Source organism: Pelophylax lessonae (assembly GCF_965119305.1).
Source record: "Pelophylax lessonae genome assembly, chromosome: 7".
Lineage (NCBI taxonomy): Eukaryota > Metazoa > Chordata > Amphibia > Anura > Ranidae > Pelophylax > Pelophylax lessonae.
The window spans coordinates 144430608-144502696 of NC_138774.1; the positions used below are offsets into that span (position 1 = coordinate 144430608).

General features: G+C 44.4%; 1 protein-coding gene across 1 annotated transcript; it reads left to right on the plus strand.

The window, feature by feature from the left end:
• The first annotated feature begins 1339 nt into the window (after positions 1-1339).
• On the plus strand, positions 1340-25074 carry VMA21 (vacuolar ATPase assembly factor VMA21). Its single transcript, XM_082262550.1, has 3 exons — positions 1340-1484; positions 17124-17233; positions 24856-25074. Exons 1-3 carry the CDS (start codon positions 1375-1377, stop codon positions 24996-24998), a joined length of 363 nt encoding a protein of 120 aa, XP_082118676.1. The 5' UTR covers positions 1340-1374; the 3' UTR covers positions 24999-25074.
• The last annotated feature ends 47015 nt before the right edge of the window (positions 25075-72089 follow it).

Sequence of the window (72089 nt, forward strand, 5' to 3'; positions counted from 1 at the left end):
TTATTTATTTACAAAATTGTATAACATAAACAAAAAAACTTTTTTTTTTTTTCAAACTTTTCGGTCTTTTTTATTTGTTTAGCAAAAAGGAAAAAACCCAGAGGTGATCAAATACCACCAAAAGAAAGCTCTATTTGTGGGGGGAAAATTACAGAAATTTGGTGTAGGTAAAGTGTTGCATGACCGCGCAATTGTCATTCAAAATGCAACAGCACTAAAAGGGGAAAATTGGCCTGGGCAGGAAGGGAGGAAAGTGCCCCGTATTGAAGTGGTTAAAGCATGTTATACAGCACAGTGCTTTGCTGTGTAATTTGGCCCCCTCTATCACCTATAATACCTGGCTGATCCTGCCTGGCTATGTCCTCCCCTCTGTAAACTGACCACAGTATAACATGGCTGCTGAGCCCTGATACTGTGGTCAGTTTGTGCCTTTGTCATTCTCAGCCCTCCTGTCCTCCTCTGTCCTCTCCCCCCCTCTTTCCCTGTCTGCTCCTGTGTCAGTGCCCCCTCCCCTCCTGCTGCTGTAGTTTCATATCCTGTCTACACTCTGTTTAATAATCCTGTGTCTGTGTTTTATAAAAATAAGCCATTCTTTACAAGTTTTCAGAGCCCCACTCTCCCCGCTCACGTGACCCGCCGCCTCTCTCCTCCTCTTCCTCTGCCCTCTCCAGGAAGATCAATGAGGAATCCTCAGCCCTGCCCGCTGCAGGCAGCTGTCAGATGGGGAGAGGAAAGAGCTAACGGGTCACGTGAGCGGCGCTCGGCCCTCTGAAAACTGGTAAAGAACAGCTTATTTTTATTTTTTAAAACACAGACACAGGGGTACACAGGATTATTAAACAGACCAGACAGCATGGTATAAAGTGGGTTAACAACAACTTAAAAGGGGGAGTTGAGATTCCAAAGGGGGGGGGGGGGGCATTCTCGCCCCTACCTACGGATGCCCATGGAGGGGGTGTATGTGTGAGTACTGGGTGTAATGATTGTTTTATAGAATACGTTCTGTTGTATATTATGTCATCTTGTTTTTCTCCTGAAAATCCAACCAAAAAAACCTGTCTGATAGATAGCATGACCACTGATTTGGAACTATCTGATGGCCTGACTACAGTTGTTTGAAGGGTAAGGGAGACTGCCAACAACGTGTACAATCTGCTTGACATGGCAGGTCCGCTGTAAACCCTGTGTGCAGTACTTCCCTATACAGTGACCAATGGGCACACCACACGGGCTGCACTCCGCCCAACACACACGTCAGCTTGTCTATACTACATCTCACTCGTACAATCAGCCACTGCCGCGCCCCGTACAAACCCCGCCCAGACCCAGCGCCACACCCTTCGGTCACATTGGAAGTCACATGATAGGGATCACATGACGCCGTGTAGCCAGGAAGTGAAGCTGTCAGTAGGCCCGGGCAGTATGGAGAGATTAGACAAAACCGCTCTGAATGCCGCCAGCTTCCCTCCGCCAGACTTCAGGCAGTAAGTGGTGCCGCAATATCATAGAGGGTAGAAGGGGGGTGGGGGGTGTTGTACAGGGAATGGGTGTTCTATGACAGAGCACATTGTACCTTTCTCTTCATGGGCTGACAATGGTGCTGAGGGATAAATGGAGGTCAACGCAGAGTGTATGCGCTGCATTCAGGCTGGTCCTATCATCATCCCTCTATACATTAGCAGGCTGATCCCATCATCCCCCCCCCCCCCTATACATCAGCAGGCTGATCCCATCATCCCCTCCCCCCCTATACATCAGCAGGCTGATCCCATCATCCCCCCCCCTATACATCAGCAGGCTGATCCCATCATCACCCCCCCCCCATACATCAGCAGGCTGATCCCATCATCCCCCCCCCCCCTATACATCAGCAGGCTGATCCCATCATCACCCCCCTATACATCAGCAGGCTGATCCCATCATCACCCCCCCCCCCCATACATCAGCAGGCTGATCCCATCATCACCCCCCCCCTATACATAAGCAGGCTGATCCCATCATCACCCCCCCCTATACATCAGCAGGCTGATCCCATCATCACCCCCCCCCCCCCCCATACATCAGCAGGCTGATCCCATCATCACCCCCCCCCCCCATACATCAGCAGGCTGATCCCATCATCACCCCCCCCCCATACATCAGCAGGCTGATCCCATCATCCCCCCCCCCCCTATACATCAGCAGGCTGATCCCATCACCCCCCCCCCCCCCTATACATCAGCAGGCTGATCCCATCATCCCCCCCCCCATACATCAGCAGGCTGATCCCGTCATCATCACCCCCTATACATCAGCAGGCTGATCCCGTCGCCATCACCCCCTATACATCAGCAGGCTGATCCCGTCATCATCACCCCCTATACATCAGCAGGCTGATCCCATCATCCCCCCCCCCCCCCCTATACATCAGCAGGCTGATCCCATCATCCCCCCCCCCCCCTATACATCAGCAGGCTGATCCCATCATCACCCCCCCCCCACCATACATCAGCAGGCTGATCTTATCATCCCCCCCCCCCCTATACATCAGCAGGCTGATCCCATCATCACCCCCCTATACATCAGCAGGCTGATCCCATCATCACCCCCCCCCCCATACATCAGCAGGCTGATCCCATCATCACCCCCCCCCCTATACATCAGCAGGCTGATCCCATCATCACCCCCCCCCCCCATACATCAGCAGGCTGATCCCATCATCACCCCCCCCCCCCATACATCAGCAGGCTGATCCCATCATCACCCCCCCCCCCCATACATCAGCAGGCTGATCCCATCATCCCCCCCCCTATACATCAGCAGGCTGATCCCATCACCCCCCCCCTATACATCAGCAGGCTGATCCCATCACCCCCCCCCCTATACATCAGCAGGCTGATCCCATCATCCCCCCCCCCATACATCAGCAGGCTGATCCCGTCATCATCACCCCCTATACATCAGCAGGCTGATCCCGTCGCCATCACCCCCTATACATCAGCAGGCTGATCCCATCCCCCCCCCTATACATCAGCAGGCTGATCCCATCATCCCCCCCCCCCCTATACATCAGCAGGCTGATCCCATCATCACCCCCCCCATACATCAGCAGGCTGATCCCATCATTCCCCCCCCCCCCCCCTATACATCAGCAGGCTGATCCCATCATCACCCCCCCATACATCAGCAGGCTGATCCCATCATCACCCCCCCCATACATCATCAGGCTGATCCCATCATCACCCCCCCCCCTATACATAAGCAGGCTGATCCCATCATCACCCCCCCCATACATCAGCAGGCTGATCCCATCATCACCCCCCCCCCCCTATACATAAGCAGGCTGATCCCATCATCACCCCCCCTATACATCAGCAGGCTGATCCCATCATCACCCCCCCCCCCCATACATCAGCAGGCTGATCCCATCATCACCCCCCCCCCCATACATCAGCAGGCTGATCCCATCATCCCCCCCCCCCCTATACATCAGCAGGCTGATCCCATCATCCCCCCCCTATACATCAGCAGGCTGATCCCATCATCCCCCCCCCCCTATACATCAGCAGGCTGATCCCGTCATCATCACCCCCTATACATCAGCAGGCTGATCCCGTCGTCATCACCCCCTATACATCAGCAGGCTGATCCCATCACCCCCCCCTATACATCAGCAGGCTGATCCCATCACCCCCCCCTATACATCAGCAGGCTGATCCCATCACCCCCCCCCCCTATACATCAGCAGGCTGATCCCATCATCCCCCCCCCCTATACATCAGCAGGCTGATCCCATCATCCCCCCCCCCTATACATCAGCAGGCTGATCCCATCATCCCCCCCCCTATACATCAGCAGGCTGATCCCGTCATCATCACCCCCTATACATCAGCAGGCTGATCCCGTCGTCATCACCCCCTATACATCAGCAGGCTGATCCCATCACCCCCCCCCCTATACATCAGCAGGCTGATCCCATCATCCCCCCCCCCATACATCAGCAGGCTGATCCCATCATCCCCCCCCCTATACATTAGCAGGCTGATCCCATCACCCCCCCCCTATACATTAGCAGGCTGATCCCATCACCCCCCCCCCCCCCCTATACATCAGCAGGCTGATCCCATCATCTCTCCCCCCCCCCCTATACATCAGCAGGCTGATCCCATCATCTCTCCCCCCCCCCCCTATACATCAGCAGGCTGATCCCATCATCTCCCCCCCCCCCCCTATACATCAGCAGGCTGATCCCATCATCCCCCCCCTATACATCAGCAGGCTGATCCCGTCGTCATCACCCCCTATACATCAGCAGGCTGATTCCATCATCACCCCCTATGCAGTAGAGAGACACTGCATCTAAGTGTAGTATGATTAGTAGTCAATGCAATTAGGTAAAATCGCAACTCACAAGAAGTAAGATGTATAAAGACATGTCACATGGGTTGGCCTCTGTGCGATCTCGATCCTGGTAGCGGGCGGGTTTGGGCGCTGATGGAGGCTCATCAGCTCTGGTGGTTTTCAGGACACTAAGTGAATCTGAGAGTCACGTCCTTTTCAGCTGTGACGTCAGTGGGCTGGGTACGGAGGGCCATCGGGCACACATTCGGAGCATGCGTGCTTCTTCTTCAGCCAGTGAATTTTCCATACTGGTGTGGGGTTGTATTTATGCTGCTCACATGGGAGCTAGAGGCTACATTACCCAAGATGATGTGGGGTCACAATCCTATTACCACATTACCCAAAATGCTGTGGCTGACCCCGCCATCACTCCCTGTGCACCAGGCTGACCCCGCCATCACCCCCTGTGCACCGGGCTGACCCCGCCATCACCCCCTGTGCACCGGGCTGACCCCGCCATCACCCCCTGTGCACCGGGCTGACCCCGCCATCACTCCCTGTGCACCAGGCTGACCCCGCCATCACTCCCTGTGCACCAGGCTGACCCCGCCATCACTCCCTGTGCACCAGGCTGACCCCGCCATCACTCCCTGTGCACCAGGCTGACCCCGCCATCACTCCCATGTGCACCAGGCTGACCCCGCCATCACTCCCATGTGCACCAGGCTGACCCCGCCATCACTCCCATGTGCACCAGGCTGACCCCGCCATCACTCCCATGTGCACCAGGCTGACCCCGCCATCACTCCCATGTGCACCAGGCTGACCCCGCCATCACTCCCATGTGCACCAGGCTGACCCCGCCATCACTCCCATGTGCACCAGGCTGACCCCGCCATCACTCCCATGTGCACCAGGCTGACCCCGCCATCACTCCCATGTGCACCAGGCTGACCCCGCCATCACTCCCATGTGCACCAGGCTGACCCCGCCATCACTCCCATGTGCACCAGGCTGACCCCGCCATCACTCCCATGTGCACCAGGCTGACCCCGCCATCACTCCCATGTGCACCAGGCTGACCCCGCCATCACTCCCATGTGCACCAGGCTGACCCCGCCATCACTCCCATGTGCACCAGGCTGACCCCGCCATCACTCCCATGTGCACCAGGCTGACCCCGCCATCACTCCCATGTGCACCAGGCTGACCCCGCCATCACTCCCATGTGCACCAGGCTGACCCCGCCATCACTCCCATGTGCACCAGGCTGACCCCGCCATCACTCCCATGTGCACCAGGCTGACCCCGCCATCACTCCCATGTGCACCAGGCTGACCCCGCCATCACTCCCATGTGCACCAGGCTGACCCCGCCATCACTCCCATGTGCACCAGGCTGACCCCGCCATCACTCCCATGTGCACCAGGCTGACCCGGCCATCACCCCATGTGCACCAGGCTGACCCGGCCATCACCCCATGTACACCAGGCTGACCCGGCCATCACCCCATGTACACCAGGCTGACCCGGCCATCACCCCATGTACACCAGGCTGACCCGGCCATCACCCCATGTACACCAGGCTGACCCGGCCATCACCCCATGTACACCAGGCTGACCCGGCCATCACCCCCTGTACACCAGGCTGATCCCACCATCTCTGTGCAGTATTTCCATGCAGTATAGCAGCTTCCAGCAGGTCTTAAGACAGCAGCATGGTGTATGGAGGTCACACCTCCTAAAAATGCCTGCTTTCTGGTTTTGAGTGCCCATTCATTTCAATGGCTTGTCAAATGCACAGTAAAACACACAAAAAATAGCGCATTATCCTCTTTTACAAATCATTTAATATTCCAAACTGCATGGTGCGCGTTACCATGTGTTTTGTTGGCTACAAACGTGCTGTGTGTGCAAGATGCTATTGGGTAGTCATTACCAATTAAAGAGGAGCTCCTGTCAACTCCAGGCACCCCCACCAAAAAATGTAGCTGCTGACTTAATATCAGGACACTTACCTGTCCAGGGATACAGCATTTCCTTCATCTGAGCCAATTCTTCAGTCACCTTCTGATGCAGGCGGCAGTATCTTAGTTAAGGGAAACCGGCAGTGAAGCCTTCTGGCTTCACTGCCAGTTTCCTACTGCGCTGCGCTTTGTAAATAGTTCTGCAGTCTTCTGGAACCTGTGACATGTCCCAGAAAGCTGTGGAGGGGGCTGAACTTATGCACAGATTTCTCTCTTCTAGACACAAGGATTTGGCCTTGTGTGGCCACTTGTCACCAGACCATTTAATTCAGCAGCAATCTTCCCAAAGAATTATATGTGGATTGAATGTTTTCTGTACATTAGACAAGAGTCTGACACCATCAGACTAAGAGCTGTCACTCAACCTATGTTCTACAGTAGGAGTAGGCAACCATTGAGAGACTGAGATCTACCTGGACAACATTGAATACATCAAAGATCACCAGGGTGCAGTGCCCCCCCCCCTTTTATTTTATTTTTCATTTTTTAATGAAATTTACTAGCAAGCCCACAATAAAAAGGAAAGACAGTATGAAGAAAACAGAAGAAAAAATATACTATAACTAATGTTACTGTAAAAATATAAAAACCTACCTAAAAAGTTAGCTTCAGTAAGCAACTCAGCATTCACTTTCATTCACAATTTTTCATGCCAGGAAGTGATCGGTTACTCCCACAAGGCTGATGCCGAAGTTCAACGTTAACGCAGAACATCTGGTACCGCAGGCTGATTTTTTTGACTAGTTTCAGGCCTAACTATCTCCTCTGATTTCTGGACAGTGCAAGTAGTATTTAGGGCAGGGTCCAGGGCTCGGTAGTAGATAGGGGCAGGGTCCAGGGCTCGGTAGTAGGTAGGGGCAGTGTCCAGGGCTCGGTAGTAGGTAGGGGCAGTGTCCAGGGCTCGGTAGTAGGTAGGGGCAGTGTCCAGAGCTCTGTAGTAGGTAGGGGCAGTGTCCAGAGCTCTGTAGTAGGTAGGGGCAGTGTCCAGAGCTCTGTAGTAGGTAGGGGCAGTGTCCAGGGCTCTGTAGTAGGTAGGGGCAGTGTCCAGGGCTCAGTAGTAGGTAGGGGCAGGGTCCAGGGCTCGGTAGTAGGTAGGGGCAGGGTCCAGGGCTCGGTAGTAGGTAGGGGCTGGGTCCAGGGCTCGGTAGTAGGTAGGGGCAGTGTCCAGGGCTCGGTAGTAGGTAGGGGCAGTGTCCAGGGCTCGGTAGTAGGTAGGGGCTGGGTCCAGGGCTCGGTAGTAGGTAGGGGCAGTGTCCAGGGCTCGGTAGTAGGTAGGGGCAGTGTCCAGGGCTCGGTAGTAGGTAGGGGCAGTGTCCAGGGCTCGGTAGTAGGTAGGGGCAGTGTCCAGGGCTCGGTAGTAGGTAGGGGCAGTGTCCAGGGCACGGTAGTAGGTAGGGGCAGGGTCCAGGGCTCGGTAGTAGGTAGGGGCAGGGTCCAGGGCTCGGTAGTAGGTAGGGGCAGGGTCCAGGGCTCGGTAGTAGGTAGGGGCAGGGTCCAGGGCTCGGTAGTAGCGTCCAGAGATAAGGGAGATTATCTGGGGGAAACCTAAAGGTAACCCATACTGAGAGAATGCAATTGGGGGGGCGCTGACAGCTCCTGCAGGTAAATGTGACTGCTTGCATGTTATTGCTTCTGAAACAATTGGATAAAAATCAGTGATATATCACTATTTTATCTTTTTTTTTTTTTTTTAAATAAAATTATTTTTGGAAAGATTTTATTAAGATATGTTTCTTTTTAGGATACATTAATAATTTAGTTTATTCAGCATGAAATGGAGCTTAGTTATGTAGCATGAGTATATTCTGCAATATTTACATTTTTGGTAAACTCATTCAATAAATCCAAGCTTTGCAAGATAACATAATGCACTGCATTGATGCATTCACACAATTTCACAGTAACCATGAGATAAAACAAAGTTCCGAAATATTCCTTTATCCCATTGTTTTGCAAATCTATGTCCACTACAAACTGTATGATTGAATCGGTTCTGATATCGCCGTTTTAATAACCTAACAGCTTATTTTCTGAATCAGAAACCTTAATTTTGTTTGCAAATATTAAATATTCTAACTACCAGGAAGAATAAGCCCTTACATTTAAAGTGCACCTGTCTTTTCAGATCCATCATGGCAGCGCCTGTTAGCGGGCATCCACTTACCTGCTGCCGCCATGTCCCTCACCTTGCTGTGTCACTGCCGCATCACCAACCATCCTTTTAAAGTGAATGAGACTGTCATTGAGTCAACAGCGGGTCAGAGGAGGAGCCGCTGCATGACAGAGATGACAGTTGCTCTTTAAAAATGATGGTTTAAATCGAGCCTTTTTACTAGTGATTTAAATCATGATTTAAATTGTCATTTAAATCGAATCCACCCTGACTGTGAATGATCATCTTTGGACGCTAACCATCAAGAACCCCTGCTGGGTCTCCCACGTCATCACTAACGGTCCTATTCACAAGTGTTAATGGGCTGGGCCTAAATGGTGTGTTTGATATCAACATCAACCAAGGGCCTTCTTCCAGTTCTTATCCCCCATAAGAATAACATTGTAAGGACACAACATGTTTGAACCCTCCAGTCCTTGTTATTAATCGGCTTCTCTGTAATGTGGCATTATAGCTGCTTTTGTACAATAAATCCGTAGATATCTTAGTTCACGCTGATTAGACATATGCCGGTTTTCGGTAATTTGATATATCGCGGTATTGCATACCCACGGTATTGTTATTGTGGCATTTTTTAAATACCGAGTTTCTCTGCTCCTCAAGTCTGCCTGACTTTAGAATTGATACATTTTCAGTGAGCTGGATGACTCATTCACTCACTCAATAGAAACAGCTCTGGTAATATGATCCTAGAGTGAGAGACTTAGCTCCTCCCTGTAACCAATCAGACGGCTCCCACTCAGCACACACCCACATGCTTTTTCCAGGGCTCAGACACAGAAACACTGCTAATACAAGCAAGTTTCTGCAGATAGAATTACATAGATATTATATATATATATATACATATATAGATAGATAGATAGAGATATACATACATACATACATACATACATGGGCATAGCAACATATTATAAATATATATATATATATATATATATATATATATATATATATATATATACACACACACACACACACACACACACACACACACACACACACACACACACACACACACACACACACACACACACACACACACGCATAGCAGCCCACATTACATTATTATATAGCCATCAAGCAGTGTCTGGCCTACCTGGTGATGACTGGTCCTGGCGCTCTAATCCGATGGCCTGGTCTTTAAAGGGGCAAATCCTTGCGGTCCAGAAGTGGTTAAACCTGCAGGAGGACCGGTGTTTTTATCTATTAATGACTTTACTATTGCTTTAGGCCTGGTTCACATGTATGCGGGTTGGGGCACCACATTTGCACAGGCATAGCAGCCCATTGATGTGAATGGGCTTGAGCTGCTATGCCTGCGTTTTCGGCTGAAAAAAGGTGCATGCAGAATTTAAAAAAATGCAGCGGCAATGAAATCCATCCTTCTTTTGCACCATGCAACTTACCTGCCGTTGCTGCACACGCAAACTGTGTTTTTAAATGCCGTGCCCACGTATACAAAAAATGCAGAAAGCTTGCCAGAGCAGGAACTGCAGGTTAGTCGCATGGTGCAAAAGCAGGATGGATTTCAAGGCCACTGAATTTAAAAAAAATGCTGCATGCACCTTTTTTCTGCGGAAAATGAGGGCATAGCAGCCCGTTCAAATCAATGGGCTGCTATGCCTGTGCAAATGTGGGCTGCCAACCCGCATACATGTGAACCACCAACCCGCATACATGTGAACCAGGCCTAAAGCAATAGTAAAGTAATTTATAAATAACAACACCTCCTTCAGGTTTAACCACTTCTTGACCACAAGGATTTGCCCTCTTAATGACCAGGCCATCGGATCGGAGCCGAGCGCCAGGACCAGTTAGGCCAGACACTGCTTGATGACCTATTTTAGGCCTGGTTCACAGAGTCTGTACTGACTGACTATATAATAATGTGCAAAAGTGAACCAAAGTCCTTAAATTCAGCAATGAAATTCAAGTGAGGTAGAAATGTAATAATTGAATACCGTGATAATACCGTATACCGTGGCAAAACCTTAATCAATTAATCGCAGCATGAAAATCTGATATCATCACAAGCCTAACGCTGATATGACGTTTCTGGAAATCAAAAAAGCAGCACCCACTTACCATCACCGGAATGGCTTTCAGTGAGTTCTTTTCCAGCCTATTGTGGCGTTATGTTTATACAATACACGCATCATAAAATCTCTGCTTCATAATATTGTGGTGTAAACAGCCCGCCTGCTCGGTGAATCTTGTAGAAACTAGTGTGCGTTTTGTATGAGCTGGTGATTTCCCACATTCTCATAGAGACCTTGAAATGTGCCATTGTCCAGGCAGTTTCAAATAAACATTTGCACTCTCCTTCCCTCGAAGAGGACCAAACCCAGTTTTAAAAGGAATTCTGTACAAACATGAACAAATGTCATATACATTGCAGACCTTTCTCAAAATGCTAGTTGCCTGGCTATCTCTGGTTTCAGTCCTTTATTCCCATCTTTGTAGTGTGGTGTATCATCTAACCAGAATGCATGTTACGTGCAATAGCACATTGTGGTGTCATTTATTTTGAAAGATACCGCCACGCACGAAGGCAATGCAGCTTCAATGCACATAAGTTGCAGTGCACAGTAACATGTTGTGTATATTGTAGTGTTCTGCATTGTCTAAAATAATCAAAATCAAAAAAGTAATTTGTCAAAAATCGTAAAAATAGTTTAGGTACATTTGCAGCCCATTCATTAAAGTGGAGTTCCACCCATTTTTGGAACTTTAGATCTTTGTAATCCCCTTTAAAATGGCTTTTACCAATGGAAACTTTTTTTTTGCTAGTAAATACCTTAATTTCGGATTTATTCCTCCTCTCCTCACTTCCTGGTCCGATCGGCGATGACGTCATTCGGCGATCCGCAGTGTCTGCTGGGATGTATTCTATTCCAGAAATCTCAGTAGCTGTATCTGTACTGAGCCGTGCCTGCCCCGCCTCCGCCCCGCCTCCTCTCAATGAATTGCATTGTATGAATGTATTAAGGCTGTTCTCTGCCCAGCCTCCGCCCCGCCTCCTCTCAATACAACTCAATGAGAGGAGGCGGGGTGGAGGCGGGGCAGAGAACGGCCTTAATACATTCATACAATGCAACTGAATGAGAGGAGGCGGGGCGGAGGCGGGGCAGGCACAGCTCAGTACAGATACAGCTACTGAGATTTCTGGAATAGAATACATCCCAGCAGACACTGCGGATCGCCGAATGACGTCATCGCCGATCGGACCAGGAAGTGAGGAGAGGAGGAATAAAGCCGAAATTAAGGTATTTACTAGCAAAAAAAAAAAGTTTCCATTGGTAAAAGCCGTTTTAAAGGGGATTACAAAGATCTATGTATTAAAACCTATTAAAAATGGGTGGAACTCCGCTTTAATAAAACCACAACAAAACCCATTCATGCCCGAGGATGCCAGGGTCTACATTAGGGATAGACCGATTATCGAGGGCCGATATGCACTTTCCCCAATATATTGGCATCGGCCCCGGGACTGGCCGATATTGCCGATTATTTGTGTGATGTAATTTTGCCTTCTTAGGCCGCCTCCCTTGCCTTGGACAGCCTCGTCTGGAGTCAGGACTAGTCTCTTGGGAGTGTATCACAGCCATACACCCACCCACAGCAGCCTGGTGCCAGCCAACCACCCACATCCACAGGCACTGTACCAGCTAGCCACAGGCACTGTGCCAGCCAGCCAGCCACCCACAGACAGGGTGCCAGACAGCCAGCCATTAAGCATTAAACAAAAATTAACATGTTTAGTACCAGATTTGTGTCAAAGATTGTCTTTATTTTTAAAAACTTTAAATGTACAAAATATCAGCCGATACCAATACGTTGTGACCATAATATCGGTATCGGTCTATCCCTAGTTTACATGAACCTTAAAGTAGAACTATAGGCAAAACTTTTTTTTTTTCATTTTGGATAGTATGGGAAGGTTATAATACCTGTAAGTTTTATTTTTTTAAATCTGTGTCCCATTTGAGAGAGTTCCCTTCACATCCTTTCTCATAGCCAAAACAGGAAGTAATAGAAAATCCCTGCAAATAAGGGAATTATTTGGGGCACCCCAGGTCACCAGTACTGGTGTCACCATTGGAGGATTTCTCCTCTATTACTTTCCTAGGGACAACCTAAAATTTGGAATTTTCTTTTACTTCAATGATAATGGTAAACGGGACTAATAGGGTAAGTCTCCCTAACTGGGACACAGACAGCAATAAAAAACTGACGGGTGCTATAATCCCTCTCCTCTATCCAAAAATAGTTTTTTAGTTATACTTCAAAGACTAAGTTCACCTTTTCAGGTAGAATTTTAACTCTTCATAATCAAAGCCTTTTCTAATGTCTTTTCTGGCCAAGCCAGTGTGCTTATCTCTCACTTACTTAAAACATGGCAGCTTTGAATATTTACTTCTTGGTTCAAAATTTAAAAAAATAGCTTTCTGAGACCCAGCTTCCTGTAACATTATGCGACCTTCCAGGAAACATCCTATTCCATCATGCACGGCTTTCCTGCATCCTAGAATAGGCATGTTTTACCACTCCATACCTCCCTCCTTGCTGGAACACGGTATTTTGACACATTGCAGTTTGCACATTTTTTTACAGCATGGTTTTGCAACCGACAAAATGCATGTTTGCTTCTGCGTGTAGGGTGCCATTAACCGGTTGCCGACCGCCGAACGACGATCTACGTCGGCAGTCAGCCCCGGCCAGGCAAAGTGACGTATATATACGTCACTAGTCTGTCACTTGCTTGGGAGCCAATAGCGGGCGAGCGCGCCCACGGAGGCGGGCGAGCGCGCCCACGGAGGCGCGCTCCTGCCCCAGCTCGTTCCCCAGCAAGTCCGTGCGTGCGACCGGCGGACCCGATGTCCACCGGTCACTCACCGATCGTCGGTGCAGAGGGAGAAAGGCAGGCGGCTGATGTAAATCAGCCGCCTGTCATTCTACCCTGTGTAGAAACGGTGATCATACGGTTCTACTATGTAGGACCCGTTGATCACTGTTCCTACACTTCAAGCCACAGCCAATCACAGTAAGAATCACGCCCCTAGGGACATACACCACCCCTCACTCTCAAATAAAGTTAACCCCTTCACTACCAGTGTCATTTTGCAGTGACAGTGCATATGTATAGCACTGGTAACCCCAAAAGTGTCAAAAATGTCAGTCAAGGGTCCGATCTGTCCGCCGCAATGTCGCAGTACCGCAAAAAAAATTGCAGATCGCCGCCATTACTTGTTAAAAAAAAAAAAGACACCAAAAATGACAGAAATCTTTCCCTTAGTTAGTAAACTTTTGCGCAAACCAATCAAAATACGCTTTTTGCTTTTTTTTTTTTTTTTTTTTTCTTTTTTACCAAACATATGTAGCAGAATACAAATTGGCCAACAATGTTAAAACATTTTGATTTTTACGTTTTTTTTTTTTGGGGGGAATTTCATATAAAAAAATGTGAAAAATATTGTTTTTACAAAATTTACGCTTTTTTTTTGTTTATAGCGCAAAAAGTAAAAATCGCACAGGTGATCAAATACCACCAAAAGAAAGCTCTGTTTGTGGGAAAAAAAGGACGTCAAATTCGTTTATTTACAGCGTCGCACGACCGCGTAATTGTCCGTTAAAATCACGCAGTAAAAAATCGCAAAAAACCCCCTGGTCAGGAAGGGGGTAAAATCTTCCGGGGATTAAGTGGTTAACAATAAATGTCACCGAAAGTGCAACTAGTTCAGATGTATAAGGTGGCCATACACTGTATAAACTGACTGTACAATCTCTATAGATTTACCAAAATTATATAATAGTGGGACACACTGATCTATTCATTCACTCTGTATCCAGTCAGGCATGCCCTTGTACTACATAGTTGATGGTAGATCTAAAGGGGATTGTACAATCAGATTGTGTAGTGTATGGTAAGCCTTACAGACTTCCATACACATCTCCTGTTTTCAGTCCTACATCTCTGACCTACATAGGCTGTTATGTGAGCGTTCAGCTCAGGCAAACACTGCCAAATTAACAAAATTTACAAGATGAAAGTAACATACAAAACAATTGATTAGTAGAGGAAAACACTGGCTGTGTATAGATGGAGAACAGTACTCACTGACATTGCCTGCATTGGAGAAGCATGGAACTGCAGAGGTGGGTAGGACAAATCTCCTGGAGGGGGTGGGCAGGTGCAGGATGTCTGCTAATGAGGTCAGCTGCTTGAAGTACTTCCTTCTAACGGTTTTCATGTCCTAAGGACAAATACCAGGAAGTAATGCAGGAGTTTTCTTTAGGAGGCTGAGGTAAAGCCCGTCCTAGAATATAAAGAAAACTTTCTCTTTTCTAAAACAGAGGTACAATAATGGCATATTGGTACTTAGGGAAGCTGGAATTTAGAGAAAAAAAGTGAACTTAGCCTTTAATTTCCTGGCTCAGAAGTAGCTTGGAATTATTGAAGTGGGAAAAAAGTCCTACCTCCATTTAGGGGTCTTTGTCTCAGTATATACTGAAGTCTTTGGATCAGTTTAAAGTATAGCTAAAGGCAAAACTTTTATTTTTTATTTTTTTTTTTTTTTTACTTTTGGATATAGTAGAGGTGGGCTAGAACATTTTATTACTGTCTGTGCCCACGTTAGGGAGATTCACCCTCTCTATTTTTCCTGTTTACCATTATCATGGAAAGTAAAACCCATATTTTTGGCTGTCCCTAGAACAGTGATAGAAGGGAAATTTTCCAAAGGGGGTGGCTAGAACTGGTGACCCTGGTGAGATTTGTTGTCACTTCCTGCTTTGGCTATGGGATGTGAAGTGAAGAGAAATCTCCCATATGGGACACAGATGGCAAAAGTAAAAGGGATATAACACTCCCATACTATATCCAAAATAAATAATGTTTTGAGTTTAGTTATGCTTTAATTGCCTTCATTGCAAAAGGATAGTTCAGTAATAGTAACCTGCATATTTTCTTCCTTTAACAAGTATTCTGTGCAAAAAATGTTGCACACTGTAGATCAGCTTGATGTAAATAATCAGAATCCTGTGTTGGTTCTTTAACCACTTGACCTCTGGAAGGTTTTACCCCCTTCATGACCAGGACATTTTTGCTATTCAGCACTGTGCTACTTTAATTGGCAATTGCTCAGTCATGAGTAGATGTATTCTCTCAAAGCAGGTAACCGTACAATACATTGTATAGTTCTAAACAGACTCACCGGTATTGCACTGGATTAGATCCAACGAACACAATATTATTGTTCCTGAGTACCCTCTGTTTACCCATTTGCCTACTGGGCACTTTCACCCCCTTCCTGACAGGCCTATTTTCTGCTTTCAGTGCTGTCACACTTTGAATAATATTTGCGCGGTCATGCCTAACTTTACCCATATAAAATTTTTATAAATTTTTTTTAATGCTTTTTTTTGGTGGTATTATATCACCTCCTGGGTTTTTTCTTTTTTTTATATATAAACGTAAAAAACCAACTATATTTTATGCTTTCGGTTATAAAACCTATTCAATAAAGAAATCAAAAATGTAATATCTTCATAAATTTATGCCAAAATGTACTCTGCTACATGTCTTTTAAAAAAAAAAAATCTCAATAAATGTACATTAATTGTTTTGTGTGAGAGTTATAGTGTCTACAAACTATGGTATTTACACTGCAATTTACGCAGCTATGACGTTAGACTGTAATGGCAGTGATCAGCGACTTATAGTGTGACTGTGATAGGGTGGTGGGCAATCTGGTGCTAAGAGACACTAGCTGGGGGAGGGTCACTAGCTGACACTGACATCACTAGTTACACTAATACAGTTATCAGTGCTAATACTGTACATAGATGCTGTACTAATGACACTGACTGGGAAGGGGGTTTACATGTAGGGGCAATCAAGGGGTTAACTGTGTGCCAACAAGTGTTTTGTTTGCTGCTTTTTCTTACTGACCTGGCTGATTTTTCTTCTTGCTTTTCGTGGAGAAGAAACAGCCAGATTGCTGCTTACAGCACACAGAATTCTGTATGTTTGCCCAGTCATAGCACGGGTCAGCAGGGGGCGCTCACCCTGAACCCAAATGACAGGGGCAACATACAGGTACGTTGTCCAGCCTACCTGTGCCTCCCGTCTGCAGTAAATCTGTGGGCGGGCGGCAAGTAGTAGTTGTTACACTGGACAGCACTTTTTTTTTTTTGTTCAAAAGTTTTGCTTTCTGGAAAAACTTTTATTGATTATGATAGACCCCTTAACATGGAACGCAAACATCATTTCAGAATGACTGTATCACTTAGGAATCCTGAGAAATCTGCAATAAACTTTTAATGACTATAATGTATTTAATAGAGAAGCAAGGCCAAAGCTCTTTTGGCCATACTTCTTCTTCTGTGGGTCACTGGAGTACACTTAGTTCTTAATCCTGATCTTCATACTTACTCGTTCTTGGTCACTGACACAGGATTTTGAAGTCATCTGATTAGCCAGATGATTAGCATTTTCAAAACCACAATCAAGAATAGCTGTCTTTGTATTTATTTCTCTTTATTACAGTTCTCCATTAGGATGTGTAATGGCAATAATCCTGCTTGTTCTTTCCTTTGCAGAAATGACGGTTCCTTACTTTCTACATTGAAGACATTACTATTTTTTACTATCCTAATGATCATGCTTCCGATTGGCCTTTACTTCTCCTCCAAGGTTTATGTATTTGAAGGTCAGTAAGTTCATTACAATCAGTTTATTATCTTTCAAGTCAATGAGGAAAAACTGGCCAATTCGCTGCTTCAGGTGAGAGGTGTAATTCGGAGGACAGGTGGGACTGGGTGCTAGCCCCGGCTCGCATCCATGTACACAACTTGGCTGCACACTTCTGCTGGTCCAATAGATTTATTGAAACATGTATAAAACTGCCACAAGGACACAGACCATAGAAAGATTGAGGCTTTTCACACTGAAAACATGCTTCTTCAAAACCTAGGGGAATACTGAATCCACACTTCTTAAATAGGAGCCCCCCCCCCCCCCAATCAGAGGTGCTAGGTGATATAATCAGTTCTGTCTGTGTCTTGATAAGCAAATAAAAGCATTTCACATACAAAAGTGAAGAGAGGAAAAAAAAATGTTTTTGCCTAAAACCCACAAAGGTTTCATTCCCTTACAAGTTAGTCCAATTATATTGGGGATTGGTTCCCTAAACAAAGGGACAATGGTTGGATAGATATTTAACTGCGACTAGTAGTCCAACTCCCTGCATACCTAAAAGATACAAATTTTCTTCTACAATTAATGATGGACTTTACCTGGGAGGCAGACTACTCGTGGGTGACTTGCGATTTCAAAAGCCTTTACTCTTCTATACCCAATCACTTGGCCATTGAGACGGTCTCTTTTCATTTAGAAACATGTACTGATTTGGCAATTGAACATTGTATGTTTATCCTGGAAGTAGTTACGTTTCTATTGTCCCATAATTATTTTGTGTTTGATGGGGTGTTCTACCTTCAGAGGTGCGGGGCGGCAATGGGGGGCCAAGTTTTCGCCCTCTGTTGCCAACCTCTATGTGGGTTGGTGGGAACGGTCCCGTTTTTTTGGGGGGTGAAAACCCTTTGGGACCACACATCAAACTTTATTTAAGGTATATTGATGATCTCCTCCTGGTGGTTAACAATGGTCCTGACGGCTTGGATTGCTTTTAAAACTATCTAAATGACAATACCAAAAATCTTGTCATTTACGGGTACAGCTGCCAGCAGAGAGATCTGCTATCTGGATGTCTGCCTCACAGGAGACAAGCCAGGTATCTTTGTACAGGAAACCTCTATCTGGCCACCCAAAGCATACCTTTTTAAGGGTATCCCCATGGGGCAATTTCTACGCATTAGAAGTATTTGTAGTAGCAAACCACAATTTGAAAAAGAGGCAAGGTTGCTCTATAGATGATTCTTAGACGGGGTACCCAAAATTGATGCTAAATGGGGCACTGACAATAGCAAAGAATAAGAGATGATTTGTTGAGCCAAAAAAGGAACAAAGAGGACTCGCATAAAAACAAATTAACCCTCTCAACCCCCTTCAGTGTTGAATTTGGCCAAGTTAAGGAAATTCTCAGTAAGCATTTACCTCTTCTAAATATGGATGAGATTTGTGACAATATTTTAAAGGAAGGGGGTTAACATAGTACCCACTTTGGGTAAGTCTTTCCCTAGTTTTTTTTTCACAGAGATAACAAAGTGCAGTCACCTACTTGGCTTACCTGGTCATTTTAAACTTGGGACACCAGGATGCCCATGTTGTAGTCATAGCTTAGGGGGCAAAACATTTAGATCTTCTGCCAACCAGAAAGAGTTTGAGATTCAATCATTCCATAACTGCAATACCAGTTATGTTACATATTTGGTTTTGATTTAGGCTTTGCAACATAAAATACGTTGGTAGGACTACGAGACATCTTAGAGACCATTTCTATGAACATGTACAGCGTGGAGAAAAACCTGGTCCCAACTCATGACCCTCGAAGGAAAAAAAAAAAGTTTCAAAAAATGAAACAATGATTTATTAATAAGCAGGCATTGAAGAAACTAGAAAAGAGATTTGTCGGTCACTGTAATTTCATTTGTTACTCTGGTTTGCTGACTGGTGCTGTCATCCTATATCTGTAACCTTACCAGAGAACGTAGGAGTATTCTGGTTCCCCTTGCCACTTTTTTTGTTGAAGGTTTTTTTTTTTTTTTCTTTTTTATTTAATGTGTTTTTTGTGTTTCTTTAGTGGGACTTCTACATACATCTTTTATAACGTATTTAGAAATCTAGATTGACAAAAATATTACCATTATATGCATTTTACACTTTAAGGAATTGTAGTAGTATTATTTACTGCATTTATTTTCAATACACTTTCGGTAAGTTAACCATACAGTACATGTCCTTTTAAACCCCCAATCACACCGGTGCAACTTGTCATGCAATTTAACAGTCACACCCTATTGTCAGCCATGGTAGCAGTTAAATAGACTAACGCAAAGTGGCCCATCATTGTGAAGTGGAAGGAAAATGATAAATGTTTTTCAACATTTTTTACAAATAAATATCTGAAAAGTGTGGCGTGCATTTGTATTCCACCCCCTTTACTCTGATACCCCTAACTAAAATCTAGTGTAACCAATTTCCTTCAGAAGTCACCTAATTAGTAAATATAGTCCACCTGTGCGTAATTTAATCTCCATATAAATACAGCTGTCCTGTGAAGCCCTCAGAGGGCCTTAGTGAACAAACAGTATCCTGAAAACCAAGGAACACACCAGACAGGTAGGGGATACAGTTGTGGAGAATTAAAGCAGGGCTAGGTTATTAAAAAAAAAAAAAAAAAAAAAAAATCCCAAGCTTTGAACATCTCACGGAGAACTGTTCAATCCATCATCCAAAAATGGAAAGGGTATGGCACAACTGCAACCTGGCAAGATATGGCCGGGCAAGGAGAACCCTAATCGGAGAAGCAGCCAACAGGCCCATTATAACTCTGAAGGAGCTGCAGAGATCCACAGCTCAGGTGGGAGAATCTGTCCACAGGACAACTTTTAGTCGTGCACTCCACAAATCTGGACTTTTTTTTTTTTTTTTTTTTTTAAGCAGGGACAGGGAAGCTGGTCAGAGTTGATGGGAAGATGGATGGAGCCAAATACAGGGCAATCTTAGAAGAAAACCTGTTAGTCTCTGCAAAAGAGTTGAGACTGGTGTGGAGGTTCACATTCCAGCAGGACAACAACCCTAAACCTACAGCCAGAGCTACAATGGAATGGTTTAGATCAAAGCAGATTCATGTGTTAGAATAGCCCAGTCAAAGTCCAGACCTAAATCCAATAGAGAATCTGTGGTAAGACTTGAAAATTGCTGTTCATGGATGCTCTCCAACCAATCTGACAGAGCTTGAGCTATTTTGCAAAGAAGAATGGGCAAAAATTTCACTCTTTAGATGTGCAAAGCTGGTAGAGACATCCAAAAAGACTTGCAGCTGTAATTGCAGCGAAAGGTGGTTCTACAAAGTATTGACTCAGGGGGGGCTGAATAAAAATGCACGCTATACTTTTCAGATATTTATATATAAAAAAATTTGAAAATCTTTTATAATTTTCCTTCCACTTCACAATTATGTGCCACTTTGTGTTGGTCTATCGTAGGGGTACTCAATTAATATTCACAGAGGTCCAGTTGGTAACATTTTCTTTCTGCAGAGGTCCGTATCTCACTTTTCGGCTATGACTCTTTCACGTCACAGCCCCCCTTTAAATTAGTGTCCTCAGTCCCCCTTTTTCTATCGGAACCCCCCCTTACATCAACATCAGAGCCCCCAACATTAGAGACCCGCTTACATCACAACCCCCCCCCCCCCACATTACAGCTCACCCACTCCTGACATCACAGCCCTCCATCTCGCATCACAAACCCATCATATCACAGCCACCTTCTGATATTACAGCCCCCACATATTATAGTGCCCCCCCATATCACAGCCCCCTTTCACATCACAGCTCCCCCATACCACAGCCCCCTTTCACATCACAGCTCCCCATATCAAAGCTCCACCCTCACATCACAGCCACCATATCGCAGCTTCCTCCTCTCGCATCACAGCACCCCCATATCACAACTTCTCCCTTTTACATCACAGCTGCCAATATCAGAGCACCCCCCCCCCCTATTCTCATCCCAGCTCCCTATATCACAGCTCCCCCTCTCACACATTACAGCTCCCCCTTCTCCCATCACAGCCCCCCCCCCCCCCCCATTTCACAGTTTCTCCCTCTCACATCACAGCCCTTCAGTATTATAGATCCCCCCTCTTGCAGCCCCTTATATCACAGCCCACCCCTCAGTCCCCCCTGGGTGCACTCGGCTGCTGCTGCTAGGCTCCGTGCCATCCGCCCTCCTCCTTGCTTTTGGGTTCAGCGGTGTGCGAGTGCATTGGTGGGGGACAGGGGTTGGGCAGCTGCCACTCCCCCTGTAGACATTCTGTTCCTCCCGCCTGCTCTGCTGTGACTTCAACAGCGGCAAGGGCGGGAGTGTGCATGTGGGGGGGAGGGGATCCGGGTCCTCCTTGCTGTGGGTTCAGAGGTGGGCTACTAGTGCAGCGGGGGAGGGATTGGCAGCTGCCGCTCCCCCTGTAGATCTTCCGTTCCTCACAAGTCACAGCAGAGCAGGCGGGGGTCTGGGTCCAGGTCCACCCTGCCATTCCTCCATTCCTCCTGCCCCCTACCGGGAAGTGATCCTTACCAGCTGCAGTGGCAGGAGGAGAGGAGTCCGCTCAGGCTGCTGGGAGGTGTGGCTGCGGTTCAGACTGGACTGTCACTTGGTCTGTGTCCAGAACGTGGTCCGCCATTTAAGGACAACTGGTCTAGCACATGAAATCCTAATAGAATACATACACATTTTTAGTTTTAACAAAATGTGAAAAATTTCAAGGGACATAAATACTTGTGTATAGTGTATATGTATGTATGTGTGTATATAAAATCAATTTCCCAAATCATTAACTGTAGGCAAACTATTCAAAACCAGACACTCCACTATATACTGTATTTACTAGCATCCCATAAGTAAAATCGTGCTCGGGTTGGTTTTTAATTCACATCTTTAAGCACTGCTGGTTATCCATAAATGTTTTCCTCATTTACTTCAAAGATTATACATCAAGGTATGGATCATCCCCTACAAAAAAATGACAACTGATAGATGAGCTCTAGAACAAAATGTTAGGTTACAAATAGACATATGCCGGTTTTCGGTATTTCGATATATCGCGGTATTGCATACCCACGGTATTGTTATTGTGGCATTTTTAAAATACCGAATTTCTCTGCTCCTCAGTCTGACTTGTGAATTGATACATTTGGATGTCTCATTTCTCACTCAGCAGTTCACTCACTCAATAGAAAACAGCTCTTGTAATATGATCCTAGAGTGAGAGACTTAGCTCCTCCCTTTAACCAATCAGACGGCTCCCACTCAGCACACACCCACATGCTTCCTTCCCGGGCTCAGAGAGACACAGTGAGAGACACAGTGCCTGCCTTCTACAAGTGTCTGCAAGTACTTTTACCATACACTGTCACTAGACAGACAGATAGATGGAGAGATAGATATACAGATAGATATACAGATAGATGGAGAGATAGATATACAGATAGATGGAGAGATAGATATACAGATAGATGGAGAGATAGATATACAGATAGATGGAGAGATAGATATACAGATAGATGGAGAGATAGATATACAGATAGATGGAGAGATAGATATACAGATAGATGGAGTGATAGATATACAGATAGATGGAGAGATAGATATACAGATAGATGGAGAGATAGATATACAGATAGATGGAGTGATAGATATACAGATAGATGGAGAGATAGATGGAGATAGAGATATAGATAGAGATGGAGATATAGATAGATAGATAGAAATGCATACACGGGCATAGCAGTATATATATATATATATATATATATATATATATATATATATATATGATACACAGGCATAGCAGCCCACATTACATTATTACATAGCCATCAAGCAGTGTCTGGCCTACCTGGTGATGACTGGTCCTGGCGATCCGATCCGATGGCCTGGTCATTAAAGGGGGCAAATCCTTGCGGCCCAGAAGTGGTTAAACCTGCAGGAGGAGCGGTGTTTTTATTTGTAAATTACTTTACTATTGCTTTAGGCCTGGTTCACATGTATGCAGGTTAGCGGTTCACATGTATGTGGGTTAGCGGTTCACATGTATGCGGGTTGGCGGTTCACATGTATGTGGGTTAGCGGCCCATATTTGCACAGGGATAGGGATAGCAGCCCATTGATTTGAATGGGGTTGGGCTGCTATGCCTGCGTTTTCAGCAGAATTTAAAAAAATGCAGTGGCGGTGAACCCCATCCTGCTTTTGCACCATGCGACTTACTTGCAGTTCCTGCACACGCAAACTGTTTTTAAATGCTGGGCCCATGTATTTAAAAACGCAGAAAGCTTGCCAGAGCAGGAACTGCAGGTAAGTCGCATGGTGCAGAAGTATGATGGATTTAAAGGCCACTGCATTTTTTTAAAATGCTGCATGCACATTTTTTCTGCTTAAAATGAGGGCATAGCAGCCCATTCAAATCAATGGGCTACTATGCCTGTGCAAATGTGGGCCACCAACCCGCATACATGTGAACCGCCAACCCGCATACATGTGAACTAGGCCTAAAGCCTGTGAAAAGTAATTTACAAATTAAAAACACCGCTCCTCCTGCAGGTTTAACCACTTCTGGGCCGCAAGGATTTAGCCCCTAATGACCAGGCTATCGGATCAGAGCGCCAGGACCAGTCATCACCAGGTAGGCCAGACACTGCTTGATGGCTTATTTTAGGCCTGGTTCACAGAGTCTGTACTGACTGACAATATAATTATGTGTAAAAGTGAACCAAAGTCCCTAAATTCAGCAATGAAATTGAAGTGAGGTAGAAATTTAATAATTTAAGTTTAATAATTGAATACCGTATACCGTGACAAAACCCTAATCAATTAATCGCAGCATGGAAATCTGATATCGTCACATGCCTAGTTACAAAGAACAGTCTTTATTTCATGAAAATTTAACAAATGCATAAGACACAAGTAAAGGTGTCTGTACTGTAGTGACCAATTAAATAACTTTTTTTGTCAATATGGGAAAGTAACCCACTCCAGTTCTTATCATTGCTAGTTTTTTAGGAGTTGAAAAAGCACACTGTAAAAGTAAAGCATGGCTATACACTATTTGATCTTTTTTTTTTTTTTTTTAACAGCGCGGATGGACAAATTTCCCATTGAGTCTACTCAAACGGCGGATGCATCTGATTGGATGCAACTGCTGTTCAGCCACCAGTATTTTTCACTCGAGGGATGTCACCGCAGGTAGCCAAAAGGGTCACTAACTGTGGAAATTGGCCATGCTTATAAATAGATTAAGATAAGCAGATGATCAGTTTTAGAAATTATCCCAATCCGATAAAAACCTATATTATGTTATACATTCATTGCCTTTTAATAACTTCGGATACTCCACTGCAAGGTGGATTTTTTTTTTTTTAAACTCCTGGAAGTAGGCTTTAAACCTGTCATAAGAGAAACACAAGAGTTGTCATGGCTTGCCTTCTTAGGAAAATGCAATTTGCCGAAAAAGGCAATCGCTTTATATATAATTTATGCATGTACCAAGTCTTGGATAATAGGGGAAGAATGGGTTAATTGGTGTAATTACAACCAGATGCAAACTTAATTATTTGTGCTAATGCATATCTTCCTAATTTGTTTTATAGGTGCATACGGTATGTCTAACAGGGACAGCTATTTCTATGCCGCAATAGTGGCTGTCGTTGCTGTGCACGCGGTCCTGGCCTTATTTGTATACGTGGCATGGAATGAAGGCTCCAAACAGTTGCGTGAAGGAAAGCAAGACTGAGCACTGCTGGTATAGCTCAATAAATGGACTTTGGATGTACTGAGAAGCAAAGTATATCCCATGTAAATTTGAATTGTTTTTTTGACTTGCAAGTGCTTGAAAAGAATGGCAAAAACTGTGATTTCCTTTGAAACCTATTTATTTAGGTGTACATATTTTTATTCAGGTACATCTTTTTCCTTTTCTTAAGATTTGTTTTACCAACTACAGCAAATTGTTTATTCCCAGACAATTTAAAATTGAGGATTTGATTTTTTTTTTTTATTCAGCTTTGTGATCCTTCATTTGCACTATTTTGCCCCTTAAGGGCCCTTTCACACGGGCGCTCCGTATGTCCGCAAATCATCCTGTTTTTTTGCGGATGATTTACGGACATAATGTAAGTCAATGGCATTGCGGATGTCAGCGGAATACCATCCGCTGACATCCGATTTTCTTCCTTTCAGTTCTGTTCCGTTTTTTGGAATGAAACAGAACCCTATTTTTCCTCCGTTCAAAAAACGGAAAGGAAGGAAAATCTGATGTCAGCGGTGTCATCCGCTGACATCCGCAATGCCCATAGACTTACATTATGTCCGCATATCATCCGCAAACGGATGGGATGATATGTGGACATACGGAGCAGATGACACAAATGTCATCCGCTCCGTGATAAAAAAAAAAAAAAGTCCTGCAGCGGAGCCAAACACCGCAGTGGCCGTGTGAAAGAAGCCTTAGGTTTATTCCAGAATCGTGGAGCAGTTTTTATATCTGAACATGATTTAGGACTTCCTCAGCCCCTGCAATTGTATGATATGTTCTTTCCAGGTCATCTTGTAAATGAAGTGTGATTGCAGACATTTGAATTGCTCTGCACTGTTTCAGTGGGAAGCATTCCAGCTTTTTATTAAAGCCTAAAGTGATTGTAAAGCTTCCATTTTTTTCATAATAAACATGTACTTTACCTGCTCTGTGCAATGGTTTTGCACAGAGCAGCTCTGAACTGCCTCTTTTCAGGTCCCCTGTTGGCACTCTTTGCTCCTCCACTTATTCGTGGGTCCCCAGAGATAGCCACCTCCCACCTCTTAAGGGGGCCCACCTGCAATCGAGCTCCAGAGCTGCACTAACAGCACAGTTTAGAACCCCCCCACTGCTGCCATTGTGAGAAGAGAGCGAGCCACTACAGATGGCACTGGATCTAGATCAGGCTCAGGTAAGTATACAGGGGGTGAGAAGGCAGTACAGATACAGGGACATGTTTTACAATAATGTAGGGAATGCATTAAGATGAAAAATGCCTGGTCTTTACAACCACTTGAATGGGTATCAAAATGTTCCCTACACTATACAGGATGTGCATGGTGAAATATTTAAACATAGCAAAACCAACTATCTGTGATAGACTTTCTGTGGTGAAACATGAGATTTTCTGCTTTTAATAATTCTTTGCCCAGCCTTCCACATTGCTCTTCAATTTTTAGAGGGTTGGACCAAGTTTTGTCTAAAGATGAAAATCTCTTTTAAAGCAGTTGATTGATAACAGCATCTAGTACTTGTATGTATGATTTTTGTGTGTACTCTAAGAAATTCAGAATTTAGCATTTTATATTTCCTGTGTTTGCCAATGTTTCAGTATATGTTTAACCCATATTTGAAAGAAGTAGGTTTCTTTAACTAGGTAACAATACTTAGAATGATGGGTAACTGACTGTTGCGGGATACTGTTGGCTGCCCTGTGGTACTCAGTCCAGTATACCAATATGTCATAGTTTGCTTTACTCACAGTAATTTGTGTTCTTTGAAGTATATTTACCATATGTGGCTTTGTTTATTTGGTGACACATTGCTCAAATCTGTTTTAACTTTGCTGTAAACTTTGTTGAATTGTTTGACGCCTGATTTTTGAGGTTAGCCATTCATATTTGTTGTATGACTCTTACAATAGACAGTTCTATAAAATGTAGGCTATATGACACTGCTTGTTTAAAGCAGATCTTTTTATTTAAAGCATACATCCAGACTTATTTTAGTAAAACTAGTCATACATGACTTGAATTCTGATCAGTTCCTGCTGAATTTGCCCACATTGGAGCCTAGGGTGGCCCTGTCAACACTGCCCAAAAAAACTGATTTGCAAATCAAAGGAGCCAGTGCGGGCCAAACAGTGGCTGCAGCCAGTTAGATGCAGTCACTGTTTAGGCATTCTGAAAGCTGCAGGTGCTGTGGCTGTCAGAATATTATAGCTGGTGGGGGAGATTTCCCCATTGATGCTGTTTAGTATGGATGTGGGGACTCCATTGATTTTTCTTATTCTGTCCTTGGGCGTAGCAAGAATTTTGTGTTTGGCTGGCCTAAGGCAGTACAACAATCTACAGAAACTTCTTATTTCACCAGCCATCTGCTTGGCACTGTTTTTTTTTTTTTTTTATTATTATTTGATTGCAAAAGTTCACTGCCTATTAAACATTGTTTCAAATAATCCTAATAAAGCTTTAAAATATGAAGGCTGAACGTAGTAGGTGATTTTTTTTTTTTTTTTTTATGATAAGGGTAATATTAGGTTAGTGTATTAAGGTTAAAGCGTAACTCCACTTTTGTTGAGAAAAAAACATTCCCCTCTGGGTGATTTCTGTACCTCTGTACATTGCAGGGATTTAACAAACTTTGTTGCAGATTCCTACCTTTTGTTATTTCAAAGAAATCCTTGTTTGTTCCTCTGTGCTGAGTGGGTCAAATGGGAGTGGTTTCATATTTATCAGCTGTGCACCTGCAGGGCTCTAATGAGGAAAGCTGCTGGGCCTGCATCCCTTTAGACGTGTTACTATTGGGAATATCTCACCAAAAATTACATTTTTGTTGCTTGGGAAGCCTGGAATCTGACTTGTATCTTAGGCTGGCCATTCATGTTCAATTTTCTGTTAGTTTTACCAAAAACCATATAATATGAGGTCAAAACTAAACAACACTTTCATTTGTATCCTATAAGGCAGGCCCTTGTGCTACATAGTTGAAGGTAAATCTAAAGAAAATTGTTAAATGTATGGCCAGCCTTAGGCAGGCTTCTGGGAAAATAAGTGAGCCAATCACACAAGCAGGAAATGATGTTTCTGGGGTGTGGTCAGTATACATTCTGTGTACAGAACAGCTCCAGGTAGCCATATTGCATTGCATTTTCAGAAAATTACAACAGCTGCAGATTGAAAAGGGAAGGTAATTTTTAATAACATTCAATTACAATATGATTTGTGTCGCAATTGTATACACTATATTGTTTTTTCTATATTTGCTATTTTTTTTTTTGTATACAAATTTTTATTATTAGGGTGAAAAAATTGTGGTACAAAAGCGTATATTAACATTGATGTAAACAACAATAAACAATAGTCATTGTTACTGAAAGTATGCATAAGTTCTTATGTCAGATATATTTAAACATGATCAAGAAAAAATAAGACTTTGTATGAGTGGTACTGAGTATTGGACCTGTGACAATTTCAATAATACTGCATAAAGCAGTAAATAGTCAAAGAGTATATAGAGAACATATTGTTAAGTGCAAATTGACTACAAAATACCAACTACATCTTTCACATTCACGTCGTATAGATGGATAGATTTGTGATTAGGAACCCATCGGTGGAAATAGAATGTCAGAGTGATCAAACCAAGGTTCCCATTTGCTATCATAGAATTTTTTTTCCATTTGGTTAATCGAAGAGAGTCTAGCCTTTTATTGGGCCTGGGGGAACGAAGAGGATTTCCAATTTACTGCAATCAACCAATGTATGACTGAGGAACAGACAAACCAGGTATTGTAGTGAAAAGAAGACAATTGGGGAGAGTGAGGTTTATTTGCCTGTAAGAGGTTTTTGAGGCAAAACTATCCAGTTGTTGCCAAATAAAGGATATCCTGTCACATTACCAAAAAATATGGGTAAATGATCCCGGGGCATCACATCCTCTATAGCAGTTAGGGGAAGAAGATGGCATGCAGTTTAGATGGGGTAAAGTACCATCTGGTTATTCGTTTGTAGGGGGTTTCACGAATCGTGATAGATCTGGTGCATTTCCTGAGGTTCAAAATACAATCCTGCCATTCATCTGATGTGAGATGTAAATGACATTCTTTCTCCCATTTGTGCATATAAGGGAGTTTTTCCTCCGAGATAGAGTGTGTCATACTTTGATATATTTCAGATATAATACCCCTACCTCTAGGATTTTTAAGGCAAATCTTTTCATAGAATGTTGGGCAGGGGATGTCAGTTAATTGATAGTACTTTTGGAAAAATTGCCTGATCTGCAGGAAGTTGTAGTGTTCGGTGTGAGGCAACTTCTATTTGGATTGCAGAATCTCAAACGATGTAAACGTGGAGTTAGTTATAAATTTATGTAGGAATGTTAAATTTCTATCAATCCAATGTTTGAAAATGTTACGATTATGGAGACCGGGGAGAAACTTTGGATCCCCTAAAGTGGAGTTACCTTTTTTTTTTTTTTCAAATTTTTTATTTAAAGAATACAATACAGGCAACAGGCAAATATGTAGATTCATGAAACAACAGGTTTGTCATTACAACACAAAAGTGCGGAGAACCAAAAGCGGACAGTATGAGAAAATATAAAAAGGTGATCCGCTACTTTAAATTACATTTACGCAGAGAACGCGCCATTCCCAGGTCCTCCGTGTAAGGGAGGCAAACTTACCCCGGGAATGACGCCTCTAAAGTCAAACCAGCAAACCAGCAAGTGAAGGAGAACAAGAAACCGTACTCCAGGTGGGCAGGCGCCTGAGCCTGTGTGCATCCTGAAATTTTTTACTTTTTTTCACTTTAAGGTTACCAGAGTGAAAAAAAGAAAGAACGTTGTAGGAAAGATAGAAAGAAGGATTAAACAGAGGGAAAGGCAAGGGGGGAAGAGAGAAAGAAAAAAAAAAAAAAAAAGGGTGCAAATCCCCCACGCCAACCCGGACGGGAATTTTCGAAGGGATCGGACTGGCCAGAAGGGCGCCCAAAAAGGGCTGCAAAAGTTGCTACATCTCAAGCGGCACCAACCCCCTACAGTGGGTCAGAGTATGGCAGGTACTCCTCGGAGACTCGAAATAGGTTCCAATGTATCCACCTAGTCCTGTGCGCCTCTCTCGTCCCTCGGAGTTCGGACGTAAGTTCCTCCATATGCTCGAGTTCGCTCACCCTGGCAAGCCATTGCGAAACCGTGGGGGCAGATTGCTGTTTCCACATAGCTGGAATGCAGGCTCGCGCAGCGCTTAAGAGGTACTTGAGTAGGGATTTGCTGTATCTCTTCTTAGACATAGGCGTGAGGTTAAGCAGCACTGCCTTAGGATCCCCCTGCAAAGCCACATCCGTGAATTTCTGAATGAATTGCAGTACTGGGTCCCAAAAGGAGGCAAGGACGGGACAATCCCAAAAAATGTGCAAGAGAGTGCCCTCGGAGGAATGGCACCTCCAGCAACGGTCACTCTGTTGAGGAAAGTATTTGGCCAACATCGATGGCGTTCTGTACCATCTGGTCATCAATTTATATGTAGTTTCCTGATATCGGCCGCTGAGTGCGGACTTGTGCGCAAAATACAATATGCGCTCCCGCTGAGGGACAGAGAAAGTAGCTCCAAGCTCCCTTTCCCATTTAGCAAGAAAAGGGGGCTCAGATCCCGCCCTAAGCTCCAAAAGGAGCCTATAGGAGTTGGAAAGGGATCCACGGATCGGTCCCTCCCCCAGGCACAGCTCTTCAAAGGCGTGTAGATCACGCTGGAAAGACGAGTAATGTGGCTGTGAGTGCAGGAAATGCGAAAGTTGATGAGAGCGCCATTGGTTAAGGAAAGAGGGGGGTTGGCCAGGAGGCAGAATACGATCTACGCGCCACCCCCCGGGACTCAGTAGTTGGGAAGCGCGAACCAACCCAGTGGCAGATAAAAGACTAAAATGCGCATCCGCAAGCCCGGGCTGGAAGCCCAGATGTCCAATAATAGGAGACATAGGAGAAGGATGGCCCTCCAAGGAGGCCATGCGGTAGAATCTGTCCAACTCGGCCAGGGTGGCACCTATCAAGGGGTGCTCCGAGACGGTGGCCAAGTGATGACGCCCTGTCCAGGGCAATCCCGCGAGCGGTGCATCACATGCCTCCTGTTCCAACTGGACCCAAAGCTTAAGGGACTTGTGTCTGCACCAGTCCAGGACCCTCGTCATGTGGGCAGCAGTACAGTATAAGGCAGGGTCCGGAAAGCCTATACCCCCCCTGTCCTTGGAACGTACCAACACGTCGACTCCAAGACGGGGATGCCGACCATGCCAAACAAATTTGATAAACGCTAAGCGGACCGAGTGTAAAAAGATACGAGGCAGTCTTATCGGCAGTGCCTGCAAGAGGTAAAGCAACCGGGGCATCGCATTCATTTTCAAAACATTACAACGACCAAACCATGACAATGCCAGCGAGTCCCATTTCTGTAAGTCTCCGGACAGAGTGCCTAGGAAGGGCTGAAAGTTCAAGGAGAAGACCTCAGACAAGTTTGCAGAGATCTTCGTGCCTAGGTACTGAATGTAACGCGTGGCCCATCGGAACGGGAAGTGTGGGCGCAGGGCCGAAATAGTCGCCGTGGGAATCGAAACGTTCAAGGCCTCCGATTTATGGAGGTTGATCTTGAAATTGGACAGTGAAGAGTAGCGGCTCAACTCCGCAAGTAAAGAAGGAAGGGATATGAGAGGTTTGGTGATATAAAAAAGTAAGTCGTCTGCGTAAGCAGCCACTTTATGATGGCAGTCAGTTGTACGTACACCCTGGATCGAGGGATTATCCCGGACGTGTTGGAGGAACGGTTCCAATGTCAGAACAAATAGCAACGGAGACAGGGGACATCCCTGTCGGGTGCCGTTGGCTATAGGAAAGGGGTCCGAGCTAAACCCGTTGACGCGGACCGTCGCAGTGGGGGTAGAGTATAGCGAGGCTATCCAGGACAGCATCGGGGGCGGCAGGTGCACATGTTGCAGCGTGGCATGAAGAAAACACCAGTTCACCCGGTCAAACGCATTTTCGGCATCTGTAGACAGGAGCAATAGCGGTGTGCGAAGCCTCTGTGCTCTCTCTATAATGTTAAGGGAACGAACAGTATTGTCCCTAGCCTCACGTGTCTGAATAAAGCCAACCTGGTCCAAAGAGACAAGACGCGGCATCAACGGAGCCAGTCTAGTTGCCAGGATCTTAGAGAAAAGCTTGACGTCGCAATTGAGCAGGGAGATCGGCCTATAACTCCCACACAAAAGGGGGTCCTTGCCTGGTTTGGGGAGGACCGTTATGCTGGCTCTCAGCATATCCGACGGTACCTGTTTGTCGTCCGTAATGGCATTGAAAGCTTTAACGAAATGTGGCGCGAGAACATCCTGGAAGGTCTTATAATACGTTCCCGAGAAACCATCAGGGCCAGGTGCTTTGCGTAGAGAAGTGGACGCAATTGCCGCCCCAAACTCTGCCACCGAAATGGGCTGAGAGAGGTCCTCCACTTCCTCAGCGGTGAGGGTTGGAAGGTTAGCCTCGCGAAGGTAGGAGGCCAGACTTGGAGGGATCTGAGGCTCCAAGGGCGAGGCCGGCACTCTATCAATGTTATATAGCGAAGAATAAAAATCGCGGAAGGCCTTCGCCAGGTCCGGGGTGGAATGAATCCTCGTGTCCGTCGGAGTAGACAAGGCAGACACGAAGGTAGAGGACCTCCCCGCTCTCAGGGCGTTAGCGAGCAAGCGGCTGCACTTGTCCCCGTATTCATAAAAAGACCGTCGAACCTTCACCAAGACATGTTTTGCCTCGTAGAGGGAGTGTTCCCGTATAGCTTCTCGAACCTCCAACAACTCCACGGCCGTGCCCGTATCCGAACCCGCTTTATGGCTACTCTCCAACCGCCGAAGGCGTGACAGGAGCCCAGAGAGAGTCTCCATTCTCTTTTTTTTTTACAATGTGGCCGTGCTTAATCAAGATTCCCCTAATAACGCACTTATGAGACGCCCAAACTGAAAGGGGATTGTCTACCGAGTCCATGTTGGCAGCAAAAAACGCCTGTAGTTCTGCAAGGACATCTGTGACTATGGCGGGGTCCTGCAAGAGCGCTTCATTCAGCCTCCAAGAAGGAGTGGTTGGATGGGAGTTTTGGATGTTGAGTTCCAACACCGTGGGGGCATGGTCCGACAAGGCGATATGCCCAATCTCAGCTTTGGAAGTCAACGGAATGGACGAATGTTGAAGCAAGAAAAAGTCGATCCTGGTATAAGAGTCGTGTACCGCGGAATAAAAGGTGTAATCCCTCTCCCGGGGGTGAAAGATCCTCCAGATATCCACTAAACGATGGGAGTGCAATAATTCGTGCAAGCGGCGTCTCACGCCGCTCGACATAGAGGTACCCCCAGAGGAGTCCACCCGTGGATCCAGGCAAAAGTTGAAGTCCCCTCCCAAGATCAAAGTACCCTCGAGGAAGGAATCTAAAGTGGCAAGGAACTTTTCCAGGGCAGGAAGTTGGCTACTATTGGGTAGGTAAACAGTAGCTAGTGTGACCTTATGATCATAGATCGAGCCTTTAAGCAAAAGGAAACGCCCTTCCGGATCGGACAGCACGTCCTGGAATTGCCAGGGGAGAGAGCCCGCTAAGAGGATACTGGTCCCTTTGGATTTAGAGGACGCTGAAGAACTATGGTAGACCGTTGGAAACCGTTTGTTGCAAAGTTTTGGTATTTTGTCGCTCCGAAAATGAGTCTCCTGTAAGAAGACGACCTGCGCCCTCTGACGCCAGAGTTCCGAAAGGCAACTCGTTCGCTTTTCAGGCGAGTTCAAGCCCTTTACATTCCAAGAAAGAACTTTCAAGGCCATGATCTCCAACACAACTGAGGACAAGGACCAGTCCAAGACAGCGTGGGGGAAGGGGGGTAACGAAGAGAGAGGAGAAAGAAAAAAAAAAAACACAAAGAAGGGGAGTAGAGGAAAAGGCTGAGGGGGGCTAGGCTGAGAAAAAGTGCAAAGGAGCAAGAAAAGAAAGAGAAGAAACGGGAAGAAAATACTCAAACTATCAAGAAATCTCTATCGAGATATTCGTCTACCACCAGGGTAGAGGCGGCCTAGAGAGGGAAGTGGCAAAGCACGGGTATGCTCAGAGCCCCGGCCATGTGGCTCCCCCACCATAATAAAAAAAAATAAAATAAAAGAAAAAGTAAAACAGCAAAAATAACCAAAGGACATGCCACCCAACAGACATCGGAAGGACCAAGTCTTATACAGGACAGTGGAGAAAAAAAAAAAAAAAGTCACAGTAGAAAAACAACACAGGGGCAAAAGAACCTGGAGAACAGCAAATAAAGCTACAGTCCTGAAGGAGAAAAAGAAGTCCCCCACCCATAGCACAAATCCCACCAGAGGAGCTCAGCCAGAGCCGGGGGGCCCGGTCATCTCCAATCGCCCGCCCCCACTAAGACTCATCCCCGGAACCGGCCGAGCCACACCCTATCCCCACCCACTAACAATACTGAGAAAAAAAAAAAAAAAAAGTCAAGTGAGGCCTCCAAAACAAGGGAAAAAGAACCTCATATAAAGTAAAGTAATGTGTAGCCAGCCCCGAGACCCGAGCCGGCTGTGGGCAACTTTTGGCAAAAAAAAAAAAAAGTGGGTGGAGAGATCAGTCAAATGTACAAAAAGAAAAAAGCGGGTGGAGAGATCAGTCAATTGTAACATCTAACAGTGGCGGGTACGGACAGTCATTTCCCAAGAACTCAAGGGAGTCGCTCAGAAAAAGCGAGCGAACAGGAACTTGCAGACCCCATGTGAGTAACCAGGAACTCTTCACGGTGTGGGCCGTCTGGAGCCTCGGCGCCTGCCCCTCCGTGGGCGGCGGTTGTAGCGATCTTCAGGAGGGTCCCCTCTGGAAGCAATGGTGCGCGGCTCCGGGGTGCCCGCTGATGTAAGCCAGTTCGGCACCTGCATGGGTTCCATTGCAGCGAACTGAAAAAGGTCAGGAAGGCCAGAAGGGTGACGCAGGTAGAAGGATCTGTTGCCATTTTTCACAATGACATGAAAGGGGTGTCCCCATTTGTAGGTGAGACCCTGTGCCCCCAACCGCTCCAGCAAGGGTTTAAGGGATCTGCGCATTTGCAGTGTTTTGCGGGACACGTCAGGCAGCAGGTGGACCGCGGCCCCATCAAACTCCAAAATGCCCACCTGCCAGGCCCTCTGAAGGATTTCCTCTTTAAGATTATAAGAATGTAGGCGGCACAGCACATCTCTGGGTCTATCCGAAGTTGTGGATTGAGGACCCAGAGTCCTGTGAACTCTGTCAATGACAATGTTCGTCTCAGGGGGACGATCCAAATACCTGTTGAAGATGGAAGTCACTGTAGCTCGAAGCGCCCCTTGTTCAAATGACTCTGGGATCCCCCTAAGTCTGATGTTCTGTCGCCGGCTACGGTTCTCCAGGTCGTCGAGAAGTAAGTGCAAGTTGGTAACCTGATCAGCCAGATCTGTATGGGAGGATTGCAAAGCTTGGACAGCTTGGGATGTGGTCCCACACTCCTGTGTCACAGCAGTAACCTTAGCATCCAGATCTGTGACCTCCTGTTTAAGGTTCATCACCTCACCCCTCAAAGCTGTCTCGACCCTGTTAGCCAGGGACTCAAAGTCTGCTCTTGTGGGGAGCTGCTGCAAGAATGCCCAGATGGCCTGTTCTGACTGTGGGGCGGAAAGGGGCACATTGGTGTGAACTGCAGTCTCAAGGTTACTCACTGTGTGGTGTGAAGCAGGCACCTGGACCAGGCTGGCAGGAAGAGAGGTCTGAGTGTGTCCTGTATAGGAGAACTCGGCCGGGGAGCCAGAGAGATCCATCCCCCTCGCGATCTCCTCTTCATCTAAGCCCAGGGAAAGTGATCTCGGCAGGCAGGGAGACAGGTCACTCGGCGGAGAGAAAGGGGGCAGTTGATGGTCGTCTCCCTGTGTGTCCCTTTGGTCCGCCATGGCAGCACTCCGTGGCTGTGGTAAGGGAGCAGAGCGCGCCGGCGCCATCTTGACCGCATCTGGGGTGGAGGCCGCGGGCTGGAGCGGCCGAAGAAAGCGATCCATACCGCAAAACACCCCCGCTGTGCACTCCTGATGCCGGGGGGATCGCGGATCCGGTATCGGCGGCAGGCAATGCAGGAATCGCTGTTGCGGTAAGCTGAAAGGGAGCCTCTGGCCGGGAGCTCTGAAAGGAAGCGTCTTCACGCGGCCATGCTCAAACCACGCCCCCGTGGAGTTACCTTTTTAAGGTGCTTACTGAAGCTTTCTCCCTTTTTCCAGCAACAATTAGCAGTATCAGTGGCATATGATGAATATAAATAAGTGAAAATGTATCATGTGTTTCAGGTAAAAAAAAAAAAAAAAGAATTTCAATAAACAAATACATAAGACACAAGTGAAGGTGTTGTCTGTAGTGACCAATTATATCCCTTTTTTGTCATTATGAGACACTACCCCACTTCAGTTCTGGTTTTATCATTTCTAGCTTTTAAAAGAAGGCTTCCGTATACCTTTCTTCCTATTGCAGTGAGGGGGAAAAGCACAGTGTAAAAGTAAGTCCCGGCCATACACTATTAAATCACTAAACAGCAGCTGTTCAGCCAACAGTATGTTTTAGAGGGATGCCACAGGAGGTAGCCAAAAGGGTCACCCACTGAGCAAATTTATACAATGTATGGCCAGCTTTATGAACAGATTAAGATAAACTGATCAGTTTAAGAAATGATCCCAATTAGATAAAAACATATCATGTTACACATGCATTGTCTGTTTGCCATTTAATAGTTTTGTCTTTACCCCACTCTGTAGCTAGGTGGATGCTCTGAATAGTTAGTCCCACCCTTCCTCTTCATTCTTTAGCCTCCATTCACCACATGTACTGTATTCTGCAGAAACTAGATACTATGCGGTTAATTTACTAAATGCAAATATACTGTGCACTGCAAGTTAGGGCTGCACGATATTGGAAAAAAGTACATTGCAATCTTTTTTTTTTTTTCAACGATATATATTGCGATATTGAGAGGAAATCAGGAAGTATTGCAGCAACACAGCCTTCTTCTTATTGTAATTGCATATTGCACCATACAGCCAGGGCAGGCCAGGGTTGATGTTAGTGTAGGGATTGACAGTGACAGTCAGTGTGGATTAGGCACAGTCGGGACTCAATGGTGGCAGGAGGTAGAAGAACACAGCCTGACATGACATCCGTCCAGTCCCACACGTACTGACTCGACTCTTCACTCTGATCTGTTACAATAAAAGCTTGTTATCAGTTCTTCAGTTTCAGTGTGCTGGGAGCCGCTGATTGGTTACAGGGAGGAGCTGAGCTCCTCACTCTAGGATCATATTACCATCAGCCGGGGAACTTGGCTAGCTGCTGGCAGGCAGACTGAATGTGTGGGACGGATGTCGGGCTCTGTTCTGCTACAACCACTGTGAGTCATCCCGACTTCTCCCTGCCTAATACCTATGCCTTACATCGTATCTTCGGTGATGTGAGTATCGCACATGCCCACAGCACGATAGTCAATATCACATCGACTATCATTCAGCCCTACTGCAAGTGCAGTTCTAGATCTGAGGGAAGCTCTAAAATGAGGAGAAGCCCTGCTGATTTCTATCATCCAATCATGTACAAGCAAAAATGCAGTTTATTTGCCTTGCATGTGATTTGGTATTCTTTGCAAAGTGAAGCTTTACCTTATTTACTAAGCTCTTGAGCAAGTTCACTTGCAGTGCACAGTATATTTTGTCTTAAGTAAATCAACCCCTATGATTGTTGACCCATCTGATGTTCATCTTTTATGATCTGCAAGATGTAATTTAGATCCAGTCACTGACTGCCAATCTACTGAGACTGTAAATTAAGCTATCTCACCAGAAATGGATCAATTATAGAGATCACACTTTCAGTGTTTAAATTGCGGAAGCAGAACAACATATATCCACTTAAAGTGTTACTAAATCCAGGAGCCTGAATTCACTATATCTGGTCTACCAGAGTACACAGTGCAAGGAAATTCTATGATTTTATAAATATAAACTGTTAAATACCTTTTCTTATCAGTCTTGTGACATCTATCAGTGTCTGGTTAAAGCTTCTATGCGCAGTTTTCATTCTCATCTGACTGTCCTATGAGGCTGCATAGCCCTGACCTCCGGCCTGGACAGTACTGATTGGCCCTGTGCTGATCACATGCATGCTCCCTAACAAAAAAAAAAAAAACTTGAATAATCATCAAACAGAGCCTTTGGAGGCTCTGTGCACATGCTCAGTCTTATCAGGAGAGGGATTAGGGACAGTGGAAGAAGGGAAGGATCAGTGAAGACAGTATCAAACAGCCTTTTTTTTTTTTTTTTTTTACACAATGTGGAGGATTAACCCTGTAGTTTCCACAGTGAGTATAACAAGTATGCTTTAATGCAAAACAGACTCATTTTACTGTTGTGGGTTTAGTAACACTTTAACACAAAGAAGCCCCCTCATTTGTTTATGCCTCAGTGCACATACTTTGAAATGTATTTGATTACTGCTGTCTGCTGCTTAGCCTATCTTATGTTTAGAGTGCTTTTCCAGCATAAATAACATTTTCAAAAGTTCTAACACCATACCATGTTTTCTTCTATGGACTATCTTTATTAATGTTTCCTCTAAAAAGTATGCTATACTTGGCAGAATATCACTGTATGTAATGACTACAGTGTCTACAGCAAGGCCAAAAGGTTAGGGTCACAGGGAGGATTCTGTTTGTGTTGTAGGAAATGTTATCTAAAACCAAGAGCAGAGTTGGGAAATATCCATCGTGTATTTTTATTGCATATTTTTTTTTTATTTTTACTGGTATAAAATTCTCCTTTTAAAGAGATTTTTTTTTTTTTTTTTTTTTTAAACCCTGCAAAGTAAAGGCATAATGTGTTAGTATGCATAGCACATTATTAAATACTTACCTTAGAATGAAGCCCTGCACCCCTTCGCTGTCAGCTCTGAGAGACGCTACCATCTTCACTCGGTCTGCCTTGCCGCATTCGGGTCCTCCGGCCGTCTGGCCACACTGCGATGACGTCACTCCCTCGCATGCGCATAGGAGTCATGGACTACGGCACAGAGCTCTGAAGGGACTGCACGGTTGTAACATCTCTTCAGAGTGCATTAGCCAGTGACATCACCAGCTGCATGAAGTGCAAATATCTCCTAAACTGTAAGGGTTAGGAGATATTCATAGTACTTACAGGTAAGCCTTATTATAGGCTTACCTGTAGGTACAAGCCTGCAGCGTGGGTTTACATCCCCTTTAAAGAGGTTGTAAACTCACAATTTTCACTTAGGCTCATTGTAATCAGCATAAACACAGCAATCGATTGGTGGATGTAAAAGATTTCTTACTTTTATATTCTTCCAGTAATCCTTCCTGTAATATTTCATGACGTCATGGGCGCATGCCCAGTCTGCTATCCAATAAACGGCACAGTCTGCATGCCGTTTCAGTAAGTAAAGGGTCTCTGAGTTCTTCCGGTCTATCTGAAAACGGCATGGCTAAAGTCTCGCGATTCTCCCTGTCAGCTTCCGTGTCTCTCTCTCACAGGGGAGTGACCATGAGAAGTTACACAAGGGGAGGGGGAGTAAATGAGAACGGCACAGCTGAAGTCTCGCGATGCTCCTCTCCTCTCCCGAGCTATCTTATCTCTCTGACAGGGGGAGGGGGAGTAAGTGAAGCATTCCTAGACAGTGAGAGCCAGTCGTTCATAGAGAGTCTGCGCGAGATTTCGGCAAATAATGCAGTAAGGGCAGAAATGACGTCAGCGGGGGTACGATTAAACAGGAGAAGACATGGCGCTGCCTATTACAGGAAGTAGAAGATACATTAAATTTGAAAAAAAAGGTACTTTTAAACATGTATGATGCTTACAATGTATGTGTAATGTAATTATATTGCATATATGTTTCATACATGTTAAAAGTTTGATTTTTATTGCCGAGTTTACTTCCTCTTTAAATCTGTATTACTGCTGTAGCAAGGGGTTTTTATGCTCTTTATTGTGTTTTGTAATATGTAAGTAAAATTGGGAATGATCATTTCTGATTCTGAAGAGTCATGAATTATTCATAAATATATAACATTCATATAACAAGACCTTCCTATCTGTGTCCCATATGGAGCAGAACCAGAGGCAAAAAATACAGCTAGGGCAGAATCAATGATATTCATGCAAATACGTGGTGATGGTTCACACATTTAAAAAGAGAAAATTCAGAAATAGAAAATTTGTAGAGCGAAAGGTCACAATGAGTGATATGTGACAGCTCAGTCTCTCCAGCTTGTCTTTTTCACAGATGTGCCCTGGATAGCTGTTTGACATCCAAGGGAAAATTATAACTGCAAGTCACAGGCAATGGCAATGTATGCTTTTTAGCTGTGACAAAAGTTCAAACCTTTTCTCATTCTCTTTAATGCACAGGGTAGAAGGTCAACCCCTGATTTATACATTTTGGGTGATCACTCTTTGAAATGCTTGTAAACCGTTGCATACAATGCCAGCGCCCTTATCATAAATGAAAGCTTGTTACAATGGAATTCAAGAAAAAACTCAAAATCTTGCTCTTATATTATCATTTAGGATAGAAGTCTACACCTCCCACTGCTTTCTAGATTTATCAGGACCAACTGATCGAGTTATGATATATACTTGCAGTGCAACCTGCTGATAAAACCTGGTATTGCAGAACATTCATTAAAGGGCAAACTTATTTTAGGGTCAGTTTTATTTCACGTTTAAAGAGGTTTATTTTTTTTTAAATGTTTCTTTAGGTTTTCTTTTTAATGTAATATTTAATCTTTATTTCACAACGAAAATGTAATGCAGGGAGCAGCCAGAATACTGGTGTCACAAAGCATTATGGATTTTCTAGAGGTTTGCTTTCTTGTTCTCTCTTAAATCCTACACAAACACAGCTTATTTGCCCAGGAGATGGGATTCTTAAAGAAGAATCCTTTTTAAACCAACGCCCCGGCGCCAGGGCCTCCATTGCACACTCCACTTAGTCCCACTCTAATTTGCATTAAAAACACAGAGAGAAAAGGGAGCAGGGAAAGTGCTGCCTTTACTTCCTCAATGGGAACACCCATGTTTTGAGCCTCAGCATGGGTGGAGCTACAACCAGTGTTGAAAGTGATAACAATGTTATTTAAAGAATAGTCTATGCTTTTTAGCCCCGGTTCACACTTGTGCGGGGTTCGCATGTAATGTCGGAACGCACTGCTCCAACATTACATGCGATCGGCTGTGCGGTGCGAGTTTAGCCATACAGTTTGTATGGCTAAATTCGCACCGCAGCCGCACCAAACACGCACAGGACCCTTTGGCAGCCGCATCAGGATCGGATCGCACAGCGGTTCACACTTGTGCGATCCAATCCTGTGCGAACTGCACGTTCGCACTGCGATATGCGATCAAACTGGGGGTTGCTGCGCGCCCCCTACATTGAATCCCTTGTGTATGCGAGTTCTCGCGAGAAGTGCGGGAGGAATCCGGGAGAGGTGCGGAGGAAGCGGAGAGAAGAACAGAAGAAATGCTGAGTGGAGGATTACAAGAGAGGAACTGAGCTGTCCTTGTTACTTCTGGAACTGCATCACCAGGACGGTCATGGTCTCCACGCAGCTGTGATGATGTCATGATCATGTGATCACACCCCACGGGGACAATCTTCTGAACAGGCAAGCAAAGCAACACACTACCAAGTGGCTATGAGCACTGTTTGGATATAGAGACATACTCGACCGAGAACAGTAAAGCGGTGCATGACTTCTACATCCATTTGTGGCTGCTAGCATCGTTTGGATCTGAGAGCAGTGAGCAGTGCATAGCATCCTTATTTATCCGGTAAGAGGCCTGACGGGCTCTTGTGTATGCACGGTGGGGAGCACTCTGTGTTTTGATTTGAGCACCGGGATCGTCCATTTTTGCAATAGAAAAGCACTTACTCTATTCCGTCCGGTAAGGAGGAATTCCAGCAGGTGGAGGGAATTTCAAGTCACCTATTTGAATTAATCATCACCTGTCACCAATACACTTCTGTCGGTGGTTACACTGTTGACAGTCTTGGGACTTATACACCATATATTTTGCACCAATATATTTTGTTTATATTTTGAGGTTGCATTTATTTATTGTTTATTGTTTGAAAATATACACAATCTATTGATATAGCGCACCACTTATCACCTATCAAAAGTGGTACATTGTTTTGCATTGAAATATGTTGTTTTATATTTTAGGCCAGTAAATCTTAGGAAAATCCCACTTAAATATGTCCAAACAAGAGTCTAGTAGACCATCCCAGGTCTGATAAAGTTTGAAACACTAAATTATAATATAATAATACATTTTATTCAAAAATCAAACCAAAAACACTGAAATATGTGCAAACAAGGGGTGCAATATTACTAATCACTGTAATAAAGGTTCAGTAAACATCTCAGGTATGAAATATTTTGAAACATGGGACTGCACAAAGTCCGACGTCACAATCGGGACAATAGTATCTGGTTTCATTGATTATTTTCCTTCCACTGTCCTCTCTTTTCGAGCAACAAACCACGCACATCCTTGTAGGTGCCGACTTTTTCTTAGTTGGTTGGATGTAGTCCATGAAGTGACGACCAGTCACAATGCAACTGCAATTGTGCAGTGCATCATGGGGTGCTCATCAGCAGGCGAACTTTCCTCCCAGCGCCCCATGTGTTCAGTGAACACATGAACACCCGATGTTTCAGTCGAACTTGCGTTCAATTCGAACATCCAGCCCATCCCTACTGCTGACTTAATTTTTTCTGAAGGAGCCAGGACATTAAAAAAATATACCATAGGTTCAGAAAGAGACCATCACAACACTAACTGCAGCTCCTTAGTAAAGATCTTGGGGGATCCAGCTGATGGATAAGTACACATAAACAGGTGCAAACCAGGGTTAGTAATATGCTTTAAAAAGTCAGATCCACTCACACTGTAAAATGCATAGAATGAAGCATCTCAGGGGGTCAGCAGCACTGTGGGCAGTTGAAATATTGTAGCTGGCAAGCAGTGAAAGCAAAAGCCAGTACTGATGCAAGGAGATGGCAACAGAACACCCCCAGAGACGCAGATGGAAGGGCTTTAGAGATACTCTTGACTTTTTATGAATCGGTTGAATGTCGCCCTATTTATTTATCTTGGGGGAGAGAGGGGTGGTCATTCACAGCCACACCCCTCTGACCTTCTGGAGTACAAAATGGGCAGTCCTCCACCTAGGAGCACTGGTGGAGCACACACCTCACTGTTTGCTAATCTGCTGTCTACAGACCTCTGCTGGATTGAAAACTAGGAAGTCCGAGATCACGTAAACTCCACTTGGAAGAAAATTTTCAAGTAGAGGGGAATTAAAAAAATAATGTCCATGGAGTGGAAGGGAAAGGGGCTTATGTCTCTTGTTTGTTTGTACAAAATGTGTTATAAAGTCATGTCATGAGAGATGGTTGGAGTTTGCTATTGCTGACCTCTAATTTTTAATATGCTAGTTCCCTGGCAGTCATTCAGATAATTTGACCGTATGCTTATAATGAGTCTATGATTACAGTGTATTCTGGTAAGTTACAGCCACACATTTATAAAGTGACATGCAATGGCAGCCCTCACTCAAAACGATAACAATGTAAAAAATCTAAATTTCTACCTTAGACACACATTTCGGTACGTCCGTATGTACATTCCCATTCAATTTTATCATGTAGAATAGTATAGCGATATCTTACATTTTTTAAACATATATGCCAGCCATGTAAAATCCCTCATTTCTACTCCTTACCCCTATACATTATCCTTGGTCTTACTGTGAGGACCAAAAAACTGCCTGCAGGGGAAAGTAAAAACCACTGGAACAGATCAGGCCAAGAATGTGTCCTGCATTCAAAGCAGTGTGCTTGTAGGGGGAGGTAAATGCCACAATGAATAATGGGAAAAGAGGCAAACTGAAAACAGGACACAGGGCAAATTTCCCCAAATTTTGTGAAAATTGATGCTGAATCATACCTGTAAATCTGTAGATATCGCCCCCAATATTAAGGCTCTGCTGCCAGGTATTTGACATTGGCATAAGGAAAAGAGCCTGAAAGTTTTTTATTTTTATGAAATTACAGAGGAGACTGAGCAGCTTGAACATGATGAAGTTAAATTTGTTTGCTTTTAACGGTTGCCAACCTGCTTGGTATTTTACCAATAGAAATGGTTTTGTTGCCCATGTTGTTAAAGTGTGCAGGAGGCCATAAATACTTTTAAAAACATGGTGGCCTTATTGTTTCCCATTTAAATGGAATTGATTTAACCGTTGGGTATTTAAAAATAAGCTATCAATTTTTTAATGGTGTTAACTTCCAATCATTTTTTGCTCAATTCCTTTTGGTATAAGCCTGGAACTGACAAACTGCCATCATGCAGCATTTAATAAAGCAATCTCTTTATTAGCATGCTCATACTGGCTCAAATATAAAAGAACAATGACTCAGAATGACTATTTACGAGACATTTCTTTGGCAGACTCCATATTGTAAGCTATTCTGCTTTGTTTGATCTTGTGATAATGTAGATGTTATAAATGGACCTCACCCATCTGTGTGTTTGTTTTTTTTAAGGATTTTTTATGCTATGGTTTTATTTGCCTCATACATGTATATTTCTTTCCAGCGATAAAAATATGCACTATTAGATGCGGGGGATGTACAGAAAAATAAAAATGCAAATGTATACTCTTGTTTTTTTTGTGAAATGGGTAGAAAATGTTTATATAACAATACAAAGAAAATGCTTTTTTTTTTTTTTTTTTTTTTTTTTTTTTAATCTTTCTTAGTAGAGTCCAAGTTCTTCCATCTGTGCCCTGATTTGGGAGAATACTCTTTGTGTTTAGTGTGGCCCACAGAAAAGGCAATAAGGGGAATGTTCCTACCTCTTTGGGGTAGACGTATGTGTTGAAGCTCACTTTAGGAGTTGCCTATTCTTGGCAAAGCAACAGGTCCATGGTAATGCTGATCTAGCCTGTTACGCATACTTGCTTTCCTTTAACATTCCCTCTCCCCAGCTCAATTTGGCTGCCTGGAGCAGAGAAGCATCCTGCAACCTTGTGGATGTCAGTCTGGTGGAGTGTCAAGGCAGGCTGCATTGACATGCAGACTGTCCTAAAGTGTGTGCAAAGGTTCATTCTTTTTTAAATAGCAAATGTCATACTTACTGTCTCTGTGTAATGGTTTTGCATATAGCAGCCCCGATCCTACTCTTCTCGGGTCTCCCACCAGAGCTCCTGGGTCCTCCCTCCTGCTGAGTGCCCCCAAAGCAAGCTGCTTGTTCTGGGAGGCACTTGTTCGCAATCACTCCTAAGCCCCCTCTGTGTGTGTGAGATATCCCCGCCCCTCGTTTCTTCCTCATTGGCCATGATTGACAGCTGTGGGAGCTCCTGTTGCTCTCTCTCAGCCACTGAGAAAGGAGAGACATGGGAGAGCTTCTGCTCTCATGCACATCTCTTGATTGGGTGAAGTAATCCCCAAAAGCAATGCTAAGCCTTCACAATTGAAAGAACTCAAATTCAATAAATGGGGTGGGCCAGGAACAGTGTGCCTTAGAAGAAAAGCGCTATGTTGAGTGAAATCAGAGAAAACAATAGAGGAGAGGAGCCTGTTCATCTGTTTAAGACTGAAGAGAAGGCTGGAATTCAACTTTACGCCTTGACATAGATCAGGGGTATAGAATTGAAATTCACAGAGGTTTAGTCAGTAAAACTTTCTTCCAGCAGAGGTATGAATTGCATGCTTGTGCTATGATTTGGATCCTTCACATCACAATCCCTCTTCACATTACTGTCCTCAGCCCCCCTCACATTACTGTCTTTAGCTCCCCCCATTGCAGTCATCAGTGACCCCAATAATGTTTTGAGCCCCCCTTTAAAATCTTAAGTTCCGCTCATAACTATCCTTCGCCCCCCCCATAACTGTCCTGAACCGCACCATTACAGTTTTCAGCTATCCCATTAATGTTCTCAGCCCCCCTTCACATCGACCCGCCCCCCCCCCACTTCTTGTCCTACCTTACGCAGACAGGAAGGAGGATGGGAGGCACAGTAGGTTTAGCCAGACGACAGCAGCTGCAAGCTGGTGATTGGCTGCTAGGACTGTCCTGCATCCTAGCAGCCAAACACCTGCTTGTTAACTCGGGCAGCCAGAGTGGTCCTGCCTCTTGCTGTCGGCTTAATGGGAATGACAGCGGTGGTGGTAGTGGTGACAGCTCTGGGCAGAACATCTCCTAAATGGTGGTACCGTGGCAGTCCAGATAGGACACTGACTCAGTCCGGATGTGGACCACTGTAAGGTAAACCGGATTTCTAGCACCAAAAGGCCAGTTCAGATTCATGCTCGTGCACATTGCACACGTGCTAATAATAATGAGCGAAAGACCAATGTGACTTATGCAGTGCCAGTCCATTGCGTACATATTTGTGCGTGATCGCGTGCACATACCATTTAGCACTTGGTGCCTAATGGTCTATTTAAACTAGCCCATCACTGTGAGCAGTTGCTGAATGATCTTCAGCTCGTTCCTGTGTTCCCAGGTCCTGATTTGCTGCACCTGCTTACTCGTGTGTGACCCTGGTTGCCTTTGGACTTCACCTCTGCTCGATCCGATTACTGGATCTGATCTGCCTGCTTACTCAGCACCGTGTTGCCCGGCTGTAAAAGACTATGGCCTATCCCCTTGACTTTCTTTGCCGGCTGATTCGGTGCCTTGCTGCCTGTCACTGACTGCTGCTCATCTATTGGTTCTGCTTCTGCCCCAAGCTCTGGTGCCAAGCTGCTCCTGCATCTTGCTTTAAGGACTGCGACTACCAGCTCTACCCACTTACAGAGTGGACATCACCAGCTAGCTGCTAAGGAAGTCAGATGTGGACACCCTGTGAAATAGAGCTAAACCCTTCACTTTGAATTTCCCAACCCTGCACTCAGCGCACCCCTGAACTCTGCGTGTAGCACACCCCTGGTGTTTATATTACCCCTTTAATATCCTCCCACAATTATTTCAAATTGGCCACACACACTATTTGATGTGTGTGTGTGTGGGGGGTCTTTACCTCTCAAAGGTTGCCTACCCGCAATTTAGAGGCTATCTGTAATGACTGAAATATGAGAGCTGCCATTGCTGGTGTGTTTTTGAAGTAACCAGCACTGGGTCTGTCAATCTTATCCTTTCTTCACAATTTTGTGAGCCACTGACCAAGAATCCGCATGTTCATATCATCATATATAACAGCAGTGCTGTTCTTTTTAAAGTGGCCATAGTGAGCAAGCATGTACACTAGGACCCTAGGGTTGGTTTACCGAAAGAGTAAATGCTGTTTACTTAGCAAAATAATTGTTTAATTTGCAAAGAGCAGGTTCATGTTGCATAGTATGTTCGCATGCACACAGGCATATAAAATTGCTACTAAACATTGCTATTGCTATTAAACTAAATACTACAGATAAAAATGCAGCTGTGATTATGACCCATAGTGTACAATTCTACTGTGTTCAGATCCATATAAAACTGTGTGCTGTATAGTACTGATTTTTTACGCCCGTATGTATCAGCCCTAAATGATAGTACATAAGGTGAACCTGTGTTCTTCTTGGTTACCCAGGAGTTTTGATAGCACATGATTACCAAGCAATAGAACAATACTTTTGCTACTTGAACAGTCTCTAATCTTTTAGTACATGAACCCTATTGAACAACATCTTTTTTTTTTTTTTTTAACCTCTGATGGCCTTACTGAAAGGTTTCTGCTAATAGCTATGTTGTACTAGTCTATTTTACTTCTTTTATAAGTTTGCATGCTGTTGTTGTTTGTTGGGTGGCCAGGGGGTGATTAAAACAGATGAATGAGATGTGGTTTTAACGCCCCTTCTTGCCCTCCTAAATGCAAATTTTACAGATGGACAAGCCTGTGCACATGCAATGGTTATGACGCCTTGCTTCACAAGCACGGCATATTTTTTTTAAATGGGTGCATACCACAACCACAAGCCAAAAGCTCAACTTGCAGATTTGGTGCAATTTTGTTTTCTTTACTACAAAATTCACCCTTGGGATTGAATGAAAAATGCAGACATACAGGAGGCTGCAGGATCTCCTTCTGAATGCTACCAACTGCTGCTGTACTTTCCTCGAAAATGATCCACTGTGGATCATTTTTCAAAGGGTAGTAAGCATTTCCACCTGTCTGAGAGAAGCTGTGCTCTGTTTTATTGCTTTATGCAATAATTGTTAGTTACAATATGTATTAATCTTTTATATTGACCTGGAATAGGGTACATTACCACTTAAGGATTGCCCCACATACATATACTGTGGCAGGGTGGCCCTTAAGCGCAAAATCACGTACCTGTATGTGATTTCTTCATCCTGGTCTGGGATGCGCGTGCGCCACGGGAGAGCCAATCAGCAGATCTGGCAGACCTGATTTCTGCCGGCAATCCGGCGATCGTTCAGGGAGAGGCAGAACAGCAGTCTGTGTAAATAAGGCAAATCCCCATTCTGCTAGTAAGAAAGAGACACAAGATCTCTGTCTTCCTACAGTGTAACCATCCCCCACACACAGTAAGAAAGCACTCCTAGGTACCCCCCTGCTCATCTACCTCACCGCTGTACCCCCCTGATTATATGCCCCACCGCTGTACCCCCCTGCTGATCTGCACTACTGCTGTACCCTCTTTTCATCTGTGATTTTCTGCGATTTGCAGAGTGGTGCAGGGAAGCAGAGATGAGACATAGCTGCCTGTTCTGTCACACTCATTCCTGCTGATTCACCTCTCGCATCCCACCCAGGTGTTTGTATTTGATGTCACAAGCATGTGGACTGGAGAGGCAGTGTTTAACTCAGGTCATGGGCGTTTTCTGAAAGCAGTGGGCCTATGTGCAAGATCATACGTTTTGGCCCTCCAAGCTGAGAAAAAGTGCAGAACACTGCTTTCCGCAGCAAAAGTTGGGTGTGATATTCATTACACTAAATACTGGCTTTGGATTAAAGGGACACAAGAGTGCAGGGGTTCAGTAGTAAGTGATACAAATGTTTAGGAGTAATTGAGGCAGAGTGCAGGGATCAGGAGTAAGTTACGCAGAGTTCAGGGTTGAGCGTAGGGGATGCAGAGGTCAGTAGTAGTAGATAGATGACGCCGAGCTAAGGGGGTCAGTAGTGACACGTGTGTGTGTGTGTGTGTGTGTGTGTATATATATGTGTGTATATATATATATAATCTATCCTTTCAATACCCCTCAATCACTTCAATATATACTTATAGCTATGCGAGGAATAAATGAAGAAAAGGGTCAGCAAGGTAAATGTCTGGTAGACAAGGATGTGGCAAAGGTTTACCTCTCCCCCCAAAATTAAAATGACCAGTGTAGTAGAAGAGCAGTAGCAAATGAAAACAAAGAGGTAGCTAACTATTTTAACAAAGTTCCCCCAAGCTCAACAGTAATTCCACAAACTGTCACCTTATTGTGGTTTTCTCAATCACAATAAAATCCCTACTTTCTGAGATTGGTAGTGGCAACCAACGGAGTCATCTTCCTCCAGATGGTGGGCGAGGCTAGCAGGATTGTGATTGACTTTAGAAGTGGCCACAGTCCTCCCAGAAACAGGGACTGCCCCCCCCCCTCCCTCCAGCACAACTGCACCCAATCTCTTCCCCATCACAAGAGCTAGATGGAATTGTGACTGACAATCACAGCTGCAACAAACAATGTTTCTCATCTTGTACAGTATGTAGGTGCACAATGCCTCCCCCTCAGTGTGGCTGTGAATTCTGAGATCAGAATGCATTAGTGAGGCAGAAGCTGTGTCTCACTGACACTTCCCTGTGCTGCTCTGCTCTGCTCTGAATCGCGTGTCGTCAAAAGAGGCTTCGCTTGACGCTTGTAGTACTCATGCCGGGGTTGCCTACTCTTGTATTATATAAAGGAAAAAGTCCCAAATATTTTGGTAAAGAACACTTCCCTTACTTTCTGTTATTAATCAAATACAAATTGTCAGGACAGCACAAACCTCCCAAAGTTGATTTTTTTTTTGCACACAATTTTTTGGAAAAAAAGAAACATGTTGGTATGGAGGTGGTTACAACATGGAGCACGGCACATCATGAATGTACAGGTCATACAAAAAGGGAGAAAGAGGTGCAGGGGTTAGTATACGGATCACGTTATTATTATACTGTTTAATAATGATGTTTGATGCACTCAGAAAGATATCGTATCAGGGCTTACTTACATATCAGCATGTCATTTGGGTTATATTAATATATTCTAAAATCCTTCTTCCTCCTTTTTCTCCAGTGTGAGGGCTCTCAAATTGAAATGCTTGTAGTGTTTACATTAGTGATCATTTTGATTAGTCATTTACAGCAATCACAAGACACAGGGCCACTCTGATTGGCTCTGTGCATTTTGTCTGTGTTCTGCACTTTATAATGACAGCATGATCACAGACAAGCGCAGGTAATAAACAAAGCCATTCTTTTGAATGCCATTCCAGAAATATGCATCCATCTCTGCACCATTTTCTACACTATAGTGGCATTGATGAGGTTAAAGGGGGACACTAAAAATGAATCGGTGGCACAACTGACTTAAAAGGATTGTCTTTTAGAATAAGTCAAGTCGATGCGTTTTGAGGCTAACAATTCCCTTTCTTCAGGGGTTGGAAGTACAAGATAATGTTTATCCCTGTAGTGTAAAGTACAGTAAACAGTACAGGCACTGAAAAAAATCCCTTTGCACATTTGTGTTCTCTTTAGGAAGTAGAGACAAGACTTCTATTTATATTTTAGTAATAAGGCCTACCTACTTCCACTTTGTGTTACTGGGCAGATAAGGTATAAAAAGTATAGCTTGTCATGTACCCCCTATTGGTGCAAAGGAATATTACCCCCCATACCTCTTTGTATACTTATGATGATGTGACGAACTAAATAAACGAGTTTTACTTTTCGTGATCCAGTGCGTGTCTGAACTGCATCACTGTCAGGTCCCTGCGTCAAGGTAAAGGTGAAATGGAGGCCGACAGTAAGAAATAACCCCTTAAGTTAGTGGTGTCAGTGTATTGAGATACAGTATCTCACAAAAATGAGTACACCCCTTACATTTTTGTAAATATTTTATTATATCTTTTCATGTGACAACACTGAAGAAATGACACTTTGCTACAATGTAAAATATTGAGTGTACAGCTTGTATAACAGTGTAAATTTGCTGTCCCCTCAAAATAACTCAACACACAGCCATTAATTTAAATAGTGCTTATCCCTCACGCTAAATTAATCAATAAATAAATATATATTGTGCCAATCCTGTGTCAACTGGCCTTAAAGTGCTGCAGCTTATATAAAAATTATTACTAAATTAGTGTACATACAAAAAACAATTCTACACCAATAAAATGAAATGTTGTCATTCAATGAATACACAACAAAAAGCAGTGCTCATTAAACAATACCAATGAATATACAGGACACTAATGAGTCCTTTAAAGATAGTCTATATGATATGTATTATTATACAGTCCAAATAACACCAGGTGACATCAGGTAAAATCATGGCCTTAAAAGGTAAGTGTGGCAATCCCACCAAACGTAGAACCATCACCGCACCTTGTGGATCCCTCTTTCCGTGGTAGAGAACTCACCACAATCCACTCAAAATGGGCATTTTAAACATAGGACTTAGATGGGTTCAATCAGGTTCAACTCCTTCCTCATGGATAGTGGGTAACCAGGACACACTCAGCAACCTCCAGGGTTAGATCCCTTTCCAGCTGATCTCCATTAATTATATGCTCAAAATGCAAAGATACAAGGGGAACAGCCCATAGCGTAATACTGTAGGTTTTATTGGTAATAACAACACAAGCCCCCCTCATCCATTGCACTTGCAAGCATGAAAAGTTAAAAAGCACAAGCAAATAAAATAGCAGATAACGTCTGCCTCTCACCCCATACCATCCCGCAGTCTCCAGTGGGTTGCAGATGGTTCAGACATGAAGCGTAGATGCCGCTACACACTCTCTGACGAAGTAATGATGAAACGCATTAGGGCGTGACCAGACCACGCGGCATCTAAGTTTCAGTCTTAAAGTGACTACCTTTTTGGACATATTCCTTTATTCAATTGTGTTATTGCTTATATTTATTACTGTTTTTTATTTGCTTATGATAATCGTGTATTGCAAAGTTAGGAAACAAAGTTCTGAGGCAGAATATGTGCTTAGTAGGGTGGGCCAAACACCCCCCTGTTCGGTTCCCAGCAGAACTCCCGAACAGGGGAAGATGGGTATTTCCCTTAACATCCCAGTCCAACTAGGAGATATTTTGTCTTGATGTATGAGGAAATCAGAATCTATCCTGATTAATTGTACAACTTTACCAGAATGTAGGTGTCCTTCTCTGACAGCTTACTAACTATTGTTAGATCACGTCTGCAAAGAATTAATACCAACATGAGGATGTGTGAGAACCAACATGAGAAGGAATACCAACATTTCAGGAAGAAAAGGAGAGGTTTGTCCCTTTCTGCTGCTAAACACACTGCAGATAATCCACCCTAGACACAGCACTTTCCTTCTTCTCCTAAACGCAGTTAAACTGCCTGCAACTAAACGTTGCTAATCATTGTGTATGAATAACGTAATTACTTTGCATTGTGTGAGTCCAGCTGCTTTTAGAAAAATCTTCTAAATGCAGCTACTCTGAAGTTTTGAGATCTGTGTGACTGTAGCCTAATAACAGATCGAAGTCTATTATCCTGTACTCTCAAGCCCTGAATGGTGATTCTGTAACCTACAAAGTGCATTGATATCAATTACAGTATGGTAAAAGACAGTCATTTTCACCTAACTGACTCATCCTGTTTTTCCTTTTTGGCGCGCCTTTTCTTTTTCACCTAATGTGCCTCAATAGGTAGAGGTACACTTGGTTCAGGAGCAGCATAACTAGTATAACAAACCACTAAAGCCCCGTACACACGTACCGATCGTCGGCCGAACGATCGGCCGTCTTTTGTCCAGGGCTGTCGTGTCTGTTGAAAACTGCAAAAGACTGCACACGAATTTTGTCGGCCAACAACAGCCAACTGCAGAAGTGATGTCATGTGATGGTTAAATTTCCTTGTCTTTTTTCTTTTCTGAGCATGCCCATTCTTGCAAATCTGCTGTCTGTCAGCCGAAATCTGTACTGACTGGCAAACAATCGGCCGTTCTGGTGTTGGCCAACAAAAATTTTAATGCCTGCACGACAGATTCTGTTCAGCTGAAAATGCGCTGTCGGCTGTCGGCAGCATCATACTAACAAGACTACAATCGGCCGATCGGTCGTCGGCCGAATATTTACGGCCGACAATCGGTACATGTGTACGGGGCTTTAATCTACAGTTCTCCACATCATCAGGACCTAAAACCCCCCACATCCAGTGCCCCTCCCACCAAACCCCTTCATAAGTCCCTGCCAGCTACACTATATTGTCAAAAGTATTGGGATATCTGCCTTTACACGCACATCCCAGTCTTAAGCCTAGTACACACGCAACGATTATCAGCCGACCGATCGTCTGTCTTTTGTCCAGAGTGGTGTTTTGTTGGTTGAAATGTGCCTAGACTGCACACAAATTTTCCCGCATGACAGAATTCTACTTCAGAAGTGATGTCATGTGTTGGTTTGCTTTCTTTGTGTTCTTTCTTCTCTGAGCATGCCCAGTCTTGCTCATTCGATTTTGCCCTGTCGAAATCTGTACTGACTGCACGAAAATTGGCCGTGTTTTGACAAAAATTTTATAGCCTGCACACCGGATTTTTTTCGGCCGAAAAGTCAGAGTCGGTTGTCGGAAGCATCATACTAACAAGCCGAAAATCGGCAGATTGGTCGTCGGACGAAAATTCCCTGCTGATTTTCGACGCGTGTGTACGAGGCTTTAGTCTGTAGGTTTCAATATTGAGTTGGCCGACCCTTTGCAGCTATAACAACTTCAACTCTTCTAGGAAGGCTGTCCACAAGATTTAGGAATATGTCTATGGGAATGTTTGACCATTCGGTCAGGAACTGATGTTGAAAAGGCCTGGCTCACAGTCTGTGCTTTAATTCCTCCCAAAGGTGTTCTATCAGGTTGAGGTCAGGACTGTGCAGGCCAGTCAAGTTCCTCCACCCCAAACTCACTCATCCATGTCTTTATGGACCTTGCTTTGTGCACTGGTGTGCAGTCATGTTGGAACAAGAATGGGCCATCCCCAAACTGTTCCCACAAAGTTGGGAGCATGAAATTGTCCAAAATGTCTTGGTATGCTGACGCCTTAAGAGTTTTCTTCACTGGAACTAAGAGACCAAGCCCAACCCCTGAGAAAACTCCTCCACCAAATGATTTGGCCCACTGCACAAAGCAAAGTCCATTAAAAATAAAAATAAAGTCCAATCTGCAACACCTTGTATATTTATTAGGAGAATAAAAAACTCATCAAGGAGACATCAAAATAACAAAAAATACTATCCTTCATCAGGTATAGTAATCATTAAAATCAGGTTCTGATCACATTTATCATATGAAAAAATCTCTCTCCGTCTCTGTCCTATATTTCTAACCTTTTAGATGTGTCTTAGAAGAAGGCCTTATGGTTGCAAGGATTTCTGAACAGGCTGAGTCTCCTCTTATTAACATAGTATGAAGAAGCTAGCTTGGAAATCTTTAACCCTTTGTTATGACATAGAGCGTTAAAATCTAGTTTACAACTAACAATGAGATCTCCCAGCACAGTACAGACAGGGTTAGGTGTGGCAAACACAACTCACCACCCTCCTCATAAACAAAGAGACCTATGTAGGATTTTTCAGTGCTGGAGTTATCAGGAAAGGACATCTAAGGTGGTAAGCAGCTATGTAATATCTTATTTGTAAGTCATGCTATATGAATGAGTATGAACATGTAATATATATAAAGTAGGTGTTATCCCAATTTGGCTGCAAAAGTGAAAATACACTTTTTTCTATTGAAAGATGAACTCTAGGTACTATGGGTTACTGTGCTTTGCACTTCGTTATTTCTTTTTACATATTCATAATAATTAATGCAATTGTATGAACATGTATTGTTTTAATTGAATGCTTGTTGTATCTTTATTTTTTGAATCGTGATATTTTTCCAAATTACATAAAGAATACAAGCACATTTGACAAAATTAGGTCACGGTGTTTAAAAAAAGCTGTTTGTTTTGAGAACAAATGCTTTTGACATTCAGTATAAAGGGGAGTAAAATTAGGGATTATGTGACCTACAAAAATGTATGCCCTTTAAAGGCTTTGTCCATTTACTGTCTCTGGGAAGAGGACATAACTACATTGTTCATTATGACAGCACCTTAAAAAAAAAACCTTGTTTTCTAAGCTTACTGATTCCGTCATCTTTCCCCAGTCCCCCCTTTCTCTTGCCTGAGATTGGCTAAAGTTAGGGAACACTTGCGTAATGTAAATGTTGAATTTCTAAACAAAGTAAAAATGGGGTCACACTCCCGGAGTCTTCCTTCCCTCTCTATTTGTAGAAGGCTAGTAATTGATGCAGGCTGAACATCTCAACCACCGGCTGAAAAGGTCCCCACGTTATACATATAGCCACATTTTTATTTTTTTGATATTTTGAACTGGAACAGTTAAAACCCCAAAAAAAAAAAAAATTATTGCTCGCTATAAACAATATTTATCACAAGTACTCCTGAAACGCCAGCATTTTGATCCATTCTTATCCAGCTCTGTTGTCCCTTTAATAGGGTCTGTATGCACATTTGTCAGGAAGGATCAGCTAATCATGTGACCACAGTGATTGGCTTTAAAAGTGATCACATGATTTGGGAACGGGTACTGAAGACTCCCAATCATTATTATGGACCAAGAGCTGTCACGATAGCTGTCACGCTCCCGCACCCAAAGCTCTGCCGCCAGTGGACGTATGTGGGTATAAAAACCAACCATTATGTGGGCGGGAAGAGGTTAAAGGGATCATGGCAAATAGCGATACAATGTACAATGAAGCCAACACATTGCATTCAAGATAAATACCTTACTGGAGCTCTATGCAAAACAGATGCAGATTCTTACTCCTTTATCCTGGTCACCACTGTCATTCAGACAAAAGGTAATGGGAAATACAAAATTTTAGAGTTGTGTGGGTATATTTCCCTACACAACTGCTGCTGTGACAGCTATCTAAGAGTTCTTTTAAACAGGCGGTAAGTTTCTTGCCCTCTGAAAAGCAATCTGTGGTGGATCACTTTTCAGAGGGTGGCATAGCAGCATCTGACAAGTACTTAGGAGATGCTACTGCTTCCTCCTAATGCTTGTTTTTTTGGGGTTTTATTATTTTTATTGCTGAGGGGGAATTTAACATTGTAGGACTACACGGCCACGTATGGCTTGCGGGTGCAGTGCAGCCCCATTGATCTGAATAGGCAAGTTTGACAGGTGGTGACACCTGTCAATCTCTGCAGCCTGGGATAAAAATGTAAATGTCACAGCTGTGAAGTGAAGCATCAGTCTCACCAATGGCACACAGAGGGGAAAAAAACCAAAAAAAAACAGCTGATGGATTTTAACCCTTTCTTACTCCTTCTACTATCAAAAACGAAATAAAAGGTGCAAGTTATTCCCTTGCCCCGAACTCCAGAAATATGGCAACTCAAGAATTCTGCATGCTGTTCAATTGCTGTCTTAGCCTATGTTCACACTAGTGCTGCTGTATAATGGTGCATTTTTATAGAGTATTCTTGCACACTTTTGATGCATTTTTGCATTTTCATGTTTCATCCTTTTTTCAGGTGGAGGAGATTGGTTGTAAAAGTAGTACTACCCTGCATCCAAGCACCAAAAAACAGAAAAATTATATCAAATACTTACCGTAATTTTCCTTTCCTGATGGACTCCATGGCAGCATACGTATCGGGTTTGGCCCCGCCCCAAACCTATCCATAGGACATCACTCCCATAAATCTTTGCTCCTGTTCAGCACACGTGTTCTGTAACTATCCTCCACAGAACTCCGGGAGGGAACTCCTGCTGCCATGGAGTCCATCAGGAAAGGAAAATTACGGTAAGTATTTGATATAAATTTTCTGTTTTCCTGACAGACTCCATGGCAGCATACGTATCGGGAAATAACTTGCCGTACACACAGGGTGGGCAGGTGCTGAACAGAAAAAAGTTTAATTCACTTTGTCAACAGACAAGATTTGCAAACCAAAATTTACAGACGAGAGAGCAGCTGGCTCAACACAGTAGTGTGACAGAAAAGTATTAATAGAGGACCATGCCGCTGCTTTACAGATTACGTCGGGAGCAACGTGTCTGGAGACTGCCCAGGAGGTCGCGACGCCTCGCGTTGAATGAGCCGTAACTGCTGTTGGAGGGGTCAAGCCCTTAGCCCTATAAGCCCACTGTATAGTTTGAGTAATCCATGAGGAGATAGATCTCGTGGAAGCCCTGGAACCTTTGTTCTTCCCATAGAAGGCAACAAAAAGATATTCTGATTTCCTGAAGGAAGATGTTGCTTCCAGATATTTTTTGATGCAATTGCCGACATCCAAAGAGTGAACCGGGGAATTTTCCTCCTGTCTGAAAGTTGGTAACACAATTTCAACGTTCTCATGGAAAACAGAAGTCACTTTCGGTCTTGCATCCATCATAGGGATAAGAACCACTCTGTCAGGAAAGAATGTCAAGAAGGGCTCTTGTGCCCCTAGGGACCCAATTTCTGATACCCTCTTAGCCGAAGTTACAGCTACCAGGAAGACAGTAATCAGAGTAAGCTCCTTGACTGTGAGGGGCTCCGACGTGTCTTGAATCCGATCAGACAGGAAATCCAGGACCAAGGGAAGGTCCCACTTGGGAAATCTAGGCTTCCTTTGAGGCCTAATTCTCACTGCTCCTTTAAAGAATTGTCATATCAGAGCATGACTAGCCCAAGAGACCCCCGTGAAGGCCGAGATAGCTGACACTTGGACCCTGAGGGAACTCACGGAAAGAGGGAGATCCAGACCTGTTTTCAAGAAGGACAACACATCTTGAACTTTGATGGAAGAAAGAGGATCAGGTCTTGCAGCCAACTGTGCGGAAAACCTTGACCAGATTCTTTGGTATACTCTATTTGTTGAATCTCTTCTGGCACTGAGTAGCGTAGAAATCGCATCTTCAGGACACCCTAGCCACTGTAATCTCCTCCTTTCAACATCCAGACCCTCAGATGTAGACGAGCCGGGTATGGATGTAGCACCGACCCCTGGGACAACAGATCTGGTCTGATGGGTAGAGGGATTGGTTCTTGGACACTGAGAAGTGTCAGGAGGGGAAACCAAGGCCTGTTGGGCCAGAAGGGAAATACTGCCAGTATTTCTACAGGCTCCGACCTGAGTCTCCGGAGAAATTTCAAAATTATCGGAACCGGTGGGAAAGCGTACGCCCTGTGAAACCTCCACTGGTCCGAAAGGGCAATCTACCCCGAATGCCTGGGGATCCTTGAACCTCGAGAAGTACTTCCAAAGCTTGTGGTTGCAGGGGGAAGCGAAGAGATCGACTTCTGGGGAGAACCCCAGTGACAGGATCCAGTTGAATACTCCCCAGTGTAGGGACCACTCGTTGTTGTCCAGGTCTACTCTGGACAGAAAGTCCGCTTGGGCATTCTGGATTCCTGGGACATAGACTGCTGACAGATCTGAGAGGTTCTTTTGTGCCCATGACATGATCGGCTCTACTTCCCTTAAGAGGGACCAGCTGCGCGTTCCACCCGGTCTTCTCACATACGCTACTGCTGAGGTATTGTCCAGTCGTAGCATGACATGTAGACCTTTTATCAGATGCGAAAATGCCCGAAGGGCTTGATATGTCGCCCGGAGTTCCAGGACGTTGGACACTATCCCTTGGGTAGGAAACCTCCACCTGCCCTGAGCCACTTCCGACTGACAGTGGGCGCCCCAGCCTAGATTGCTGGCGTCCGAAGTGATCACTACCCACTGGGCTGGTCTCAGCGAGTGGCAGTTCAATAGATGATCTTTGCACAACCACCACGGAAGACTTACTCTCATAGCTGGAGTCAGAAAGATCGGTTGGTCCAGGTGCCATGCATCCCACTGCTGTAGAAACCCCTTCTGAAAAGGCCTCATCTTCCAAAGGGCCCATTTTACCATGGGAACTACTGCGACCATAGTCCCTATTACCTTCAGGCATTGGCGTGCCTGAAGATGAGAGGGCAGACCGAACTCTGTCCCGGACTGTATCTATCTTCTCTACCGGCAGGGATATTGTCGCCTTTGCCGTATTGAACAGAGCGCCCAGATAGACGAGGGACTGTGTTGGGATTAAATGGCTCTTTTCTTCGTTCAGAAGCCAGCCGAAACTCTGAAGGGTGGATATGACCTGTCCCAGATGAACTACCAGTTGATCTTTGTTTTGAGACAACAGGAGGAGGTCGTCCAAATAGTGATGGAGGCGAATACCTCTCGTTCTCAGCAAGGCTACCAGGGCCAATAAGATTTTTGAAAAGGTCCGTGGAGATGTGGAGAGCCCGAAGGGGAGACAGGTAAACTGTAGATGTGAACCCCCCACTGCGAACCGGAGATATTTTTGAAAACTTTCTGCCACAGGAACATGAAAGTAGGCATCCTTCAGGTCGATGGACACCATCCAATCGTCCGGCTGAACTGCCTGTTGTATGGACAGCAGAGACTCCATCTTGAACTTCTCTCTCTTTATAAACTGGTTTAAGAAAGTGAGGTCTATGACTGGTCTCCACGACCCGTTTTTCTTTTGTACCAGAAAGAACGGAGAGTAAATTCCTTGGCCTCGCTCGGACTCTGGAACAGAGATGATAGCCCCCTGAGTAATGAGAGACTCGACGTAAGAAAGTAAAATCTGACGTCTTTCTACTGAGGATGGTAGGGCAGTAGGCAGGAATCTTGAACCTGGCATCTCTTTGAAGACCCACTTGTGACCTGAAGACACCGTCCTGACGGGCCATGGATCTTGAATCGAAGCCGCCCAGACATGACGAAAGGAGAGTAGACGTGCTCCCACTCGGCATGCCTGAGTGGGCCCAACTTCAAAAGGACTTAGTGGGCTCGCGGCCCCCGGAAGAGACGTTCTTAGAAGCTTTCCTGGAGGATTGTCTGGACATCCAATTTCTATTAAATTCTCGTCCAGGTCTATATGTGCTAGCCTCCCTGGCTCGATCTGGAACGAACTTCCTATTAGGTTGCCCCTTCTTTACATTAAACTGGCGTCGATCCTGAGGAAGAAACCCAGATTTCCCGCCCGTGGCCCGGGCTATGGCCTCGTCCAGCTTGTTCCCGAAAAGGGAGGAACCCTCAAAGGGAATACGGCACCAGACTTGTTTTGATGCCGGATCAGCGACCCATGGACAAAGCCAAAGGGCCCTCTTAGCTGTGACTGAGGACAGCATAACTCTGGCCAACAGCCGGATAAGATCTATGGAAGCCTCCCCAAGAAACGACGAGGCCAGTCTAAGTTCCTGAATTGGGGAACTGCTGGCGACCTCTTCCGAGACTGCCTTGACGGATTCATCCACCACATCAGCCCATGACTCCATAGCCTTGGATAGAGCGGCCAGGGCTAGGGCCGGTTTGCAGGCCATGCCTGCCGTCAGATAAATTCTCTTTAAGTCTGAGTCCATTCTTCGATCCAGCAGATCTTTGAACGAGACCGTATCCTCTAGGGGAAGGGTCACGTGCTTCACCAGCCTCATTACTGCTGCGTCCACCAGAGGGGGTGACTCAAGATTTTTGACGTCTTCCTCTTTAAAAGGGTATAACTTGGACATTTTGGAGACTAAGGAATTTTTTCGCTCCACCTTACCCCACTCTTCTGAGATAATATCTCCAAGCTCTCCCAGGAAGGGAAAATTAACACGCTCCTTATTGAGCTGTATAAAGTATTTCTTTTGTTTTGGAGGGGGAACCTACGACTCCTCCCAATTCAAGGTCTCCCTTACCGCCTTTACCAAGGAAGGAACTAAGGCGTACTTAAACCCCAGACAGGGGTCTTCAGCTTCAGAGTCACTCTCCGACAGGAGTGCCGACTGATGGCTTGTCTGAGCAGACTCCAGGTCTTCCTGCGGACGAAGCATTGCAGGGGAAGGGCTTGGAGGAGCCGTTGTAGAGCCTTGGGATTGATTGACACCCATCTCGGCTAGAGAGTCCTTTACTACCCTTTTGACTAGGGCCTCAATACGCTGGTCAGAAGTATCCCTTTCTCCCGCAGCCTGGGAAAAACACCTGTCACACAGGGACTTCTTTTCAGGGACACGATCTCCACAGCCCCAACAACCTGCTTTGTCAGGTTTTCTTGAGTGACTAGCTGATGTGGACGCTCTTTTATGGTGATGGGAGCCCGATGGGGACTTCCGAGAAGAAGAATGCCGGTGGTGTGAACTTGAACGCCTTTCACTTCTATGAGAGGAATGCCGAGATTCTGAATGAGAAGGGCTGAAATGAAAAGAGAAAGCAAAGAGACACAAAAGGGAAGCTAGGAACATGTTCTCGAGACGCCCACGCATGCGCACTACGGACTTAACCGGCGACCGAACAGGAAATGCACACAGATCGGTCCCGGACCGCTAGCCACCAGGGAACATGTAAGAATATTAAAGGCAACACATATATCAATATATACAATCATAGCTGCCATGGAGATATTGAAAACGAGGGGTACTCACGAACCGCTACCACCAGGGATGGATGATCACACACACCGGACTTTTTGTCACTTTTCAGGGTACCAGCCACCCGCAGCAGCTGGGCTTTTTGGCCAAAGGCTGCATACATCTTCGCCCCTACTCCATACCCCGCAGCAGCTGGGGCTTATTGGAGACTCAATACCCGACAGGTAGAGACATCCATCTCCCGGGATCCATCTTCAGGTAGGATACAGGTAATTCATTGGAGGACAAAAAAGGAACACGTGTGCTGAACAGGAGCAAAGATTTATGGGAGTGATGTCCTATGGGTAGGTTTGGGGGCGGGGCCAAACCCGATACGTATGCTGCCATGGAGTCTGTCAGGAAACACTGTTTAATCATTTTTAGTGTTGAAATCATGTTGAAAAACACCCCCCTAGCATTTTAATCCATGGCCATCTTGAATAAGGGCAGATGATTCATGCAGCATTTACTTCCTGGAATCTATCTGTCCTTAGTTTAGGCATTGAGGCAGGAGGGTGTGCTTAACTGCAAAACCCCTCCTCCCCTCCTGAAGACTCCTTGGATATATGACATCATTTGCCTAGGCCTGGAAACCAGGAAGCAACTGAAGAAATGAAAAAAAAAAAAAATAAAAATAGTTTAAAACAAGTAAATATAATATAACCTCCTATTATTTACTAATGCTAGCAGCAAAAGGAATAGAAAAAAGTCAATGTTGAGTGAGTGAAGTTCTGCCTTAAAGTGGAGTTCCACCCTATTTTTATACTTACCTCCATCTTCTCGCTCCGGGGCACCTGAAAAAGAAATGGATAATCGCATATATTTTTTTTTTTTTACTTACCTCGTAGCGAAGAAAAAATACTTACCTTACTTCCTTCTTCCTGCTTCCTCGGCCGCGGCCCGTCGTCACTTCCTGGCTCTGCAATGATTCCTGGGAGCTGGACGTCATAGCTCCCAGGAATCATTGCGCCTGCACCGGCCCCGACGTCAGTTCCGGGTCGCGCGCGTCATCCCCTTCTAAACAGCTTCTGGGCATGCCCAGAAGCTGTAGAGGGATGACGCGCGCGACCCGGAAGTGACGTCGGGGCCGGCGCAGAGCATCGTGGGACAAAAGAAGGCGGAAGAAGACGCCGAAGAGGATCTCGCTGGCTTCAAGCTGCCCACATCTGAGATGGCAGCGCTGGACAAGACGTTTGCAAGGTAAGTATTTGTCCTAACAGGTAAGTGCAACCCGGGACAGATCAGAGGCTAGCCATTGTGGAATGTACTAGCCCTGACTGTCCCGGGGGTATTAAAAAAAAAAAAAAAAAATCCAGGGTGGAACTCCGCTTTAACCACAGAGTCCTGCCAAAAATGCAAAAAAGCACATAAAAATGCACCAAAACACATGTTCACGTGTTTTTCATGTGCTCCTATTAAAGTGGTTGGGGCCAAAAGCTCCCAGTACTGTGCCAATAAAAGCACTTGCACCTTTTTTAAAAATCACACTGCACCATGTAGCATGTTGTAAACAACTCCCATATAGAATAATGTGATTTTCAATGTTGTGTACTCCAATGCAACGGCAGTAGACGCAGGAAAAACTGCACTAGTGTGAATGGGGCTTTATTGGTAATAGGTAATCACATGTTTGAACTCTACATACGGCATTGGGATCCCCAGGCCACAACACCCCACAGAGGTGTCTTTTGGGTAGTTTTTCCTGTATGAAAAGCCAGAGTAAAACATTTTTACTGTTTATGGGGCATTTTCTGCATGATTTGTAACACACTCATAAACCTTGTGCACATTGCTGCATTCTAGAAAGAAAAGGAACAGAGGGCGCACTTGCACCAGAGCACACTGCTGCATGTATGAACACATAATGTTCTACCTAACATTATAATTAAGAAAACAGAGGGTTTATACATATATATATATATATATATATATATATATATATATATAGATATAGATATATAAAAGTGATCAGCTTGAAGTGAATATTTATTTTTATACATAGGTGTGGCCATGTCAGAAGGGTGATTTTATTGCAGCAATTAGTGCTACAAATCACTATTGCCAGTGATTAACAGCAATTTGTAGCTAGTGATAAGTCAATGGTATTTTGTCGCTAGGAAGCTATTTGTTAAACTAGTACTGCAGCATTGGGTTGGTGAACTCTGCTACAAATTGTTCTCTTTCAGCGATTTGTAGCTAAGCCATAGAGGTGATTGTAAAGTAAGTTTTTACTAGTGACCTGGTCATGAACGTGAAATCACATAACAGATTTCCTTAGGGAGAAATTAATTTGAAAAAGAAGAGGATCACTGCGAATAAATTGCTCATCTGACATGGCCCAAGAGCTCAGAACTCTAGGGAGATATTAAGGACACAAATTAATGCATCTCTGTAATCATCAGCACGTGATTAAATTTATTTTATTTTAAAAGTAAGCAGCCGAAAGTGCCTGTTTTTGACCCGGTATCAGCTTCTTGCAGTCTCTGTAGAGCAGAGCTGGAGTGTAAAAGCAAGAAGCTGTCCAGTCAGTTAATGTGCTGAGAGAGCATGATGATAGGAGGAGAGAGCAGAGTGACATGGAGATGAGCTCATCAGTGTGCTGCTTCTCCTTTCACTGTCAAGTCACAGGCTGGGTGTGGGTCCGACACAGTCCTGGCTCAGAAGGCCATCATTGTGCCTGAAAAGCAGTGCTGCAAGGAATAGCTAAAGAACCAAAGTGATTATTGTGAAAGTATTTTTTTTTTTTTTGTATGATTGACTATTTATTTTTCCTATTTTTGTCCTGATTTTTGCTTAACCAATGTAAACATCTTTTTTTCTGTATAACTTGTAAATGGATATGTGCACGCGGGCTTGCATATTTATAGATCAATAAATAATACTGTAAAGTTTCTGTGTTTGCCTGCTTCTCTGTCTCAGCGAAAGTTTACAGCTCAGTCCCACCAGACTGGAAATTCAGACTTTTACCAATTTAAAAGAGCTTATTTTAGTAGTTTGCAAGCAGTGAAAGCTAATCATGCTCACTGGTAAACAGACAACCACTAGAGGGAGCATTGACAAATCTGTATATATATGTCAATCAAAATTGTTGTTTTTACATTTTGGTTATTGTACTGTTACATGCTTATTAATTATGTTTGGATAAATGCTGAGGCAATAAAATAAAATGTTTATCAAGTCGAAATACACTGCAATTCCCTTTACACAGAAACTCTTTGTTCTACATATTGGTGGGAATAAAACACTGATTCATGCCAACCTGAGCAATTTCTAGTCAGTCCTGCACTAATAAAAAAAAATGTAAAAGATCCAAATATACAGCCTGTACAATGCATCGTATATTTAACTGTGTGCAGTCTTTCTTAAAGGTGGTCTAAAGTATATCCAAAGACAAAAGTTTATCTTTTAATTTATGATAGAGTAACCCTGCCAGTTTTTTTTTTCGGTGAAGATTCCCTTCACTTACTGTCCTGTATACACATAAGAAAAATAGAGGACTGAAAAGCACATGGCCAAGGAGTTTTATTCTAGAGGACTGACAAGCACATGGCCAAGGAGTTTTATTCTAGAGGTCTGACAAGCACATGGCCAATGAGTTTTATTCTAGAGGACTCACAAGCACATGGCCAAGGAGTTTTATTCTAGAGGACTGACAAGCACATGACCAAGGAGTTTTATTCTAGAGGACTGACAAGCACATGGCCAAGGAGTTTTATTCTAGAGGACTGACAAGCACATGACCAAGGAGTTTTATTCTAGAGGACTGACAAGCACATGGCTAAGGAGTTTTATTCTAGAGGACTGACAAGCATATAGCCAAAGAGTTTTATTCTAGAGGACTGACAAGTACATGGCCAAGGAGTTTTATTCTAGAGGACTGACAAGCACATGGCCAAGGAGTTTTATTCTAGAGGACTGACAAGCACATGGCCAAGGAGTTTTATTCTAGAGGACTGACAAGCACATAGCCAAAGAGTTTTATTCTAGAGGACTGACAAGCACATGGCCAAAGAGTTTTATTCTAGAGGACTGACAAGCACATGGCCAAGGAGTTTTATTCTAGAGGACTGACAAATACATGGCCAAGGAGTTTTATTCTAGAGGACTGACAAGCACATGGCCAAGGAGTTTTATTCTAGAGGACTGACAAGCACATGGCCAAGGAGTTTTATTCTAGAGGACTGACAAGCACATGACCAAGGAGTTTTATTCTAGAGGACTGACAAGCACATGGCACAAGGAGTTTTATACTAAGGTGGGTGGAGCCGGATGGTGAACTGAGAAACTAGTTTCCCATCAGGTCCAATTTGCTTTTGATTGACAGTGCATGATAGTAGGCGGATCCATAGCCACTATTCAGTCCAATAGCAGCCTTCAAATCCATCCTCTGCTGTGCACTGTCAATCAGAGGTAAAACAAAAACTGATGGGAAACTAGTCTCTCGTTCCTCATCAGGCTGCACCCACCCAGTGACAAGTCCGTACTCAAATATGGGCATTGCCCATATTCACCTATTTCCCCATTTACTTTAAGCTTTTGGCCTGGGAATATCCTGGCTGACATCTAAATGTGGCTTGGGATACAGCTGTATGCAGGACACTTTCACATACATGACTGCTTCCCAGTACAGGCTGGGCTTGCTCTGACCCCTGGCATACCTCTGTACACCAGCTCAAAGCTGGTCTTAATGTAGCGCTACGCCCATAGGAGCCGCTGAATAGGATGGGTCCTCTGTTCTTTGGGTACACATGTTGTCCTGCTCTGAGTGACTCTGAAATTTTGCCAAAGCAGCTGATTCTTAAAGTGGCAGTAGTAAGAACTACCTGAATTTACAGCATGTGTTGGTAATGTTACCTACACTGGCACAAGTGCTTGCTTTAATTCGGCGCAGGTAGTTCTTAAAGAGGGACTACAGTCTGCTTACATCATTTGTAATAAAAAATATCTTTGCTATTCTGAAGCTTCCCTTCAACCACTTTGCATATTATTTTAGATGTACTGGAATTCTGTACTTGCCAAATATGCTGCAGAAATCTCCCTCCACTACGTCTGGATGCAGCCATTTTAACTGTTGGCAGCTGAAGCTGATGCCTGTTCACTTCCTGGATTTACACAGACACAGACACACTGAGGCAGACACACACATATATACAGTAGAGCTGCACAATTAATTGTTAAAAAAATCGCAAACTTGATTCACCCCTCCCCTCACGATCTTAAAACGGCATATCCTCGATTCATACAGAGCTGTTCTCTGCTCACTCACTGTCAAAAAAAAAGAGCCTCAGCAATCGTTTATCAACATTGTTAAAGAGGAAGTAAACCCTTTTTTAAAAAATGTGAAAAAAAAAAAAAAACCTGTAAACACAAAGGCATAATGAGCTAGTATGCATCGCATACTAGCTCATTATGAAGTACTTACCTAAAAACGAAGCCCCCTCAGTGCCAACAGGACGGCCGACATGTCCGGCCGTCCTGCTTCCTGGATCTCGCCCTCCGGCCATCTGACTGGCAGGGGGCGCGATTACATCAAGCATGCGCAGGAGCCGCCGTTCACGGCACTGGTATCTTAAGGAACGGCATGGGTGGCCATTCCTTCAGAGCGCATGCGCCGATGACGTCATAGGCTGCATGTACTGTAAATATCTCCTAAACGGTGCAAGTTTAGGAGATATTTATAGCACCTATAGGTAAGCCTTAATGTAGGCTTACCTATAGGTAAATGTAAACAAAAGGGGTTTACAACCTCTTTAAGAGCCGGTTCACATTGCAGCGACCCGACTTGCCGGGGCGAAAAGAAGAGGGAAGCGCCTCTTGAGTGTGGTAAAAAGCACAATTTATTACAAAGCAATATAGTAACTTACATATAAGGAAGCTGGTAAGTGCATGGCTCTCCGAGGGCGGCTGCTGGAGATTGCATCCAAGTATCCAGGTGTCCAGGCGTAGGCTTAATGTCCAGGAACTGTTGGAAACTTAGCTCAATCGTTCCGGAAGTGCCGTGCAGCGATGGAGACTTGTGCGGCGGCCGGAAGTCAGCGGAGGCGTCTGACGTCACAGGTAGGTGTGGGCAGTCTGGGCTTCACAACTAGTTTCAGAGCATGCGCGAGAGTCCTGTCCTGGACCTGCGCTCTACTTTTTCAAGTCGACTTGCCGGGGCGACCTGCGAGGTCGCGGTGCACAGCGCACCGCGACCTTGGAGAGACCTGCACGGACTTCATATCATTGAAGTCAATGCAGGTCGCCCCAAAGAAGCTCCGGACCCTTTTTCTAAGTCGGAGCGACTTGTGTCACTCCTATTAGAACGGGTCCACAGCTTCTCTATGCGAGTCGACCTACGGCGACCTGTCAGGCGACCAGGTCGCCTGACAGGTCGCCCCAGTGTGAACGGGGACTAAGGCTGCTAGATAACTATAAACACAATGTTTTACAATGTATCATTTTGTTCTTTTCAAAGGAAGGAACTTCCGTCTGTAAAAGAGGTCAGTTTAACCTCTTAAATACCTAGGCTTTTTCTGACACTTGTTGCTTACAAGTTAAAATCTGTATTTTTTGCTAAAAAATTACTAAGAACCCGCAAACATTATATATATATATATATATATATATATATATTAATTTTTCTATTTTTTTTTTTAGCAGAGACCCTAGAGAACAAAATGGCGATCGTTGCAATCTTTTATGTCACACTGTATTTGTGTAGAGGTCTTTATAATGCAGGTTTTCTGGGGAAAAATACACTTTAAATGATTAAAAAAAAAACTAAACAGTAAAGTTAGCCCAATGTTTATGTATAATGTAAAAGATGATGTTACGCCGAGAATCACGAGACAATCGTGATCTTTATTCTAAGCAAAAAAAATTTGATTCTCATTTTATCCAGAATCGTGCAGCTCTAATATACAGACACACACACACACACACACACACACACATACAGACACACACATATATATATATATATATATATATATATATATATATATACACATACAGACATACACATACTGTATATACAGACACACATGCACATATATACTAAAAGACAAACACACATACCACTCTCCACCCTTACGCAGCCCCCTCCAGCTCTGCAGCTCTCCATGGCTTTCCTATGACTCATCCCTCCTCCACTCACCTGCCCCCACCCCTCCCTCCCAAATTCTCACAAAAGTTAGAGAGAGCTGTGGATGATGGCATTAGCCTAGGCTAATTACCAGACAAGAATGAGGAAGTGAGCTGCTGGCAGAAAAAAGAATTACTATCCAAAGTGAAAACAACAAGGGCAGAAGATTTATTAGATGAAAACATGACTAAAAAGCTGCTTTAACCACTTGCCGACCGCCGCACGACTATCTACGGCGGCGGTCAGCCCCTCACAGGCAAAGTGACGTAGGTCTACGTCGCTCGCCTGTGAGGGTTTAGGGAGCGAGCGCGCGCCGCCGGAGGCGCGCTCCCGCTCCCGCGTGGTCACGGACCCCCCCGCGCGTGTGACCGGCGGACCCGATCGCCGCCGGCCACTCTGCGATCGGCGGGGGAGAGGGAGAAAGTCAGGCAGTTTGTGTAAACAAGCTGCCTGTCATTCTCCTCTCTGTATGAGAGATGATCACATGGATCTACTATGTAGATCCATTGATCACTCTGCATACAGTTGAAGCCACAGCCAATCACAGTTAGAATCACGCCCCTAGGGACACACACAGCCCCTCCCTCTCAAATAAAGTTAACCCCTTCACTACCAGTGTATTTTTACAGTAACAGTGCATATATATAGCACTGATTACTGTAGAAATGTCACTGGTAACCCCAAAAGTGTCAAAAATGTCAGTCAAGGGTCCGATCTGTCCGCCGCAATGTCGCAGTACCGCAAAAAAAATCGCAGATCGCCGCCATTACGCGTTAAAAAAAAAAACAACAAAAATGACAAAAATCTTTCCCTTTGTTAGTAAACGCAATAACTTTTGCGCAAACCAATCAAAATACGCTTTTTGCGATTTTTTTTACCAAACATAGGTAGCATAAAACAAATTGGCCGGAAATATAAAAAAATTTTGATTTTTACATTTTTTTGGGGGGGAATTTCATATAAAAAAAAGGGAAAAATATTGCTATTTTTGCAAAATTTACGCTCTTTTTTTGTTTATAGCGCGTGATCAAAAAATCGCACAGGTGATCAAATACCGCCAAAAGAAAGCTCTGTTTGTGGGAAAAAAAGGACGCCAAATTCGTTTAGGTACAGCGTCGCACGACCGCGCAATTGTCCGTTAAAGTCACGTAGTGCCGAATCGCAAAATACCCTCTGGTCGTTTAGCAGCCAAATCCTCCGGGGCTTAAGTGGTTAAGGGAACTACATCCAGTGAAGTGCCATTGAGGCTATATAGGATTCCTCTGTTCATCTTTATGTCTAATCCTTAGCTTACCATTGTACCTGCCTGGTACAACTAAGACTTGTTGCCAGTGTTATAAGAAATAGATTATAAGCCAATAGTTCTTTCCAGAAAAAGTGTCAACTGTGGCTGCAAAATATATCTGGGTCCAGCCTCTCCACCATGCCATACTTTTTGTAAGCGTGTAAAATTAGGGAATCTCCTGTTGCATAGCTATGAAATGGCAGAGGTGGATGTGCTACAAGAACAGCATAAACTATTTCTATATGGAAAAGATTGTTTTTCCACAACTGATTTGAGGTTATGTTGTTTGGCTGTTAAAATGCAAAATGTTGAATGTAGCAGAACTCTTTGCCCCTTCCTTCCCTGCCCCAGCAACCCATTCATAGAGTCAGTACACCCAGGGGCGGAAGGATCAACCAATCACGTGACCACTGTGATGGGCTGTCACAGTGGTCACATGATTAAGAGCTAGTCCCACAAACTCCCAATCATCAGTATTGGCTGAGAGATGTCCTTGACAGCTCAGTCACTGTCCTGTGGGCGCACTTTTAGCACAGCCCATAGATGCATGTTTGCGGTGTGTGGGCCTTTAAACCCACCCTCTTTGCCATTGCATATATGTGTAACGTGGGCAGCAAGAGGTTAACATTTCACTAGTTGGTTTGTCTTAATTTTTCGACTGGTCCTTAAGCTATTGCAATGGTTTCTATCACTTGAATTTATTGAGAACAAGCTTTATGTGACACCTGACCATGTGTTTATAATAAGATTAATAAAATAAGTAAGTAAATTGATTCACACTGTGTGCAATTACATGCATTTTTCCTCATGGATAAACGCAGGTAGCTGCAATGACACATAGTAAGTAATAGTTTTGTGTGCGTCATGTTCACGCCAGAATGCCAAGGTTCTCTGCATTCCAGAGCTATGCATTTTTATGCAGCGTTTGAATAATATTGCACATCTCTGAAATGCCCTGCATGTCGCTGCACTGCTGTGCGGTGATATGAATGAAATGTCACTTAGCTCAATTAACAAAAGGTTCCCGCACACAAAAAAAGGAAGCTGTATGATATGATCAAGTGTAAATCACTCCGTCCCCTGCTGCTAAGTGCTGCAGCTCAAAACAGCCGCTGCCCCCACACTAAACAGGTCCTCCATAGTGGGCTGGCAAGTGTGAACGAGCCCCAAAAGGATGGAAGTAATAGAGGGGTACATAGGAGTGTAGTCCTATGGTTACCCATCTATAAAATCAATCATAGGCATCTGATCCAACTCTGAAATCACTAATCTCTTACTACTGCCTATTAGTTCCCATAAAGAACACTTCCAGAAAAGCTTAAAGACCTTTAAAATATCTCTGAGCTTGAAATCTATAGAAGACCTGCAGCTAGATGACACACAAAGCAGCCTACGCTTGGCCTCATACAGTTCTGTCTTTCATGATGACTTTTAATGTAAGTCAACTGAGGTGTGGTAGCTTTAAAAATTGATCATGTAGAGACCTACATCAAGCTTATCCTCATTTTCCTAAGATCTGTGCCAGTTATATAACTGTGTGATTAATAGGGCAAATATCTGCTGAGCTCTGTCTGCTGATGGTAACCTTGTCTCAGTAACTATTTCACTGTCATCGAGTTCCACACTCAAATACAATCTTTGAATTATTACCGTTTAATTCATTCTTATTATAAGAAAAGCATTGCAATTTAAAATAGAATAAAAAGGTTTTTGATAAAGTGTGCAAAGAACAATGATGTACTGTCTATTAGACTATACAGCATTTCATAACAAGTCCACCTATAGCAGTCTGATGTCATTAAAGTGGAACTCCAGCAAAAACATTTTAGTTTTAGTTACTTTCACCTAGCAGCAAGAGGGTTACTGGTTTGAGTCCCAACCATGA

What these genes read in the sequence shown, in the direction of transcription:
- VMA21 (XM_082262550.1), top strand. Translation starts at nt 1,375, where the DNA reads ATGACGCCGTGTAGCCAGGAAGTGAAGCTGTCAGTAGGCCCGGGCAGT. An exon ending in CCTCCGCCAGACTTCAGGCA is followed by an intron (nt 1,485 to 17,123) that starts GTAAGTGGTGCC and finishes TTTCCTTTGCAG; the next exon opens with AAATGACGGTTCCTTACTTT. An exon ending in CAAGGTTTATGTATTTGAAG is followed by an intron (nt 17,234 to 24,855) that starts GTCAGTAAGTTC and finishes TTTGTTTTATAG; the next exon opens with GTGCATACGGTATGTCTAAC.